At 47.0% G+C, this 72089-nt stretch overlaps 1 protein-coding gene across 4 annotated transcripts; it reads left to right on the top strand.

The window, feature by feature from the left end:
• The first annotated feature begins 23640 nt into the window (after positions 1-23640).
• PRR5L (proline rich 5 like) lies at positions 23641-69584 on the top strand. 4 transcript variants are annotated; one of them, XM_066583488.1, is made up of 9 exons: positions 23641-23696; positions 43559-43813; positions 46389-46469; positions 51612-51660; positions 53728-53785; positions 55741-55832; positions 57255-57395; positions 63015-63147; positions 68807-69584. In XM_066583488.1, exons 2-9 carry the CDS (start codon positions 43650-43652, stop codon positions 69178-69180), a joined length of 1092 nt encoding a protein of 363 aa, XP_066439585.1. In that variant the 5' UTR covers positions 23641-23696; positions 43559-43649; the 3' UTR covers positions 69181-69584. The 4 variants fall into 4 exon arrangements, with proteins under 4 accessions (XP_066439585.1, XP_066439582.1, XP_066439583.1 ...); XM_066583485.1 differs by lacking the exon at positions 23641-23696 and adding an exon at positions 25678-25815; XM_066583486.1 differs by lacking the exon at positions 23641-23696 and adding an exon at positions 25852-25951.
• The last annotated feature ends 2505 nt before the right edge of the window (positions 69585-72089 follow it).

Below are 72089 nucleotides of genomic sequence, written 5' to 3'. Positions count from 1 at the left end.
CTATATGTAGAAATGGCTGCAGACAAAGGCGAGAATATAAATGGGATGGACCAAGCTGTGGGGGCTCCAAGATGGGATGTGGACCGTACCGAGTTGGCTGCATGGAGAAGTACCGGTTGGCTTCATTGTGATGTACCGAGTCGGCTGCATGGTGAAGTATGGGGTTGGCTGTATAGTGAAGTACCGGCTTGGCTACATAGTGACGTACTTGGTTGGCTGCATGGGGAAGTATGGGGTTGGCTGTATAGTGAAGTACAGGGTTGGCAGCATGGTGAAGTACCAGGTTGGTTGCATGGTGACGTACTGAGTTGGCTGCCTGTAGAAGTACCGGGTTGTCTGCATGGTGAAGTACCGGGTTGGCAGCATGGTGAAGTACCAGGTTGGTTGCATGGTGACGTACTGAGTTGGCTGCCTGTAGAAGTACGAGGTTGGTTGCATGGAGAAGTACCGGATTATCTGCATAGTAAAGTATGGGGTTGGCTGCATGGTTTAGTATTGGGTTGTTTCCATGGTGAAGTACCGGGTTGGCTGCATAGTAAAGTATGGGGTTGGCTGCATGGTGACGCACCAGGTTGGCTGCATGGTTTAGTATTGGGTTGTTTCCATGGTGAAGTACCGGGTTGGCTGCATGGGGAAGTATGGGGTTGGCTGTATAGTGAAGTACCGAGTTGACTGCATGGTAAAGTACCGAGTTGGCAGCATGGTGAAGTACCAGGTTGGCTGCATGGTGACGTACTGCGTTGGCTGCCTGTAGATGTACTGGGTTGTCTGCATGGTGAAGTACAGGGTTGGTTGCATGGAGAAGTACCGGGCTGGCTGCATGGTTTAGTATTGGGTTGTCTCCATGGTGAAGTACCGGTTTGGTTGCATGGTGAAGTACAGGTTTGGTTGCATGGTGAAGTACAGGTTTGGTTGCATGGTAAAATACTGCGTTGACAGCATGGTGAAGTACAGGTTCGGCTACATGGTAAAGTACATGTTTGGCTACATGGTGAAGTACATGTTTGGTTGCATGGTGAAGTACAGGTTTGGGTGCATGGTGAAGTACAGGTTTGGTTGCATGGTGAAGTACAGGTTTGGTTGCATGGTAAAGTACAGGGTTGGCTACATGGTGCAGTACAGGTTTGGTTGCATGGTGAAGTACAGGTTTGGTTGCATGGTGAAGTACAGGTTTGGCTAGATGGTGGAGTACAGGTTTGGTTGCATGGTGAAGTACAGGTTTGGTTGCAGGGTAAAATACTGGGTTGACTGCATGGTGAAGTACAGGTTCGACTACATGGTAAAGTACAGGTTTGGTTGCATGGTGAAGTACAGGTGTGGTTGCATGGTGAAGTACAGGTGTGGTTGCATGGTGAAGTACAGGTGTGGTTGCATGGTGAAGTACAGGTGTGGTTGCATGGTGAAGTACAGGTTTGGTTGCAGGGTAAAATACTGGGTTGAGTGCATGGTGAAGTACAGATTTGGCTACATGGTAAAGTACAGGATTGGTTGCATGGTGAAGTACAGCTTTGGCTACATGGTGAAGTACAGGTTTGGGTGCATGGTGAAGTACAGGTTTGGTTGCAGGGTAAAATACTGGGTTGACTGCATGGTAAAGTACAGGTTTGGTTGCATGGTGAAGTACAGGTTTGGTTGCATGGTGAAGTACACGTTTGGTTGCGTGGTGAAGTACAGGTTTGGGTGCATGGTGAAGTACACGTTTGGTTGCATGGTGAAGTACAGGTTTGGTTGCATGGTGAAGTACAGGTTTGGTTGCAGGGTAAAATACTGGGTTGACTGCATGGTAAAGTACAGGTTTGGTTGCATGGTGAAGTACAGGTTTGGCTACATGGTGAAGTACACGTTTGGTTGCGTGGTGAAGTAAAGGTTTGGCTACATGGTGAAGTACAGGTTTGGTTTCATGGTGAAGTACAGTTTGGTTGCATGGTGAAGTACAGGTTTGGTTGCATGGTGAAGTACAGGTTTGGTTGCATGGTGAAGTACAGGTTTGGTTGCAGGGTAAAATACTGGGTTGACTGCATGGTAAAGTACAGGTTTGGTTGCATGGTGAAGTACAGGTTTGGCTACATGGTGAAGTACACGTTTGGTTGCGTAGTGAAGTACAGGTTTGGGTGCATGGTGAAGTACAAGTTTGGTTGCATGGTGCAGTACAGGTTTGGTTGCATGGTGAAGTACAGGTTTGGTTGCATGGTAAAATACTGGGTTGACTACATGGTAAAGTACAGGTTTGGTTGCATGGTGAAGTAAAGGTTTGGCTACATGGTGAAGTACACGTTTGGTTGCATGGTGAAGTACACGTTTGGTTGCATGGTGAAGTACACGTTTGGTTGCATGGTGAAGTACAGGTTTGGGTGCATGGTGAAGTACACGTTTGGTTGCATGGTGAAGTACAGGTTTGGTTGCATGGTGAAGTACAGGTTTGGTTGCATGGTGAAGTACAGGTTTGGGTGCATGGTGAAGTACAGGTTTGGTTGCATGGTGAAGTACAGGTTTGGTTGCATGGTGAAGTACAGGTTTGGGTGCATGGTGAAGTACAGGTTTGGGTGCAGGGTAAAATACCGGGTTGGCTACATGGTGCAGTACAGGTTTGGGTGCATGGTGAAGTACAGGTTTGGTTGCATGGTGAAGTACAGGTTTGGGTGCATGGTGAAGTACAGGTTTGGTCGCATGGTGAAGTACAGGTTTGGGTGCATGGTGAAGTACAGGTTTGGGTGCATGGTGAAGTACAGGTTTGGTTTCATGGTGAAGTACAGGTTTGGTTGCATGGTGAAGTACAGGTTTGGTTGCATGGTAAAATACCGGGTTGGCTACATGGTGAAGTACAGGTTTGTGTGCAGGGTAAAATACCGGGTTGGCTACATGGTGCAGTACAGGTTTGGTTGCATGGTGAAGTACAGGTTTGGTTGCATGGTAAAATACCGGGTTGGCTGTGAGTCCTGGAGAAGCCCTTTAACTCTGCAGAAGCAATTCCCTCCCTCTCGCCATCTTCCTTGTGAATGTCTTCATAGGCCAGCAACCGGAGGCTCCTTAGCTGTTGTGAAACTACACCTCTCAGCATGCTCTGATGGCATACGACCCGTAAACTAAACTCCCCCCATTCACTGGCATCAGAGATCTTGAAAATGAGGAGGAATTTAAAGGGATTGTATAACAAATGACTTCTATCACCTATCTGTAGGATAAGTACTAAAAGTCTAATCGATGGGGGTCTCCCCATTGAGACCCCCACCAATCCAAAGAATGAGGGCTCCTTATTCCCCTCTCCTCCTTGCACCCCCAGCAGCGCGGAGGAGACTGAATGGAGCAGCAGTCATGCATACACAGTGCCACGCCATTCATTTTCAAGGGGTCTTCAGGAGATCGCAGAGCGCAGATGTGAACAGAGCCCAAGTATACAGAAAGTTGTACAATACTTAAGCTTTATCATCATATAAGCAGACATCCCCGTGAGCGGAGGACGCAGAAGAGGCTGCGCATTCACATGGATAGAATGACCCCTATTTTGCAACATAGGAAGAACATGTCAGAGTGAAGAGGTGAATGTGACAGGCGATGAGGAAACATCTGCGGCCCCCCACACATCCCCCCATCTGCTCCTGGAGAAATCACTGATTCATCTCTTTCCAGTCACTCACTTCTCCTCTGTGCCCCTGGCACGGACGAGGTTTGCGGCCCCCGCGTCTGTCAGGGACGCAGGAGGGAAGACGATGCTTCCTTCCTGAGGGGAAACAAGCGCTGAGTCTGCGCCAAAAGTTCCCCCAATACATCCAACGAGGTTAACCCTTCCCCAGCTGCACCTGAATGGACGCACTCGAGAAAGGTGTCGTCACCTATAGATATTTTAGTCGCAGACGCAGTAGTTGCAGTTCAGCTTTCGGAGATCGGACATTCCCACGCACATTGCGATGGAGGTGTTGGTCGTGCTTCCGTTATTGCTGCCAAGTAAAGAAGACGCCCTTCTATACTATCCTGCCAAAAGTATTTGGACCGCTGCCATAGATTGGAGCATGTTTTATTAGCATGTCGTGCTACATGCCACCACGCTACATAAGACGCAGACCCTTGGAGGTGGCAGCCATTGTTTGTGATGGGAACTGCACGCTATAGGATATACGGGTTATGCCGCTGCACACAAACCGTCCATCACGAAGCACAATGGATCTACAATGGTGCAAAGAGCGTCATTGGACAGTTGGGCGATGGAAGAAGGTTCTATGGAGTGACGAATCGCACTTCTCCATCTTCACATCAGATGGACGTACCTGGGTGTGGAAGATCCTGGGGAACGCCGCCGGCCTGAGTGTGTTGTGCCAACAGTTAAAGGGGTATTCTGGGCTTTTTGAACTGATCCTCTACTATAACCTACCCCGTGACTTGGAACCCCCGTCCATCAGCTGATTGTCAGTGCAGCGGGCTGGACTTTGTCATCAGTGGTCATGGCAGGAAGTGTAGGAAGTGTAAAAGAAGCACGGCACTCTTATTTCAGTTGGCGCTTCCGCTTCCTTCCATGACCACTGATGACAAAAGCCTGGAAAACCCTTTTAAGTATGGAGGAGGTTCAGCTATGGTCTGGGGATGTGTTACATGGCATGGTCTCAGTCTGATGGTTTTAGTGACACGGAGGAAAACCTTGACTTTCTAGACAATAATGTGCTGCTGACAATGTGACAATACTCTGGGAATGGTCGGCCATACTTCCAACGAGACAACGCGCTTCGTCACAAATCCAACGCTTTTTTTACGTTGGTTTGAGGATGTGGATGTTCCATGATTGGACCGGCTGCGCAGAGTCCCGACCTGAACCTTATGGAACATCTTAGGGATGAACTGGACAGTCGGGTCAGGAAATATCAACAGCGTCAATCTTCTTTGAGAGAACTTGTCAGACATTTGCAGGATGATTGGAGGGAAATACCAGCTGAAGTGTATCAGATGTTAGTAAAAAGTATACAACGTAGAGTGTCCAATGTCATTAGGGCCAAAGGAGCCCCACTTAGTATTACATATGGAAATAAATACTAGTGATTTTTGCTCAGGTGGGCCACTACTTTTAGTAGGATAGTGTAGTTGTGCAACTTGCTTTGCACTAACTGGGCACACAATGGTGGAGGTGAAAGTGCAGACCGGGTGTAAACATTTCCATGAACTAAAGGGCATGTGTCACCAACACAACCACATTCTAAAAAGAAGACGGCGGCCATTTAGCTGATCACCGAGCATCTGGCTTCTCCAATTCTCTAGAGATGGGATGTTATTGAAGCCTGGGATGCATTATCTCTCGATGACGTCCATATGTCTTATTAGGCCATATGGTCAGGGGTTGTCACAGTCAGCTCACCTCTTTAAAACACGGTGTCTTATATTGTAGTTGCAATTCTCCCTTTCCCCTTTAAGTGGCGCTGTCACCATTGTTGTCTGTGGGGAGGTCCAGTGCCTTTTGATCTTTGTTGGAAACTACAAGATTTCAGTCTAAACAGACTGAATTAAGGGAAAGTTTACGGCACACATTCCTGTTACTGAAAGTATCGCTGATGTGATTCTTGTATTTTCTTGTCCAATAGCTGATTAAATGTGTCAGGAGTCGCAATGATCAGCTAATCACCACTGCGACCTCTATGTGACAATGGTTGTCTGTAGTTAGACAATAACTATATATATATATATACACTCACTGTCAGAAACTAGCTTGGATACAAGATGTGATACAATCGGCATGGAGGCTCTAGTACCCTGTTGGGCCGCCTCTAGCTTGGATACAAAATGTGATACGGGCAGGCATGGAGGCTCTAGTACCCTGTTGTTCCACCTCTAGCTTGTATACAAGATGTGATACAGGTGGGCATGGAGGCTTTAGTACCTGGCTGTACCGCCTCTAGCTTGAATATAAGACATGATACGGGTGGGCATGGAGGCTCTAGTACTCTGTTGGACTGCCTGTAGCTTGGATACAAGATGTGATACAGGTGGGCATGGAGGCTTTGGTACCCTGTTGTACCGCCTCTAGCTTGGATACAAGATGTGATACAGGTGGGCATGGAGGCTATAGTACCCTGTTGTACCGCCTCTAGCTTGGATACAAGATGTGATACAGGCCGGCATGGAGACATACAGGTCCCATATGGTATCCTGCAGCATATCTGTACACATTTGCTGTAACTGAGCCTCTAGATCATGGAAAACTCATAGGCTGTGGAAGTTGGTGTCCCAGATGGTCCCATACATGTTCTTTTGGTGATAAATCTGGTAAGCTAGCTGGGATGCAAGATGTGACAAGAGGGGGCATGGAGGCTCTAGTACCCTCTTGTATTGCCTCTAGCTTGGATACAAGATGTGATACGGGAGGCATGGAGGCTCTAGTACCCTGTTGTACCGCCTCTAGCTTGGATACAAGATGTGATACGGGCTGGCATGGAGGCTCTAGTACCCTGTTGTACCACCTCCAGCTTAGATATAAGATGTGATACAGGGGCATGGAAGCTCTAGTACCCTGTTGTACCACCTCTAGCTTGGATACAAGAAGTGATACGGGCAAGGATAGAGGCTCTAGTACCCTGTTGTGCCGCCTCTAGCTTGGAAAAAAGATGTGATATGGGCAGGCATGGAGGCATACAGTTTCTGTAATCGCTCAACATTTGCTATAACTGAGCCTCTAGATCATGCAACTCGTAGACTGCTGAAGTTGGCATCCCAGATGGTCCCATGCATGTTCAAGTGGCGATAAATCTGACGACCGGGCAGCCACGGAAATGTGCCAATATTGTGGGGGCTTCCTGTGACCCCCTCGTGTGTGTGGCTGAGCATTATCTTGCTGCCTCTTGGAAGCCGCCATGAGAGGAAAACATGTGCCTTCAGGATATCCTGAACATATACCTGAGCTGTCATTGTCCCTCCTACCACTACTGGGGTGACTGACTGTCATATGTGAAGGCCCCCCAGACCATCACACCAGTGGGGGGGGGGGGGGGCAGTGTGCCGATCCACAGCAAAGGTGCGGTCGATAGCGTCCAAACTAACCTGGATTCATCACTGAAGACAACCTGGTTCCACTCCGTAGTGTCCAGTTTCTTTGTTTACCACACCACTGCAAACAGAGATGACAGCGGGGGTCAGAGGCCGTACATGTAATGGGGGCCGTGAGACCAGATGACCTTCAGCCAAGAGCCAGGAAATGGTTCAGACAGATACAGGGGTGTAACGATGGCGCCCCCTGTCTCTGGATAGTGGACAATGGAACAATTGGAGCTGCTCATGTTATCGGATGATCAGATGGTCCTCTCTACTGGTGGTCTTCAGGGGGCGTCCTGAGCACGGTCACCTTGTGAGCCCTCACACATCCACTGGTCTCAACACCTCCTAACAGTCTGGTTAGAACGTCTGGTGGTGGACAACTCACCGATACAACATCCAGCTTCTCACACCCCAATAATGCGCCCCTCTCAGACTCTGGTAACGGGGTGGTATCTCTTCTATGAGTCGTAGAGGCGTCTAGTGATCAACAAGCTCTACACAAGCAGAAGAAGAGGTCACAACACACAAGGAGCCTCCGAGAGCCTCTTATAGGCCAAGGGGGAACCACTTTTAGGGCCTCCGGTGACAAGACCGTCCATCTAATCACCACAACTCTCATCATTTACAAATCTGTCTAAGATGGAACCGCAGGACGGGTTTTGCAGCAAAATGACAAATAGGGACGTGATTGTTTTTGACAAAGAGTGTATAAAGAAAACTTTATAATCTTTTACCGTCACCAAGGGTAATGAAGCCATCTGTTCGCAAAACGGCAAAACTTGGCTTTACCTAAAGTCTCTTAGTACTCAGATACCCCCAGAATGTACTGTAGAGCCAAATAGCATAATAATAATATAATAACACTAGCTGATATACCCGGCTTCGCCCGAGTTAATTTGGTACTGGTGTTTATCTGGTGTTCACACGGAAAATCTTATGAAGTCGTGGTTACTTTAGAGATACCGGAAAAACATAAGTTCACCATTTTGCATAATTCTCTGCGTTACCCAGGAAACACCACGTGGAGGCAACCATGGGACGTTTACTTTATATAAAATGACATCAGGAAGTGAGAGAATTAGATTACGTACATAAAATTTGGACACTAATTCTTTTGCGCATAGAATTGAATAATCAAGTTGAGACCCATTAACTTTTGCTATTTATGACATAATCAATGCTCGTGCCAAATTTCCCGTTTCTATGACACCGGAAAGTGAAAAAATTACATTCCGCACGTAAAATTTGGACGGTAATTCTTTTGCGCTAGAATTGAATAATCGAGTTGGGACCCATTATCTTTTCCTATTTATGACATAATCAATGCTTGTGCCAAATTTCACGTTTCTATGACACCGGAAAGTGAGAAAATTAGATTCCGTACGTAAAATTTTGGATGCTAATTCTTTTGCGCATAGAATTGAATAATCGAGTTGGGACCCATTAGCTTTTCCTATTTATGACATAATCAATGCCCGTGCCACATTTCATGTTTCTATTACATTGGGAAGTGAGAGATTTAGATTATGTATGTAAAATTTGGACGCTAATTCTTTTGCGCATAGAATTGAATAATGGAGTTGGGACCCATTAGTGTTTCCTATTTATGACATAATCAATGCTCCTGCCAAATTTCACGTTTCTATGACACCGGAAAGTGAGAAAATTAGATTCCGTACGTAAAATTTCGACGCCAATTCTTTTGCGCTTAGAATTGAATAATCGAGTTGGGACCTATTAGCTTTTCCTATTTATGACATAATCAATGCTCGTGCCAAATTTCCTGTTTCTATGATACTGGAAAGTGAAGAAATTACATTCCGTACGTAAAATTTGGACGCTAATTCTTTTGCGCATAGAATTGAATAATGGAGTTGGGACCCATTAGCTTTTCCTATTTATGACATAATCAATGCTCGTGCCAAATCTCCCGTTTCTATGACACCGGAAAGTGAAAAAATTAGATTCCGTACGTAAAATTTGGACACTAATTCTTTTGCGCATAGAATTGAATAATCATGTTGGGACCCATTAACTTTTCCCATTTATGACATAATCAATGCTCGGGCCAAATTTTAAGTTTCTATGACATTGGAAAGTGACAGATATAGATTACGTATGTAAAATTTCGACGCCAATTCTTTTGCGCTAGAATTGAATAATCGAGTTGGGACCCAATTACTTTTCCTATTTTGGAGATAATCTATGCGTGTGCCAAATTTCATGTTTCTACGACATCGGGAAGTTGGAGAACTTTTGGCGAGTCAGTCAGTGAGTGAGTGAGTGAGTCAGTGAGGGCTTTCGTCTTTATATATATAGATTCTTCATATAGCTCCAGCATTTTCTGTAGCACTTTACAGCTGAATGTTGTAAGATATGTAGACATGAAGCACCTTTCAACACAGTGAAAACACAAATGCAACTAGGAACTCATTAAGATAACAGAGACAAAGGGTGATTGTAGCCAAATGATGTTGAATATAATGAAACTGACAATGGAGACAGAAAGAGATGTTATGGGGCCAAAATAACAACCATAGATATGCTACCCTAACACTCTCACTATGTCTCTCCCTAATCTCTTTCTAACACTGTCCCTCAACACTAGTTCCCGCTGACCCTAAACAGCCCTAAGTTGTCCGTATTGATGACCCTGTCTAAAGCACTATCCCTGAGAACAAGAGGGCACTGGGACCCAGGCAAGAGATTAAATAAGCAAATGCTGGAATGGCCCAAGTCATATACTGTAGGAACAAACAATGAAAGATTAGACCAACCACAAACATGAAAACACAGACAGGACTAGAAAACCAAGACACAATGCACGCTGAGCAGACAGACTAGACAAGACTGGACTAGAACTAGGAACTGGTACTAGAAAGTAAGACACAGAATACTTGATACAGCACATATTGTCACAGCTATCAACTGCACCACACTGCAGAAACCAAAAGTATTTATAAAAAAAACTAATGAATCAGGTCCTCCTCTCTGTAAAGAGGCTTAGCAGTGTGGTCTGCTGATCCCTTCCGAAGGGTCATAGCTACTACCCCAACAACACCTTAGAAAGCAAGAGACAAGGATGCAGAAGGACTTCTGATGATTGTAACACGGAGGAATGTTTACTGCACCATTGATAATGATAGGAACAGTATGGTATGGCCCTTTAACAGTCTCCAGTTTATGCCTAGTCAGTCTGTATTAGAAATATCCTTCCTGTGACGATGAGCTGTGTGTTCACTATGTGAGCGACATGAGATTTACAAGACACATCCCTGAACCTAATAAGATAAGAGTCTGCGTTATAAAGTCCTCAGGTATGCTATATATAACCACGGCAGCTACATTAATCCCACAAGCAGCTTTCCTAGGTACCTGGAACTAGAGATTAGTCTTGTAGAAGACTGCGGCCTCTCATCATTCCAGATGACTGTATGTGGCGGCACAAGATGTGCCGGTACTTTACATATATCAGCATTAAGTACCTCTCATTTCCCAGGACAGATGAAAACATTTTAACACATGTTGTGCCAAGTTGAAAACCACCTGACTAAATCCTGGCTCTACTTGTGAGAAATGGAATCTGATGATGCCACCCGTCTGCCCACTTGCGGTTCTAACATGTATTTATGTTGATTATACTTAGCAGAAAACCACGGCTGCAGCTCAGCTTCGAGAAAATCACAGCACTTTGAGAAGTTCTTGAGTCTCTTGTACCGGAGTTACATCACAGGCAGGGTGCCCCAAGCCTTTATGCTGCCTGAGGCGCAGTGAGAAATGGCACCCCCTCCCGCCCAGCAAAAAAAACACTTATTTTGCAGGCATTGAAAGCACCAATACACAAGATACCCCAAACATATGAAGAACTGAGACGTGAAATGACAGTAATAGTGACCCCCGTAGTTCCTCCAATAGGAAGTGTCTCTCTTAGTGGCCCCCAATAGTGACCTCCTTGATAGTTCCAGTAGTAATACCGTAGTTACCTTGTTAATGGTCCCAATAGTAATATTGACCCTGGTAGGGTCCCAGTTCTAATAGTGACCCCAGTAGTAACAATGACCCCCATAGTGGCCTCAGTAGTAATAATGTCCCCTATAGTGGCCCCAGTAGTAATAGCTCCCCTCATAGTGGTGCCAGTAGTTATAGTAATCCCATTAGTCGTCCCATTAGTAATAGTGACTCTCTTATTAGCCACAGTATTAATACTGAACCCTATAGCAGCCACAGTAGTAATAGTGACCCCCATAGTGGCCCCATTATTAATAGTGACCCCCTTAGTGGCCCCAGTAGTAACAGTGACCCCCATAGTGTCCCAAATAATAATAGTGGATCCAGTAGTAATATTGTTCCCTATAGTGGCCCTAGTATTAATAGTCACTCCCATAGTGGCCAAAGTAGTAATAATGAATCCCATAATGGCCTCAGTAGTAATAGCGACCTCCATAGTGGTTTTAGTACGAATAGTGTCCCCCATAGTGGACCCAATAGTAATAGTAGACTCAGTAGTAATATTGTCCCCTATAGTGGCCCTAGTATTAATAGTCACTCCCATAGTGGCCAAAGTAGTAATAATGAATCCCATAATGGCCTCAGTAGTAATAGCGACCTCCATAGTGGTTTTAGTACGAATAGTGTCCCCCATAGTGGACCCAATAGTAATAGTAGACTCAGTAGTAATATTGTCCCCTATAGTGGCCCTAGTATTAATAGTCACTGCCATAGTGGCCAAAGTAGTAATAATGAATCCCATAATGGCCTCAGTAGTAATAGCGACCTCCATAGTGGTTTTAGTACTAATAGTGCCCCCCATAGTGGACCCAATAGTAATAGTAACTCCATTAGTCGGTCCATTAGTAATTATGACCCCATTAGTAGCCTTTAGGATTTATATTGACTCCATTATTGTCCACAGTAGTAATAATGACCCCCATAGTGGCCCCACTATTAATAGTGACTCCCATAGTTTACCCAGTAGTAACAGTAACTGGACCTCAGCTGGACAACAACCCCACAAGAAGTGCATTCACTGTGTCCGCAGCTCAGTCAAGCAGATGCGCTGTCATCAGAGGCTGTGACCCCTGACCTTTCCCCTCTGGGCATCTGCACTGCGTACACTCCGGTGTCTGCATGCAGGAATGCAGATGCTAGGAGGAGAGGTCAGAAGTTATAGCCTCTAATGAAAGCGTGGTTGAAGTCAGACTGGAGCTGCGGATGGAGTGCACTACTTATGGGGTTGCAGCCTGGCCGGCTCGCAGCTATCAATTATTTTTTACAGACCATTAATGTGGCCGGTAAAAAACAAACATCAGCCAGGTGGCAACCTGACGCCCTGCTGAGGTCCTACAGCCTGCTGCCTAGGGGGCAGGCTCAGGTTGCCTCATGGAAGGGGCGCCTCTAATCACGGGTGCCTGCAATGGTGATTGGACCCTACAGAAAAAACAAAATAGCATAGTCTCCTACTGCTGGTTTGGCTTTATCTCCCAGGATGAGTACCCCTAAAGGACAGTGTAATGCTACTCTCCATTGGGGCACAAAGGGGGCATTACGACCTTAAGGGGGCACAATAGGGCATTATTACCTTAAGTCGGCACAAGGGGCATTATTAACTTATTGGGCATACATTCTGTATTTATTCACTGAGCTTGGTTCTGGTGCTGTATTTATTTGCTGAGCTTGGTTCTGGTGCTGTATTTATTTGCTGAGCTTGGTTCTGGTGCTGTATTTATTTGCTGAGCTTGGTTCTGTTGGATTTATGTTATGAGATTGGATCTGTGTTGCATTTATTCACTGAGTTGTTCTGCTGTGGGTATAATAATTATTATTATTATTATTATCTTACAGTTTTCTGTACATGCAGGCTGCTCGTCAGTCAGTTTAATATATTTAGGATTTGTTCTTCGGACAGGTGAAGGGCATCAAAACAAATTCCGCTCCGGGTGTCACCTAACCTAAGTTAAGCTGTGATAGTAGATACAGCCCTTTAAGGGTGAATACATCCCCTGCTAATATAATTAAAGGGTTTTCCCACAACTTAAAGGGGTTGTCCCGCGGCAGCAAGTGGGTCTATACACTTCTGTATGGCCATATTAATGCACTTTGTAATGTACATTGTGCATTAATTATGAGCCATACAGAAGTTATAAAAAGTTTTTCACTTACCTGCTCCGCTGCTGGCGTCCTCGTCTCCATGGAGCCCGCCTAATTTTCGCCGTCTAAAATGGTCGAATGGCCAAATTAGACGCGCTTGCGCAGTCCGGGTCTTCTGCTTTTCTGAATGGGGCTCCGTGTAGCTCCGTGTAGCTCCGCCCCATCACGTGCCGATTCCAGCCAATCAGGAGGCTGGAATCGGCAATGGACCGCACAGAAGAGCTGCGGTCCATGGAGGAAGAGGTACCCGACGGCCCTCTTCAGCCGGTAAGTATAGAAGTCACCGGAGCGCGGGGATTAAGGTAAGCGCTGAGCGGTTTTTTTTTTTACGTCCCTGCATCGGGGTTGTCTCGCGCCGAACGGGGGGGGGGGGGTTGAAAAAAAAAAAAAAACGTTTCGGCGCGGGACAACCCCTTTAAAATTGCTCCACAGTTACTTTGTACTTCCTGGTTGCTGCTGACAGGACATGTGACTTCTGCAGCCAATCCCTGGCCATAGAAGGTCACTGCTGTAGCCAGTGATTGGCTGCAGCAATCACATGTCTCATCAGCAGCAACAAGGAAGGACAGAGGGGCTGTGAAGCAATTTTAAGTTGCGGGAAAACCACTTTAAGGCCGCCTGCAGACGAGCGGAAATTCCGCCGCGGGATTTCCCGCGGGATTTCCGCCGCTGAAAGTCTGCATAGGAGTGCATTACAATACGCACTCCTATGCAGACGGCCGCGGTTTGGCCGCGCGAAATCTCGCGCGGCAAACAAACCGCGGCATGTTCTAATTTTGTGCGGGGCACGCACTCACCTGGCCGCCGGCTCCAGTCTGCGCATGCGCCGGCTGCGCAGCAGCCGGCACATCAAAGAGCCGGGGCCGCCAGGCGCGGGTGAGTACGCGCTCGTCCCTGCAGGCTCTGGGGTCGGATCGCGCGGTGAGATTTCTCGCTGCCGGATCCGACCCGCTCGTCTGCAGGCGGCCTAAAGTGGATTTTTACCCACAATTAAAAATGTCCGTATGTTAGTAAATCTGAAGTCCCAGCGGCAGCCGAAGGTTGGTCACCAGCTTTAATTACCTTATAGAGATATCAGCAAGTGAAAACAGGAAGTGCATCATTATTAGTTTGAATTGGCATCTCAGAAGCTGGTAAATCTACTACTTTGTAATGTTGACAGGAAGTAAGGTAACAACTACTATGAATGCACTTCCTGTTGTTACTGTTTAAAATATGGCCGCGGCAAAAAAAACAGGAAATTGCCAATATGTCTTGCGGCATAAAAAAAACACACAGAATTTTCAAACTTTGGCTATTGCTTTAACTTTTTCTTTACTAATACTTGGCATATATTTAAAATTTTGAGAGTAGATCCACTTTAAGGCCTTAGTCAGATGGGCGTTTTTATTCACAAATTTATGTGCGCAAAAACGCATGCCTAAAAAAATTTGTGTGACCTAAAAAAAATGCACTTGACCACGTTTTTGCTGCGGCTGTGACAGCTGCAGCAGGGGATTCCTTGGATGTGAAACCCCTGGATGCTGTCACATCCAGGGGCTTCACTTTTGGTCAATGGGGCCAGTGGCAGCAGCGGCGACCCCATTGACATACAGAGAACATCGCGCTCCTCTGCCACAGCTGTTGCAGAGGATTTCTTCATCTACACAGGGAGTCCCATTGTCACACAGCATTGTCCCAGTATCCAGTGACAAGGGGACTCCCCTCGGAGATGGAGAAATCCTCTGCCACAGCTATGGCAGAGAAGCGCTATGTTCTCCCATTGAATTCAATGTAGCCGGTGCTACAGCCACCTCCATTGAAAGCAATGGGCTGCCAGCAAGCCCTGCAGTGATTTTTCGGGGAAGGGCTTTAAATATAAGCCCTTCCCTGAAAACCATTCCTAAAATGTGCAAAAAATATATATACTCACCTCTCTGCAGCTGCCGGGGCTCAGGCGTGTCTAGCCTGGTCTTTTCCTGAACTGCTCTGAAGTGCTTTCAGCAGGTGGGGATTAAAATCCCCGCCTGCTGAAAGGGCTACCTCTGCTTTGTTGAGCACTGTGACCAATCAGAGGCAGCTCTCAGCTGTCATTCAATAGCTGAGTGCTGCCTCTGATTGGTCACAGTGCTCAGCCAATCAGAGGCAGCCCTCTCAGCAGGCAGGGATTTTAAATCCCCACCTGCTGAAAGCACTTCAGAGCAGTTCAGGAGAAGATGCGGCTTGATGCGCCTGAGCCCCGACAGCTGCTGAGAGGTGAGTATAGATTTTTTAAAAATTTTTTACACATTTTAAGGATGATTTTCAGGGAAGGGCTTATATTTAAAGCCCTTACCCTGAAAATCATTGCCAGGCTTGCCTGAGCCTATTGCTTTTAATGGAGCTGGATGTATGTTCTCAGTGGGGTCGGCGCTGCTGCTGCTGGCCCCATTGAGCACAAGATGAGACTCCTGGATGTCGTCTCCAAAACGTTAAACTTGCAAAATGCGAACATACAAGCCACATTGTGTGACTGCAATTGTTTTACACACAGGAGCATAAAATAAATTGCCCTGGGAGTTCATGTTAATCAGGGCGACAGCGGGGACTGGAGAGCAATAAAATTGGCTCAGCTGCCCAGTGTCACACGGAACAGACATTATCACAGAGGCTAATGCAAACTGTAGTTTCCCAATAATTGCACAACGCCCGTTTCTGGTAAATTTCTAAAATAGATATTGGACTTTTTTATGTTGCACTTAAAGGGGCTTTTCAGGCAATGTTTACTGATGACCTACCATCAGGATGTCATAAGTAGTTGATTGGCTGGTGTCTACTGCTCAGGGCCGCAGCTGAGCAGCTAATCCGGCGCCCACTGTCCCTGGCAAAAGCACACATGGCACGGAGCAGAAGCAGCTGCCTCTGACCACTGTGTAGTGGCTGGCGCTGGAGATTGCAGCCATCATTTATTTTAATAAGAGCTGTGCCAACAATTACCAGTGCCAGCCCCTGCACAGGGCTTGGAGCGTTCGGCTTCCACTCCGTACCCTGTGTGTTTTGCGGGTGTCAGGGTCCCGAGCAGTGGACTCCAGCCAATCAACTATTGAGGACCATCCCGAGGATAGGTCATCAATAAAAATAGCATGGAAACCCCATCTAAAGAGGTTGTCCAGTTGTAAACAATTAATGCCCTGTCCTCAGGGTAGGTCAGCAATAGTAGATTGTTGGGGAGCAATTGGCAGAGAAGCTGTTATCTGGGCCAATGTGCTCATGCACTGTGACAATTTCTGCAGGAAGCAGGCAGCTCCGTTCTTACTGCAGTGGCCAGGCTTGGTATTACAGGCAAAGGTTCCATTGAAATGAAACTTGTCCTACAATAGCAAGCCTGGCCACTGGATCAGTCGTAATAGTTGTCCAAAAGAATGGATATACACACTATAGGAAATTGTCTCCCATCGCATCGTTACTGCCTGCAATTCTCTTGCATGATAGACTACTGCAGGAATTGCTAATGCGAAAAAAAGCATTGCATCGCACAAACATCACAAGTTCGTGCGTTGTAATGCGATAACTCGGAGGCTCCATAGGGAGACATGGGCGCCAAATAATAGCAAACCGCAGAGAGATAGACCAGGCAGCGATTTCCAAATCTCGCAACATCGCCAGACAGGAACCATCGCAAATAGGAATGAAGCCATCGAAAATCATAGGTTCATAATCCTGCGTTTTCTCGCACTCTCGCATCGCTCAAAAATCGGGCGATTTTCTCGCACGTGTGAAGGCAGCTTAAGGGAGAACCCTACTTAAAAGTGGGGCGATCGCCCGGATGACGGTGGCCCAACACCTGAAACCAAGGGCTGCCTAGACTGTCCCTAAATGTAAAAGAGGGTGATAATAGACAGCTGTAAATGCCAATTGTCACAACAGTACGAGGAAGCAGATGAACAACACCAAGAAATAAGGAAGAACGCCCTGACTGAGATGGCATCCAGATCAGAACTCCACCATGCAGAGGAATAACCTGCACCCTCTAGGGGGAGTGGCCAGAATATATATACGCTACATAAGTTTTAGGCAGGTGTGGAAAAAATGCAGCAAAGTAATAATGCTTTCAGAGATAGAAGTGTTAATAGCTTATTTTTGTCAATTAACAAAATGCAAAGTAACTGAACAAAAGAGAAATAAATATAAATCCCATCAGTATTTGGTGTGACGCCCTCAATCTTCACAACAGCATTCGTTTTTCTAAGTTCACTTGCACACAGTTTTTGAAAGACCTCTCCAGGGAGGTTGTTCCTGACATCTTGGAGGACTAAGCACAGATCTTCTGTGGATGTTGAGTTGGTCAACTCCTTCTGTCTCTTCATGTAATCACAGACAGACTGGATGATGTGAGATCAGGACTTTGTAGGGCCAAATCAGCACTTCCAGGACTCCCTGTTCTTCTTTACACTGAAGATAGTTTTTAAGGGGGTTGTCTGAGTTGTAACATCCCAGAACAATCCCTTCCCCGTAAACTAACATAACAAATAGGGATATACTCACCTCTCCCCGCTCTCTATTTACAGCTGCAGTGCCGCCCAGTTTACGGGATGTCACAGAGCTGCAGCCAATAATAGAGCTCAGCGATTAGTCGTTGTCCTGCTGCAGAAAAATCAAGTCAATTAGATGTCTTCTATTTTTGAAAAAAGTCTGACTCTGCAGCATATTTTCCACACCTGCCTAAAACGTTTGAACGGTACTGCATAATACTTTTTTTGGATACATTTGTATGGGCGCAATTGTAGAAGCGACCCCTATAGGCACTGCTATGTGATTGGAGCTAATCTATGGATGCTGCTGGGAGGTTGGCACAATACTACAGTGTGACTGGCACAATGGTGCTGGCAATTCTGTGTTGATGCTAATACTGTTAGTACGTTGCTGGCACCGTTAGGGTGCGTTCACGTGTAGTAGATTTGGCGCAGGATTTCCGTAGCAGAAAATCCACACCAAACACTGTGTCAAAAATTTTGTCAAAATCTGCACCAAAATCCACCACCCTAACAAATGCAGAGGATAAGGCACAACTTGCTGATCGTTGGGGTCCGACTGCTGGAACACCCACCAATCCTGAAACCTGGGGTCCAGAGCATTCCTTAATGAAGGCAGCGGTGGTCGCACATGGGCACCGTTGCGCCATTCATTTCAATGGCACTACCTTTTACTTGGCCTTAACCTCTTCATGCTAACCACAGTTAGCTGTATGGCGGCACTATTATGTACTGACATGTTCTGACCAGCTGACAGGAAGGGGTCATTGATTCATGCTGCTTGCACCAAATTCTGACCTCACAGCAGCACTAATATGTAAACAGTCTTCTACTATTTGGAACAATTCAGAACAACATTTGTATCAATGGCATATAGTCTTCAGGTTAAGATTAAAGGGGCATTAACCTTGCAGACAACTTCTGCTCATCTACTAGCTTGTGCTAGCCTCATCATTTCTGTAATATACCTGCATCAGAAATGTTGTTGCTTTACCACTTTAAATCACTTTTGAAGTGGCTACCACTAGGGGTCTCCTTTCCAGCTCTCTGCAATCCACTCTTAGTGGTTAGGTACCGAGTTCCTTAGTAACTAGTGCATAGGGATGTTTCATAGCAACAGAGGGAGGGGTTATCTTCACAGGCAGCTCCTCTGCACTCAGAGGCTGCATCTGACAGATCTGCAGACACTGTGATATAGTCTCTGCATCTCCTGCTGTTACAGCATGTGGATGTGTCTGTGCCTATCTGTGTGCACACATTACACATACACAATATAGTTGCTTTACTAACTATTTGGGCAGAATGTCTCTAAATGCCTGACAGTCCTAAGAAGGCAGAGCAGCATGCATTTAAGTACTGCTTTCCTGTTGATTGGACCAGAGACAGTGCAATACAGGATGGAAAGTAAGTGCAGGACAGTGAACTACTGGCAGAATGCTAGGCTTGCTACAGGCCTCCTCCATGATAGTGGATTGCTAACATCAAAGCAACAGAAAAATGAGGAAGACACCTGAAAATCAGTTATAAAGTTATAGACATAAAGCAGGCTGCAAACAGCATCAAATGAGGGTAAGGAGAACCTGGGGTATCACAGAAAACTTGTTGAAAACTCAGGTAGGCTTTAAAGATGGTTTTGTAGGTGTGGCTAAGATAGTATGGGGTGGGGCTTATATCTGAAAACATTTACAAAAACAATAGCACTGCCTAACCTGCTAGATTACATAACATCACACCTGTGGGGTAGATTTACGGCATGTTGTCTCCTGCTATCTATACACTATCATTTCCTTAGGCTTCCCATGTCAACCTTGACACGCCATTAATATATAATGTGTTGTACCAACATTCGGGTATTTATATTGCTGAAGGCCCGCTGTTTAGGAAACATGGCAAGTGCATCATTAGGAATTAATGAGAACACAGAAAGTAGACACAAGAGTGACTTATCACAGGTTTAACAGTGACAACTCCCTTATCCTTGTTTGTAGGCGACAAAGAAGCCAATTGCCCCTGGGCCGTAAAGGGGAAGTCCACCGAAAATCAGAGTCACGACACTGGAGATACATAGCTCTGCATAGGGGCTGCATACACAAAACGGGGACGTATTTTCAATCAACATTACTTCTCAAAGTTGTTTTATTGTTTATCTTAAGTGGACTGGATCAATAAAAGATGGCAGCAAGAGAGGATATACAGCAGCCGCTACTGTATCTGTGGAGCTAAATATAAACCGCCGTTATACGTTGCGTCGATGCAGTTACTACTTGGGATGGAGATGTAGTTGCGCCAACGTCTTGGTGCTTAAATGGACCTCAACAGCCTTTCGGCCATGAGAGCAGCGCTGCTATCAATTCCTCGAAATCCGCGAAAGGAGGATTAATAAAATATTTGGCATTAACGATCAGTGACTCAAGAGCTGTAATCTATGTCTCTGATGAATGACTCCTTCATATACTCTGACCGGCCCCTTTATTAGCCCCATCTAGTAGCGTTGGACTCCTTTGGCCTCCAGAACTGCAGCAATTCATCATGGTGTTGATTCCACTTGGTGATAAAATTTTGTTCTGCAGGAATATTGGCCCCTGCGGACAGGAAGGGACTTGTTATTTGTATAGCGCCAATTTATTTTGCAGCGCTTTCAAGTAATTTATTTATTACCCCCCAGCAAGCTGGCTACTCATTTAGAAGGCTGAGTCAACTTTGAGCCAACTACCTGGACCATGCAGGGATTGAACTCGCAACCTTCAGGTCATGAGCAAGAGCTTAGGACTGCATACTGCTGCTTCTTCTAGTTGCTGCATTACGTATGAAACTCGCATGCACAGTGATGCAAGGCATTTTTTCTCCAAAAACGCATCAGACTTGCAGATTTGAGAGGGCGATGTCGGTCCGAGTCCAAATGGCTAATTAGTTTCGGATGTGTCCTTTGTCCAGCGGAATTACGCAGTGCTTCACGTATCGCTTTGCGTATTGTTCACCCTCCATTGACTTCTATGGGGAACTTTGGTGCGCAGAAAGCTCGATCATGAAGAGGCTCAGGTGGGGGGTGGGGAGGTGTTCTAATAAAGTGGCCATTCAGTGTATGTCACTAGTTCATGCTGATTATATCATCTGGCACAAACATATATTCAGCCATGCCAGATGATATAATATGAAGACATGAAAATCAAGTTCTGCACTGAGATAAAATCATAAAACCTCCTGGAGGAGCGCCCACAATACACCCGCAGCCGGGCATCAGGGGAATAGAGGGGCTTCATCCAAGGGGACCCCTGAACTCTTGACCCACCGATGACTTGAGGGCACCAGCTATTTCAGGTTTGGCGCCAGGTGTATGTTGGGAAATGACAACGTGAGGTCACTTACATCTGGGGAATTTGTGTCATTCCAGACTGCAGAGTAGATAAGCAGAAGATGGATTGTTTGCCCCCGGGTCCCGAAAACAAAAATGTAAGTATGAGACAACCTTGTGACGAGTCTGAATGTGAAATCTGCCTTGTGTGTCTGACATTCTTATAGCCCAGTGCCAAGTTCAGACCAAGAACCAGGGAATTGCTGAAGTGGCAATTACATAAGAGCACATTGTTAGCTGCAGGGCTGCAAGGGAAATCGGGGTCCGGTGAGGCCCGTCCACACTGTCAGATGTCAGCCGTGAAACGCAGTCAATGGAAAATGTATGGAGACGTATGGCTGTACCTTTCCATATGCTTAGAGGGCTGGTACAAGAATTTCAAGTTATACCCCTATCCACAGGATAGGACATAACATGCTGATCGGTGGGGGTCTCACTGCTGAGACCCCCACTGTTCTTCAGAACGGGCCTCCCACTCTTCTGTCACTGCGGGGGTTGCTTCTGCACCCTCAGTGATGTCACTATGAATGAAGTGCTGGCCGCACACGCTCCATTCATTTCAACAGGGATGACGAAAATCCCCAAGTGGGTGCCGCGCCATTCAGTCTACTCCTCAGTGCGGGGGGTAAAGTAAGAAGGGCAAGGGTTACAGAACCCCCATTCTTGAGAGTAGTGCTTGGACCCCCACCGATCAGCAAATTATACCCTACCCTGTGCATATCCTGTGTATGAGGGATCACTTGAAACTATGGTACAACCCCTTTAAACCTTTCCAATCCACTGTCTGACGTCTGAAGACATTCTGATTGAAGGCTGTACAGCTTCTGATGTCGGAAGACGTCCGGCAGGGTATTCTTACTGCATATTACTGGCCGCTCTGTTGTCGGGAGCCTCTCCAGCATGTCCCATACCGCAGTACTGGCTCTAGCCAGCAGATGGCGCCATTATATAGTGGCAGAAAGAGAAAACTCCCTAGGAAACCTTGAATCCATAATTGGATTGCAAAGGGTTAACGTATATGTTTTTGCCCTACAGGAAAAAAAGTGTTGAACTGCAAACAGTAAATACAAGCGTTTTTATGTGTTTTATGAGGATTGCAGAAATTAATGTGCCTGCCACCCTATAAAGGCCTGTATCACATGAACGTATTTGCATAGCGCATTGAATAGAACCCATTGATTTCAATTAGTAATTTCGCAATTCGTTTATGAAATAATAATAAGCAGCATGCTCTACTTTCCTGTGCACCAAAATATCACATATTGAACTTTTTAACTTAATCGCCCATTTCAATGAATGCATGAGCTAATGCGCATGCAAAAAGTACAGTAAAACACACCCATGCGCGTGCATATAGGCAACGCCCAATTCAGAAATGCACACGTAAGTGCGCCTACGCCTGTGATATTTCTGCTGCGTGTGAATATACGTAAGGGGCCATTCATTTTTGCGCCATGTGTTGTCCGTGTATCCCATGGATAGCCTAGAAGGTCATTCACACCACCGATTGTCCACACAGATCGACGGCCCAAAGAAAAAGAATCACTGCAAGTCCTCTTCGCGTCCATTGTCACAGACAGGACCAGGCCACGCAGTGATTGGATCTCCAAGAAAATCGGGCCTTCGATTTTTTTCTTGTGTCCGAATTCTCATTCCAAGCACAGCAACGGACGTGTAAATGAGCGCCAAGCCTTTATTCACGCGGTTCGAGAATTTCAGACCGTCCATCTGCAAATGGTCACCAAGCAGTGAAATGTAGCGAGCCCAGGTCAATGGCGTCTTCAGGCGGACCAGCAGACCCAACACATGAGGATATACCCCATACCAGTATGGCGCCACCATCAACTGCTTAGTGCCTTGTTGATAACTGGGGTCCGTGCCTTCATGGGGTCTGCGCCACACATGAATCCTACCATCAGCCCGAAACAATGGGTACCGTGACCCATTGGTCCACGTCACATGTTGCCAGTCCTCAGATGGGGCGCTGTGCCCGGTGTTGTGGTGATAACGGAGGCCTCTGGTGGGTCTTCTGCCCCCATATTCCATGGAAGCTACAGAATGCTGCGCTGACCTACGGGATATATGTGTGGGGTCTCCCCTATCCACAGGATATCCACAGAAGAGAAGATAGCTGGAGATTCTGGCACAACCCTTTAAGCCCCCGTGGGTGGACACTGCGCTGCCCACTGTGGGTGGTAATGCCTTCTATGAAGCATTCCCTGTACACATGTAACTCTGTGGACCGAGGATGTTAAATGCCTGTACAACTACATCTGGCACCCGCTATCGCGCCTCGTTCCAACTCTGATAATTGCCTCACCATGAACACGCAGGATAACACCTCACAGCTTACACAGGTGTGGGCATCCCAAGCCGTCACCTGAGCTAACACCACTTCATCACCAGTCTACATCCTGCTATCCCATGACTTCTGGCACGTCAGTATACAGTAAGGGCTGCCGAGAGGCGGATGAGGCCAACATGAGAGAATCCAAGTTTTCATAGGAATGTTATTTCTTGTACACCACAAGTTAAACAGAAGGATCGCAGGCCGAATCCGGCCCGCCGGCCATGAGGCTTCTACTCACCTAGCCTGCAGGTCTGGTCTTGTGACGGCAGTGCAGTCTGACAGCTAACCCACTCCTGTGTGCCAACCTATATGCAGCACAGACGTGGAGGGGACCGGACCTGCAGGCTAGGTGAGTAGAATACTTGTACGGCTGTTGACCGACGCAAAGCCAATAGGGGGGGGGGGGGATTATTAAATTATTACTACTGGAGCCACTAAGGGGGCTACTATTACTACTGGGGTCACTATGGGAGTCACTATTACTACTGGGGCACATATATAAGGGACACTTACTACTGGGGCCACTATTACTACTGGAGTCACTATTACTATTGGAGCCACTATGGGAGTCACTATTACTACTGGGGCACATATATAAGGGACACTTACTACTGGGGCCACTATTACTGCTGAGGCCACCTATATATGGGACACTTACTACTGGGGCCACCTATATAAGGGACACTAACTACTGGGGCCACTATTACTACTGGGGCACATATATAAGGGACACTTACTACTGGGGCCACTATTTCTACTAAGGCCACCTATATATGGGACACTTACTACTGGAGCCACTATGGGGGTCACTATTACTAATGGAGCCACCTATGTAAGGGACACGTACTACTGCAGCCACTTAGGGGGTTACTATTATTACTGGGGCCACTATTAAGGTCACTATTATTACTGGGGCCACCTATGTAAGGTCCACTTACTACTGGGGCCACTATTACTATTGGGACCGCCTATATAAGGGGTTTATTATTACTACTGGAGCCACTATGGGGGACCCTATAACTACTGGGGCCACTATGGGGTTCATTATTACTATGGTCACTATTACTACTGGGGCCACTATGGGGTTCACTATTACTGTGGTTAATATTACTACTTGGGCCACTATGGGTGGGGGTCACTATTACTACTGGGGCCGCTATGGGGTTCACTATTACTGTGGTCACTAATACTACTAGTGCCACTATGGGGGCCACTATTACTACTGGGGCCACTATGGGGTTCACTATTACTGTGGTCACTATTACTGGGGCCACTATGGTGTTCACTATTACTGTGGTCACTATTACTACTAGGGCCACTATGAGGTTCACTATTACCGTGGTCACTATTACTACTTGGGCCACTATGTGGGTCACTATTACTACTGGAGCCACTATGGGGGACCCTATAGTTACTGGGGCCACTGTGGGATTCACTATTACTGTGGTCACTATTACTACTGGGGCTACTATGGGGGGCACTATTACTACTGGGGCCACTATGGGGGTCACTATTACTACTGGGGCCACAATGGCGGTCACTATTAGGGATTGTTCTCACAAGTGTAAGTGCATTTTGGTCACGCAAATATGCGTTGTATTTGCACCACCGAAAACCGCTTGCACCCAGTTTTTGAGTTCTCTGGCGTGTTTTTGTGTGCCCAAATATGCTGCATATTTGCAGACACAAAAAAGAAGGCAGATGGGCCCATTTTAATGGTGCACAAATATGTAGTGAATACGCATGTTTTTGCATATCCACTGCGTATTTGCGCCGGCCCATTTATTGGCTGAGTAATACGCACCAAAATAGGTCACGCCGCGTATACGATTTTTCATACAATTGTACACTGCGGGAACGAACCCATTGAAGTCAACGCATTCACTACGTAATACGCTGCGCAAAACCACTCGTGTGAACAAGCTCTTACTATACAGTCTGACAATCGGCCCTTTGAAGGCTGGTGTGGCCCTCGGTGAAAATGATTGTGACACCCCTACCCTACACTGAGCGGGTAGCGAGGGCATACAGGGGACTGGCACGCTGCAGCGCCACCGTGATGAATAAAACATTGAAGCCATGTGAGCTACACAATAATACAAGAGTCTCCCATGCAACATCCATGCCCCTTGTCCGCCCCTTTGCTCTAAGTTTCCTGGCGCCCCCCTGCATGCCCTAGGCGGGTGCCCTCCCTCGCCCCCTGCGGATGGCAGCAATACCATTACAATTATAGCAAAAACAGGTCACATCCTCAGAGAAAGGTCAGCAACTTCCTGAGAAGTGAGCAGGGGAGAAGGAGTTAATAGTCACAGACAGGGGGGTGGAGAGATGTGTGCAATGGGTGGAGAAGCAGATCACACAGGCACTAGAGCTGGGGCTTCACTAAAGTGTCAAATTCCTGCAGGGAGGCTGATGAGCAGCGCAGACCCCCTGGCAGTGCAGAGGCAGGGGGCTTCATGAGCATCGAGGTGAGTACTGAGGCATCACATTGCTGCAAGGCATCCCCCAGATAATGCAAGCTCTTCTTAGAAGGGGTCCTTGTGCAGAACCGGAGGAGCAGAGCTGAGTATGTCAGATGCAACAGAGCCCGGCGGACCTGTGACTGTGAGTATAGCAGAGCCCAGTATGTTACATGTGCAGACAGGAGCTTGTCATACAGCACAACTCATTGGGATTTCCTGGTGTGCGCTACCTGCAGGGCGCGTTCGCATCAGTGGATCCGTTTGCAGCCTCCTTCGCCGATTTCCGTTACAATACAGGATGAAATATGCCGCAACATGCAGGACGGACAAACGGAAAGCGAACGCATCCCATTGTAGTCAATAGGGTCCGTCCCGCGCCATCATACAACGGATCCGTTTTTTTTTTTTGTAACGGAGCGCAGGCTACCACGATGCCCTGGAGAGTCAGGTGCTCGCACATCTGCGGCGGCGGGATTCCGTTTTCCTGATCCGTTCAGAAAGCAGGGAATTTCGTAGCCAAATGCGTCCGTCTTACGGCGGAACTGAACGTGCGCCATTGATTAGGGTCTGTTCGGTTTTCGCTCAGCTGCCCCGTGTTTTACCGGAAGGAGAAGCGCTATTTTGTGCTCGGTCTGCGATGGAGGTTCCAGCGTAGATATAAAACCGCCGTTAAGTGACAGATCTGCGCAGTGATTGATGTACGTTGGGAAGAACGTCAGTACTGCGGCTGCCTGCGAAGTGAATGTGTTTTATCGCACGTGTTTTAGATGTTTTTATTTCATTTTTATGACTTTATTGGGGCTTCACTGCCAGTTCTATCAAGAATTGCGCAGCTGAAGTGCCTATTCACATATATAGGCGCAGCAGTCAGTGGGGCTACACAGGCATCCGTATTTACTAGAACAGTAAGGGCTCATTCACGCGGCGTGTATGTCCTGCATATTGCGCACACACGTGTAAGATATGCATGTACATACGTATTTGCCGCATACGTTAAATCCCCATAGCTTAGGCTAGCTTCACACGGGCGTGTGCGACATCAGGCCCATTTCGCGCTCGCTAACATGCGATATCTCTGCGGACGCGAGGCGCTTTTATATCAAAACCACCTCACATCACTTGAAGGGAGGTAGCTGTCCTGCGCGCCGCGGCGAAGGGTCGTGGAGCGTCTCCCATTGTTCTGCTGCCTTTAAAAATAGTGCAATGCGATGTGGGGGGGGAAATCGCTTATGTGTATGACACCATTCAAAAGATTTTGCGCAAATTTTTCAGCCGTGTGAAAGCGGCCTTATACAGTGGCGTATTGGGCCGAATTCACATAGGCCTGTGCGCATTTGTGCATCGGGCGCTGCGTTTCTGCGTGCGCCTTTGTGTTTTTTGCTGTTCTTTTTTGCACGTAAAGAAAAAAAAAATTAAACCTGCATCCGCGGTCCCAATTAGTGTAATTAGTTCCATATGTTCTATTTGCCTGCACAAACGCGCAAGAAAATGTAACATGTTGTGTATTTTTTTGCGTGACAGAACTGCACACACAAAATATGCGCGAGCGAACGAACCCCCTGAAATGAATGATTTATTCGCTGTGTATTGCGCACGCAAATTTTGTGTGCGTAAATATGGTTGTGTGATTCTAACCATAAACGTCTAAATACGAAATGCTGCGTTTTCTTTTTCAGACGTGTTAAAAAAAAACAAAAAAACGCGGGTGTGAGTGGCCTAATAGACATCAATGGGCATTTACCACCACATATTAGGCGCATGAAAAATACGTAGGCAACATACGCTCGGGTGTGTGCGCCGCAAGGAGAGTGGTCCGACTTCTAGGACAACAGTCACCCATTCCAGAAAAAAAACAAAAAAAACTGGGCGCACCACACGGACAATGGCCGCGTGTATTCCATATTGCTAGGCAGTGCTAGAAAAAAAATTGGGTCGCCTTCCATGTTTTTTTGTTTCTTTTTCTGTTTCGCTTTTATGAAAAATTGAACTAGAAACAGACGAACACAACATATATGGAGCCGGCCTATATGCTCTTATGAAAGCTTTCTAAATGAAAATCTGTCTCTGTTGCCCATAGCAACCAATCACAGCGCAGCTTCCATTTCTTATACTGCTGAGGTAAAATGAAAGCTGTGCTGTGATTGGTTGCTATGGACAACACATTTATGAAAGCTGTAAAAGAAAATCTTTGTTGCCCCTAGCAACTCATCCCAGCGCAGCTTTCATTTTACCTCAGCGGTATAACAAATGTTGCTATGGGCAACAAAGATATATAATTTTTTTAGATGGCTTTCATAAGTGTGGCGGCGGCCTACTCTGTACTTCAGACGGTCTAGCTAATGAAGGCAGTGATGAGGAAGCTGCTCCTCTGGTAATCCCCTAGTACAACACTTCATCTGCTTCCACACTTGCTGCAGACTTCTCCTGCTCTTATATTGGGCCTCATTAATCCCAACTGTCTAACAGTATGGCTGTCCTGTTGCACCCAGCAACCAATCAGAGTGCAGCTTACATTTTTTAAACTGCTGTGGTAAGATGAAAGCTGTGCTCTGATTGGTTGCTGTGGGCTTCAGCTTGTAGCTGATCTCCATGTCCTTTTTTTTTTCTTACTGTTGTCGCACTCAAAAAGTCCAGGAAGTGGGGATATGGGGGGCTGTTTGTAGGCACAGGGATGGTAAAGTGACTCCATGGTGTGAGGACAACGAAAACAACCTGAATCTGCTCTTTATGGTTTTTTTAGAGTGTGTGACAGGGGTAGGAGCGGTATTGGGGTGACTACAATTGCGCCGAAATTTTGATATTCTGAGTGGCATTCGACATGGCCACCGTCTGCTCTGCTTTGACAACATAGTCAGTGTAATGGCCCTAACATCGACCGCCGTTCCGAGGAGCCATATGCTATTACACTAGCCACCACCTCATTTTATGTGGCCCATGAGGCCCAGACACAGAAGAGGCTCTACTGGATCGGAGGGTGCTGGCGCACTGTTGACTCATCTGCAACCTGCCACTGTGTAACGGCATCATGGCTGCCATCTTGCCACATTCAGTCCGCATACATTGCGCTGTTACGTGCCTGCAGATTGAAGGCTGTGACTATTACTGCGCTCCCCTGTCTGCTTCGTCCGCCTCCGGATTCCTCAGCTATTACCACCCATAGAATGCAATGGCAATACGCGGTTTCATGTCCACGAGCGGAAATTGTGCGGCCTCCGCACGGACGGCTTCCATTGAAGTCAGTGGATGCCGCCATCCCACGGCCCATCCGTAATCATGATTGCAGAAAGGTCGCAGGATCCGTGTCATCACCTGGCCACGATGCAGCCTATTCTGTACTGCGCATGTGCGCCGTCCGGCACATCCGCAGAACAAAATAGAAGACGCCAGACAGGGACGCAGGGGTGGGCACGGGGTTGGATTCTGCTGCAGAATCCGACCCGCCAGTGTAGTTACATATATTCTATTTTGCTGTGCAAATGCGCAGGAAAATAGAATATTCAGCATATTTTTTTGTACGACAGAATTGCGCACGCAAAATACTCACATGTGAATGAATCCATTGAAATCAATAGGTCCCGCTCACTGCGTATTGTGTGCGCAAATACGGTCGTCTGAATCCGGCCCAAGTAGTGTTTTTGGGACCCTTTCACCAAGTTCCGCTGACTCCCATGATTTTTTCCTTTTTCTCTGACTTGTGCCCCAATTTTTCGGGACCGTGCTCTGGGTAACTTTTTATTTAATTATTTTAGGAACCAGAAAAAATACAAATCTGTTGTTCCGTGTGTTAAAAACTTTTTTTTTTTTTTTAGTGTTCACCTTCCAAGATAATTGCTGCGATATTTTAATTGTGGAGACTTTTATGAACACCAAATGTGTTTTTTTTCATTGTTTAGATTTTTTTATGGGAAAGGAATGCTTTTTTGAACTTTTAAGAATTTTTTTCAGTTTTTTATTAAATATTTTTGCACTCTATACCTCATAGTAAATTTGAGCGTTGCTTATTAAGGGCTTAATTGGCATCCATGAATGGTAGCCTCTAGGCTTCCGTATTAAACGATTGGCACCAAAAGATTGCCAGATGGGGCTCCTCCTCCAACTGGGTCTTTGGACGCACAGTCAGCATCTAAGTAACTAACTAGCTGCCACAATCGAAGCTGATAGGCACCGGATATGGAGTGGATGTGGCTACCAACCACAGTGCCCCCTTAACAGTGACATTGACAGGGCCCACATAACAGTGCCAGCTGCAGGTTCCCCATCTCAGTGCCCACCACATCCTCCCTGTTTTATCTGTGGCTCCCTGGAATTCCACGAGGATAGATGTAAGGTACATATAGTTCTTTTGCCCCATAAGTGGCGGGAAGAAGGCGACTTGTAGATGTGCCACAGGCGGGTCACGTGTCTGAGGCTCCCGTGTAACGTGGCTGGTATGTATTTTATAGGTGTTACAAGTATTTACTAGTCTTTATGGATGAGTAATTTCACACGGGAACTTCAGAAGGAGGAACTGCGGGACTATGAAAACAAATAATTATCGCTGCCAGCCGCCAGAAGCTCATTATAGCATATAACGACCGGTGCGGATTACATGGCCTCCCGATGTGCAGCCAGTTATTACAACTCTAATGCCCCCCACCCCGCGCCCCCCATCTATTACAAATTGGGTTTACTTGCCAAATTTACCAACTTTCATCTGTTTTCTCTTATTGAGCGTACGCTGTACATGAGTGGGATACACTGTAATTTGCAGTCAATCAAATACATTGCCTTTCGCAGTTTCGCTCACATTTGCATGCAGAAACTGCGTAATACACAAGCTAAATAAACCCAAAACACGTGTTCTATTTTGCCACATATCACGCGCTAGAGAGCGCATTGTTCTCTATGGGCATGTAATTACCGCCCATACACAACTGCATTATATATGGGCACGTGTATGCGCCATTGCAAGTGACATGCCGCAATTTTATTTTTTTTTCCTCCCTTCCCGCATCGCGGTCCAATGCGATCCAGATTAAATCACTTGTGTATGACCCATTCAAAAGAATAGGCCTCATATTCGCACGTCTCACAATGCACAAATTTTGTGCGAGAACCTTGCCCGTGTGAAGCCAGCCTTAAACATCTCAACACAACTAATATAACAAGCGGTTTACCCAAAGTCACCACCAAATGCCACTTTTAATGACTCTTGCAGTCTCCGAATCATCCAACCCCTTCATGACCAGCGTCTTTAGAACTTAGTAGAGACCCCTTTGCTGTTATGACCTGCTAGAAACATGGAGTATAACCAGGCAGAGTTCCTGAGGGATCTTACCCGTTCCTCATGGGCAATGACCTCCAATTCATCAATATCCCCGGCTTGTCTGCTGCAGCCGCTGCCTTCACATCCCACCAAAGACTTTCGGTAGGATTCAAGTCAGGCGAGTCTACTTCTGAAACCAAGCCTTGGTGGACCTTGAGATGATTGAATGATGCCCAAGTTCAGCTTCCTCATAGAAGACATGATGGCTTCTCCTAGGATTTCCTGATACTTGATTGAATCCATGTTGTCCTACAGGTTTCTAATGCCAGAGAAAGCAAAGGAGCCCCAGAACACCACCGAGCCACCGCCATGCTGTAGGCAAGAGGTTCTTCATCCTTCCTCCTCCAGACCTACCGCTCAACCATAGGCCCAAAAAGTTCCAGTTTTGTTTCATCGCTCTACAGAAGAGAATTCCCAAACTTCTATGCCTTATTTATGTTGCCTTGAACATATTGGAGAAGACTTGTCTAGTGCTTTTGGGCCAATAGAGGTCTATGATTTGACGTTTGGGCATGAAGACCTTCAGCATTGAGTACGCACCTTGCTGTGCAGGTCTTCTGCAGTCCCTCAAGGGTTCTTGACCACCTGCCTCCTCAGGGACCTTTCACACGGGACGGAATTAATCTGCACATCCCAGTAGTGTAGCCAATGTTCCTTTACTTGCATCTGATTTGCCGTTCGGAAGGAATTTTTACCCCCTAGAATGAGGAAAAGTGTCTTCTAGCTTTTGCCGTCTCCTGATCAGTATTGGGGGTAACAGGCTGAACTAGATGGACACATTAGGGTGCTTTTACACAGGACGGTTCTCGCTCGCTCTCGTGCAGCCTGTTTAGACAGGCCGATTCGTCGTTGACTCGTTCAACCAGAATCTTTCAGTGTTTCACATTCGCTACCTCAAACGCTGAATGATCGGTGTTTAAGCTGAACGATTAGTGAAGGAGCCAACGATGATTTTTCTGACTGCATGACCTGAACGACGAGTGAGAAGTAATACGGTTTATTTGCAAATTTTGGCAATCGGCCCGTAGACAAGCATATGGCGACATGCTGTGACCTCTGGTTCCTGCTCTGGCAGGCTTGCGTTTGTCTTGGAATACTGCCCCCCAGAGTATTACTATCTAGGTCAGTGTTACAAAGGTTGTGCCGGCATCTGGTGTCCGTTACGGTCTATCTCAAATTAGGGAGAAGGGGAGGATGGGAAACTTAAAGGTCGCCCAACTCTGACCCCATTTACTGTGCTTCCTGCACCCTTCCCCCAACTGTGCAGGATCCTCTATATACCGAACCGCAGACATATCGGTTGAAAGTTCATGGAGCGAACTGGTGACACGAGTGGTAATTGTCCGCACGCAGAAGATGATTCTGTTACTACACGAGAGCGGAGAAGAACGAACACGCAAATCGTCATGTGAAAGATAAAGGTTCTAGGGAAATTCACTGAGAGAAGGGGGTACGCCCGAGACTGGTATGACATCAGACTGGCATCAGTGACGTCACAGGATCGGTCATTTGTATCGGATTGGTGGGGTCCGCTGCTCAGGACTTCTGCTGATCAGCTGTCTGGAGTGAGCACCATGGCACAAATCCATATACAGTATCTCCTAGTGGCAGCGCCTGGCATAGCAGCTCGATCTGATATTGATTACTTATCCTAAGTGCCAGGAAAAAAACCTTTAAAGACCACCAGTCATCTCTACTGCCATATCTGTTTGTATTCTGAAAAGTGCTGTTCCCCTGTTATTCCTCCTGGAAATGTATGATTAAATTGACATCTACCATTCTCATTGTTAATAGGATGTTTCCCTGCACATCCTGTTACTTGCAGCACTGATTGGACAATGGCTGTCTACGTAGGGACACTCCTCATTGACAAGGAAAATAATCACACCCAATTGTCGATTTACTCATACATTTCCTGAAGGAATGACTGTGACAGAAACTGTAGAACTTGAAACATGTATGAGGTGGACACAGAAGACATGGTGGTGGCGTGATAATAACATGTAATGCAGAGTAATATTACAGTACAAATAGCTGATGGGGTCCGAAAGCTAAAACTGTAAAGGGCCCTTGCTGGCTGATGCTATCACACCCAACTGTTTTGGGACAGTAATGCCCGGACCTTGCTGGCATCCTACTCTTCCCCTGTACGAGGGCATGACTGTGCCCTTTCAGTTACCTTTTGTAGAGTTTCCAGTTATCCCCAAAACATACGTCTCTATTAGAGATGAGCGAGCGTACTCGGTTCGGGTGTTTTTGCACTTGAGCACCGCTTTTTCTGAGTAACTGACTACTCGGACGAAAAGATTTGGGGGCGGGGGGCGGCGTGGTGGAGCGGGGGGTAGCAGTGGGGAACAGGGGGGAGCTCTCTCTCTCCCCACTCCCCTCTGCAACCCCCCGCTCACCCCCGGCGCCCCCCGGATCTTTTCAGCCGAGTTGTCAGTTACTCGGAAAAAGCGGTGCTTAAGTGCGAAAACGCCCGAACCGAGTACGCTCGCTCTAGTATATCTAGGCAGTGGAAACCCGCCATGGTCCCCCACGCCCTCCGGCAGATCTGATGGGAAATGCCCATATTTATGAGTGATCTTGGTCCAGGCATAGTAGAAAATATGGGTTATGAGGTACGATCCACGACCCTGGAAGATTCACCCATCTTTTGTGCGTCCGTTAGCGTTCTCTGGTATCGGCTATTTTCATGCCTGCTGGGTGAGTTAAGTGCGGGTGCTGAGGTGTGCATCCTGTCAAAAGCAAAGCTCAATCAAAAGCTTCTTAGGTCTATTTGAACCAACTTCTTAAGACTGGTATTTTCTCTTATTTTATCCCTGCTGTTTTGTGTGTTAGTTCCTTACTTTTCTGTACATTACTATATATATATATATATATAATAAGCATTGCTACTTTTATAGAATAAAAACTTTCTTAGTCGGTCCTTGTGGCTCTCAAACAATCCGTAGCCACCCCTCCCCCCTCCCTTACCACCCCGACAGTCAGCAGACCCCAGGTCTGGGTCATGCGAAACCATGTCTGGGTGTGATCTAGGCTCCATATTGCATGGGTGCAGGATGCTAGGAGCTGGGAATAAGTCCACCCTGTGGTCTGTCCCTGTGCCATATGTCTCACTCCCGCATGGTCCTAAGTAATTCTTAGCTAGTCTTAAAGGGGCTGTCTTACAGCAGGTTTTACCTGTCATGTAGACCACCGAGCCGAAGCTTGTCTCGAAGTGTATGATGGTGGGTGGCCGCACATCACAGCTACTTTCATTTCAGTGGGGCCACTGGAAATGGCGACACGGCTATGAAGCATATGCGTGGCCAGCCGCTACCATATAGTTCAGGACAAGCATTGGCTGGGATGCCTGAAGGGAGACAACCCCTATTAAGTCCCTTTTACATGGACGAACAATTGGGCATAAACCTTCATTGGAACGCTCGTTTGCCCAATCAGGCTGTGTAAATCTGCACCCGATGAGCCAACGAACCAGCAAATGCTCATTTTTCGACTCATCACCCCTTCTGTACAGCTGAAAAATGATGGTTCTTGACAGCACATCTCCCCTTGTGAAAGGGGGATGTGCTGTTAACAGTAGTGACTCTCTATGAAGGCCGAACAATCACATGGATTCTGTTGTTTCGTCTCCTATAAAGTCTGAATCGGGTTGGGTAAAAGGCTAGGCAAACGAGCAGCAAACATTGTGATGGGCACTTGTTTCAATGCCCAGATCAGCCGTGTAAAAGGGCCTTCATTCTATCTTGGATCCAGGAATCGGAAAAACCCAAATGGACACTTTTTTTTTAACATTTCTTGAAATGTGTGCGGCCAGACTAAAAAAGATTATTTTCAATGGTTGAGGAATGCAGGCGGAATTGTATATTGGTCCAGACTATGACCTCCATTGTTTCTGGACACCATATTGTATGCAGAAAGAGAAGAGGAGCTGAATAATGTCCCATGGTGGACAGAGCCAATACAAATAAAGCCGCAGGTCATCTTTTAGACTATAATGGCACACCAAGAGGAATATTAGCAGTTACATTAAAGCCCCATTTACACGCAAAAATGAGCACTCAAAATTCGTTCAAAAGATAGGACGATTGACGGTTTGAGCGATCACTTTGCATAATCTGCCAATTGGCAGTAATGCTCATTAGTAGCTTATTAGCTTCATTTACATGTAAATGAGCCTCACTGCCTTGTATGCAGACAACTGCAGGTGGTATGTTATCTGCATTCAGCTCCTTTTTGTTCTGCTGTAGGACTGTAGCTGAATAAAATGTTTTCAGCGCTCCCTTGTAAAAACACAGCGTGCGGTCCCTTCTATGAGCTCTCCAGCCGAATGATAGATTTTAAGCTGAACTATAAATCATCGTTCAGCCAAAAAAGCAAACGATGGTAGCATTTACACACAGTGACTATCGCTCAAAAGACATAGTTTGAGTGAATTTTGAGTGATAATTGTTGCGTGTAAATGGGGCTTAACTGACTAGCACACGAATACCTTTGCAGATGTAGCAGAGCTGAATTTGCCATCTTTTAAGCATAATATGAGTAGTATCTGTCCCAGCAGAGTGCTTCAAAACTGTTTCATTCCACCAGAGAGAAGAACACATGACGTTTGGGCCGCCTTCCTCCGCTCCACTTACTTGCATGGCGGTGTCTTTGAGCCAGTGTGTTCGTGCACTGAGCAGATTTCTGCAGGAAGCAGACAGCGCCATTCTATCTTCAGTGGCCAGGCTTGGTATTGCAGCTCTCTCTCATTCACTTCAATGTGAATTTTGCATGTAATACCAAACCTGGCCACTACAGTGGGAACAGAGCTGTCTGCTTCCAACAGAAATCAGCTCAGTGCATGCGTATGCTAGCCTCGTGAATAGCTGATTGTAGGGGTCCCAGGTCGTGGCCCCCCACTGATCTACTATTGATAGCCTATACTGTGAATAGGCCATCAATAGTTTACAACTGAACAACCCCTTTTAAATTCCTCTTATATGGACCAGAAATTGACTTGTAGGGACGAATGATCGTATTTATGATCGTTTATCCCCATAGGCCAGCTGTACAACCGTTCACAAGCATTCTTATGCTTGCTGAAAGTCACTGACCGGTTGGCGTTGCCTGGTTGGTGTCTCTCTTAAATGGTCTGATCGAGAGAAAAAAAATGTTCATGCCCGATGATTGACTGTAAAAGGCCCTGTAACGTGTGGAGGCCAAAAAAGTCCTTGTGTTTCATACGAGATGATGCGGAATAGTCGTGGCCCTTTTTACAGATCTTTTTATTTTTTTTGCATCATGGCCCTTGCAGTGTTTGTAACGACGGTCATATGTCCCCTAGACCCTGCAGACATTTCTAAGGGAAGACTATTTCTACCAACGGTTGTGGCACAACTTTTTGAATATACATTAATAAGATGAAAAATTGCTGCGTCTGCATTAGTGACAGGGCGCCATGATATGAAGCGGCGCTAGCGACGCCATGATATGAAGCGGCGCTAGCGACGCCATGATATGAAGCGGCGCTAGCGACGCCATGATATGAAGCGGCGCTAGCGACACCATGATATGAAGCGGCGCTAGCGACGCCATGATATGAAGCGGCGCTAGCGACACCATGATATGAAGCGGCGCTAGCGACGCCATGATATGAAGCGGCGCTAGCGACGCCATGATATGAAGCGGCGGGGGCTAGTGACGCCATGATATGAAGCGGCGGGGGCTAGTGACGCCATGATATGAAGCGGCGGGGGCTAGTGACGCCATGATATGAAGCGGCGGGGGCTAGTGACGCCATGATATGAAGCGGCGGGGGCTAGTGACGCCATGATATGAAGCGGCGGGGGCTAGTGACGCCATGATATGAAGCGGCGCTAGCGGCGCCATGATATGAAGCGGCGCTAGCGACGCCAGGATATGAAGCGGCGCCAGCGACGGGACGCCATGATATGAAGCGGCGCCAGTGACGTGACGCCATGATATGAGGCGGCGCTAGTGACGGGACGCCATGATATGAAGTGGCGCTAGTGACGCCATGATATGAAGCGGCGCTAGCGGCGCCATGATATGAAGCGGCGCTAACGACGCCAGGATATGAAGCGGCGCTAGCGACGCCAGGATATGAAGCGGCGCTAGCGACGCCATGATATGAAGCGGCGGGGGCTAGTGACGCCATGATATGAAGCGGCGGGGGCTAGTGACGCCATGATATGAAGCGGCGGGGGCTAGTGACGCCATGATATGAAGCGGCGGGGGCTAGTGACGCCATGATATGAAGCGGCGGGGGCTAGTGACGCCATGATATGAAGCGGCGCTAGCGGCGCCATGATATGAAGCGGCGCTAGCGACGCCAGGATATGAAGCGGCGCCAGCGACGGGACGCCATGATATGAAGCGGCGGGGGCTAGTCACGCCATGATATGAAGCGGCGGGGGCTAGTCACGCCATGATATGAAGCGGCGGGGGCTAGTGACGCCATGATATGAAGCGGCGCTAGCGGCGCCATGATATGAAGCGGCGCTAGCGACGCCAGGATATGAAGCGGCGCCAGCGACGGGACGCCATGATATGAAGCGGCGCCAGTGACGTGACGCCATGATATGAGGCGGCGCTAGTGACGGGACGCCATGATATGAAGTGGCGCTAGTGACGCCATGATATGAAGCGGCGCTAGCGGCGCCATGATATGAAGCGGCGCTAACGACGCCAGGATATGAAGCGGCGCCAGCGACGGGACGCCATGATATGAAGCGGCGCCAGTGACGTGACGCCATGATATGAGGCGGCGCTAGTGACGGGACGCCATGATATGAAGCGGCGCTAGCGGCATGACGCCATGATATGAAGCGGCGCTAGCGGCATGACGCCATGATATGAAGCGGCGCTAGTGACGCGACGCCATGATATGAAGCGGCGGCTGCTCAGCTGTCATTCCATAATCCGTTATATATTCAGCCCTGTACAGTAGCTGCTAATTACCGGGGATTGGTTTATAGCTGACCCCACTAAATCCTCGTTCCGGTGCCACAAACCCCGAGGCGCTTTATGGATTACAGCTTGTCGCCGCGGTTAATCATTGACCGGTATAAAAGCTAATCGATAACTTCAAATTCTTCAAAAATGTGCAGCAATGACCGTCTCTGTAAGTTTATTTGTCCTCTCGTGACTCCTTGTGTGCATTCGTTATCTCATCATGGAGAGGGGACAGGACCGTGACATTCGGAGGGGCGCTCGGCTGCCACGTGCTCTCGGCCAACATTTTAGGAACTTTACAGCTGAACTTTCCCACCTTTTTAGCATTCATACATTGTCTTCACCGATCTTATATATAGAATTTTTTTTTCATGAGCTTTTTAAAACGCATGTCTGAATATCCCAATGCAAATCAATAGGATTAAGCTTGGATACAAGATGTGATACGGCAGACATGGAGGCTCTAGTACCCTGTTGTACCGCCTCTAGCTTGGATACAAGATGTGATACGGGCGAGCATGGAGACATACAGGTTCCATATGGTATCCTGCGGCATATGATCATGTAAACTCGTAGGATGTTAAAGTTGGCATCCCAGTTGGTCCCATACATGTTCAATTGGTGATGCATCACACCAGCAGGGGGCAGTGTGCTGCTCCACAGCAAAGGCAGGATTGAGGCGCTCACCCCGAGGTCTCCAGACGCGAACACGGCAGCGCCTAAACTTACTCTGGGTTCATCCCTGGAGTTAACCTGGTTCCTCTGTAGCGTCCAGTTTCATTGTTCACGACATCACTGTAAACAGAGGTGACAGTGGGTGTCAGAGGCCGTCCATGTAATGGGGGCCGTGAGACCTAATGTCCTTCAGCCAAGTGCCTGGAAATGGTTCCAACAGACACAGGGGTGTAACAATGGAGCCCCCTGTCTCTGCATGGCGGATAACGAAACAGTTGGAGCTGCTGATGCTCGTCGGACAATCAGACACTCCTCTCTACTAGTGGTCTGTCGGGTGTCCTGAGCCGGGTCACCTTGTGTGCCCCCATCCACTGGTCCCAACATCTCCTAACAGTCTGGTCAGATGATCCTCTCTACTGGTGGTCTGTAGGGGGCATCCTGAGCCCGGTCACCTTGTGTGCCCTCACACATCCACTGGTCCCAACACCTCCTAACAGTCTGGTCAGATGCTCCTCTCTACTGGTGGTCTGTAGGGGGCGTCCTGAGCTCGGTCACCTTGTGTGCCCCCATCCACTGGTCCCAACACCCCCTAATAGTCTGGTCAGATGATCCTCTCTACTGGTGGTCTGTCGGGTGTCCTGAGCCGGGTCACCTTGTGTGCCCCCATCCACTGGTCCCAATATCTCCTAACAGTCTGGTCATACACTCCTCTATACTGGTGGTCTGTAGGGGGCATCCTGAGCCCGGTCACCTTGTGTGCCCTCACATCCCCTGGTCCCAACACCTCCTAACAGTCTGGTCAAATACTCCTCTGTACTGGTGGTCTGTCGGGGGGTCCTGAGCCCGGTCACCTTGTGTGTCCCCATCCACTGGTCCCAACACCTCATAACAGTCTGGTCAGACGCTCCTCTCTACTGGTGGTCTGTAGGGGGTCCTGAGCCCGGTCACCTTGTATGCCCTCACACATCCACTGATCCAAACACCTCCTAACAGTCTGGTCAGATGCTCCTCTCTACTGGTGGTCTGTCGGGGGTCCTGAGCCCGGTCACCTTGTGTGCCCTCACACATCCACTGGTCCCAACACCTCCTAACAGTCTGGTCAGATGCTCCTCGTTACTGGTGGTCTGTCGGGGGGGGGGGGGGGGGGTCCTGAGCCCGGTCACCTTGCGTGCCCTCATCCACTGGTCTCAACCTAACAGTCTGGTCAGACGCTCCTTTCTAGTGGTGGTCTGTAGGGGGCGTCCTGAGCCCGGTCACCTTGTGCACCCTCACATATCCACTGGTCCCAACACCTGCTAACAGTCTGGCTCAGGAACCCTGGCAACTAGTTGTCTGAACTGGCACCCGGCACTTTACTGGGCACCGTGGCCACTTCACTACATACCAGGCACAGCGCCTTACTTTCATAGTGGCTGTGCCTGGTATTACATCTTAGTCCCATTCATGTGATTGATGAACATGACCTCACAGGCCTGAGGAGAGGCCGCAGAGCAGGGATCCCGAGTGGCAGACCCCCCCATCAAGCCGATATGGATGACCTGAGACGAGGTCGTCAATATTGAAGTCCTGGAAAACCCCATTAAGGTGAAGAACCCGTAATGTGTGGCTGCAGTTGTTTTGTCGCCCCTCCTTACAGTGATTGTTCTGTAGATTGTGTGATGTTCATACTTTGTGCTCGGATACACCAACATGGCCGCCGTTACAGGGAGGAATTGTTTGTAGGGAAATTCAGTTCCGTTTTTCATGAAGAACCATTGTACCTGCTGATGGAATTAACCAGTTGTCTGCCAGGGCTGCAGCGGTCGGCTGCTTTCTGGTCTGGCTTCAGTTGGGTTGGCCATGATGAAATGACCCCTTTTACACACATATTATGTTTTCACTTATTGAGCTGTGAAGAAAAAAATATCTGTTACTACTTAGAAACTGTCAGCAAGCAGGTCGGCGGCCGCTGACAGATCTCATTGTCTGTATCCTAATAATCGCTTGTTTGAGTAAACAGGACAGCATGGATCATATGGAAAAACATGGCTGACAGCATGGAGACCTGACTTTTCACCCCATGGTCTGTCGGCCAGGAATTGGACGGCAGCTAGTTGGGGTAATATCTCAACAGGGGATGATATTTGTAAAGAGACATATACATATATACTTTATTAGGGGCGACGGACCTCTCACGATTGGAGCTGAAATGATCCCCGTGACCCCGGAGTGCAGCATAAAATCACATGACACGTTTTTCGTGGATCAGTTTCAGTGTGAATCCACATTAAATGGGAAAATCCAGCGATTGGAGCGACTTCCAATGAGGCCGGTCATCGGTGCTAGACTAGCCGGGGCTGGATGTCACTGCCAAGAATACCGAGAATGGTGTGATCAAGAAAAAACATCCAGAGGAAGGGGATCCTGTGGGTGGAAACAGCTTGTAGCCAAAAAAAGGGTCAGAGGAGGATGTCAGGAATTCTTCTGATGCATCTGGCTGCGCAGCACTAGTTCAACACTTGTGCTCCAACTAACATGTCCGGACGCACAACTCGCCATTCCTCAGCACGGATGGGTATAACAGCAGATGACAAGTTCCAGCGCCATTGCATCTAATAGAAACAGAAAAACGAGACTCCAGCGGACAAAAGAGCACAAAACTTGTATCACTGAGCAGCAGAAAAACGTCTCCTGGTCAGATGGATCCAGATTTCTGTGCTGATGAGAGGTCAGAATTTGGCACAAGCAGCATGAATCGCTGACCCCTTCCTGTCAGCTGGTCCGAACATGTCAGCACCGCCATCTAATCTGCAGCAACTACAAGCAGCTTCCTGTCCGCAGGGGCCGATATTCCTGCAGAACCATTTAATCACCCAGTGGGATCTATACCACAACAAACTGCTGCAGTTTTGGAAGTCAAAGGAGTCCAACGCACTACTACCGCGTTTCCCCCAAAATAAGACAGTGTCTTATATTAATTTTTTGTTCAAAAAGGTTTAACTTTTTTACATGTGTAGCTGCCTGGACACTATTCAAATTGACTTTTTTAATTAGCTGATAGCAGGGCTTAATTTTGGAGTAGGGCTTATATTTCAAGCATCCTCAAAAAGCCTGAAAAATCATTTTGCATCCTCAAAAATTCTGGAAAATCATGCTATGTCTTACTTTCAGGGAAAGAGGGTAGATGTGGGTCTAATAAAGGGGCCGTTCAGTGTGTGTGTATATATAGTTATATATATAACATCATTTTCCTAAAAAGTCCTTTTAATAAACCAATTAATCTACAGATCATAGTAGGACCTCATTACCCCCTGATAGCAGTGCAGACAACAGCAGATTGCTGACAGTTTCCTTCTGGCTACAAGGGTGTTTTTTTTCCTGCACCGATTGAAACCAACTGACAAATAAGTGCAAACAGTCAGAAGCTGAAGATACTATTGGAGGTCGGGGATTTATGATTTGTCTTGAAATGAGTTGCGGGCCGCGTGTAGCACAGCGATGTGTTAGGAAGGAACCACGTTACACCGAGGGGTTAATGTTAGTCGTCCGGTGACTAAGGGAAGTAATGAACAAAAGCTGAAGTGACATTTGAAGTTCTACAAATGCATCACAAACCGCACACATCAGTCTGCAGAAATTGGTGCAGACCGCCATCATTCTGTGAGCGGGGGGGCCGCGGCTATTAGGAAATGCTCATTCTAGACGGATCCGCAAAGGTCAAGACCGTCTCACAAAAGGGGGAAGAAAGCAAGTAGTAAATTATTGTTAGGCGAAATGCCAAGAATAGACCAATGAGGCTCGGGAAACGTGAAAAATGGGTGCTGATCATCGCGATTCGTCCGATTTTTTTTATGTGTGTGTGTGTTTTTTCACGTGTACACAAAAAGGCCTCATTGAGTTTTCTTGCCTTCATACATATATTCGCGGGAATCGTGCATATTTACGCAATCCAATTTACTTTCATAAACAATTTCGATCGTGATACGGAGCAGAACAGAACGTGTTACGATTTTTTTATTTTTTTTTTCTTTCTTCACGCATGTAATATACACATCTGAATACCGCAATGCAAATCAATGCGATTTTCATTTATTTGTATTACACGCGTAATACGGAATGCAAGTACACCCATGTGAATGAGGCCTAATCCCTTTTGGTGGATATGGATATCCTATACTTTGGTCCCCTACTTGAGACCCCCTTCTGTTAGCTGGTGCTCTTAAAGGGGTTTCCTATAAACCTTTATATACTGTACACTGGATAGGTCACTGGGGTCTGACTCTTGAGACCCCCAGTAAACACAAGAATGGTGGTCCCTGAGTCGCACGTGTGAGTAGTATGGTGGTGCGCGTGAAGATGGATGAGCGCTACACTCAGCTATCCTCACTGACTGTTAATGGTGTGGTGACCAGCTGCTGCCGCTCATGGCAGTGCAGGCCTCGGCTGCTGCCGCTCATAATATGCACCTTGGCTGCTGCGGAACATCGTAGTAAACACCTCAGCTGCTGCGGAACTTCTTTTTGACAAGGATCTGACCGTTTCATATCTATTAATGTTGAGCAGGACCTACCTTTTTTTTTTCAGAAAGAGCTTCTGCAGCAGCCGGGAGGTGTATTGTAAGAAGTCTTCCTAGTGTAATTGTTAAGAATTTTAGACCACTTTCCCCAGAATTCCCAAACGCAGCCTGCGGTCTCTCATATGGTCGCGGATCCTGTAATGGTCATATAATGTCCGGTGGGGGTATTATTATATATCGCTCTCGTCACGATCACATTGGTCTGTTAGGATTATCTTCATGACTTTTATACAATATATATATCTTCTTTACAGTCTTTGATCCTTCCCTCGTCCGCTCCTTTACATCCTTGTTACCACGACCACCGTGAGACGGGTCACGTCCGGCATTCACCCGCCTGCCTGCATGACTGGGAGTCAGACTCTGCGGCCGTACTTCACGGTACAGTTCAACAAGATGGGATCATTTCGGCGGCCTCGCTTCATGAGCTCCCCAGCGCTCACCGACTTACCGCGGTTTTATGCCGGCAGACAGAGCGTGCAGCTCAATTCCAGCGCAATGTGGAACAGGTACAGTGACATACAGATTAGAATTTATTACATTTTTTTTTTTACACTTTTATTTAGTCCCCATAGAGGATTTGAACTTGTGATCATTAGAGCGCTTGTAATATATTCTGCAATACTTCAGTATTGCAGTGTGTATCGCGATTTTTGATATTTCCTATCAAGCCTTGCCACATGCTTCGTAGCAGTCCTAGAAACCTTCAGTAGGCTCCGGGCTGCCGTGCTATTCCATTGGCAATTCTCAATTCTGTTGATGGGGCGCCCCCTCCCACTGACCATTTTGACGTGTCGTCCGCTTTGATAGCCGCTCGGTATGGAGCCTGCTCCATACACACTTCACATCCCCTTCCTGGTACCGGGTTTATATTTGGGACACTAAATCTGAGCCGTAATCCCGCAGTTAATCCTAATAACTGACCTCAAAAGATCCTTCCTTCTTTTTCAAGATTACGCTATAAAGACATCGGTGTTTTTCTGTATTTTTGTGTTCTCCCTAGGGACGTAGCTATACGGGGGCCGAGGTGGCAGTAACGTCCGGGCCCCCGTGTCTATGAGTATAAAGCCCCTGCCATATAAGAAATTAGCATTTGTATCAGGGTCGCTTCAAAACTAATGCTATTGTATTATGCTTGTTCGTGACGCCAGAAGCCGATGTTGGCGGTATGGCAATAGAGTAGCCTGAGAAGATGGAGTCTGACATGAAGGCGCGTGTAAAGGTGAGGCGTGTAAATGCGGGGAAAATCATTGCATCCATTGACAATCCTCAATGCTTGCTGAAGCCCAAACGGTGACTGTTAGCACAGTGAGGCTTTGGGCGGCGCATTTTAACAGTGGTGACAGCGACGTTCCAGACGGCCATGCGCAGCTCTCACACCACAAAGTGAAGAGCGTCACCATCAGCTCATTTGTGGTTTACAGCCAGCCAACCGTTTAAGGAGATCGATATCAGCTTTAATGCGTAATAAATAATGATACGCTGACTGATTGAGACGTTCTTCATTCATGCTGTCACCGCGATACGTGGCTTGTCTTTCATGTCGCTGTTGCCACTATTCAGATGCCCCACCCACCACCTCACTGTGCTAACAGTCTCTGTAAGCATCCATGCTTGCTGAATGCTTATCAATAGATGCAATTTTTTTTCTGCACATTTACACGCTTCCCAAACCGACTCCTCACTTCTTTTGGCAGTTCAGTCTCTCTTAAGGCTCAGTACCACTGGAATTGCTCTCCAGCTTACAGCTCTCTATGATCTCAAGCCCTCCAGATCTCCCACCTGACCTCTGCAGCCAATGGGAAGTCGCATATAACCCTCTACAGAGAAATACACAAACTGCAGTAATGTATGACAGCCAGTAGAGGTCGCCCTTATACCATCTAGATTATATAACTATAGGAATCATAATGCAGATCACTACAGCACAAAGTCGAACCTGGGCTCCCCCGTTACATGCCAACATAATAAGATATTTTTGAAGTGACCTTCGTAGTTCAATCCCTCCCTGACAATTATTCATGTCCGCTCTCCTTCCACATGTTTTGCAATGTGGATTTAGGGTTCAGGTGGAAATGCTTTTTAACACCTGATTCAGTTCATCGTCCTGCCGAGCGTTTCCTATGAAGAATTGAAGGACCTGTTTTATATATTGCCGAGTTGGCCGCTGTACAAATTGCGTTCAGGCATTGTTTAATTTTTGGGGAAGTTGAGCGAAGAATCGCTGCCCATCAGTTGATCGTCCGGCCCACTGTCATGAAGCGGACCAGAGCAAGAAGTGGGAGCACCATAATGGCTTATATTACACATCTTGCCCTCTCTTATGGCCACGACTGTTTGTCCTGACTGTAAAGAAGGGCAGGAAGTGTAATAGAAGCACGGCACTCTCACTGATCTAGATGGTAGTAAAGCCGGCGCTTCCATTTCCTTCTCTGACCACTGAGGATGATGTCGGGCCTATGGTCAGTGGGCCGGACGATCAACTGACGGACGGGGATCCCAACTGGTGGCTCCCTGTCAATCAACTACGGATGTTAACTACTCTTCAAAATGCCCCTTAAGTTGTGGGTTTTCTTTTTATATAGTATTTTCCTCTTCTGGTTAGATTTTGCCCAATCTCAGACACCTCACTTTAAGGTGGGGTTGTCTGGTTTAGGAATTCTGGTACAGTGAATGTCAACGACCAATGATATGTGATGATTTATCTGCCTGTATAAACGGTCTGAACGAGCGTTACCCAGATAGCCCATTGCTCTCAATGGAAATCGTGTAATGCTTCATTTTCCCTGCGGAGGCGCTGTAGGGGAATTGAACATCTGCTTCTACCAGATTGAACTGCAATACTAAACGGTTCATGAGCAAGACTGGGAAAATGTAGACCTTTTTGTTCTAATCATGGACAGCCCCTTTACATTTTAATGAGGGGGGGGTGTTGCTTTGATAAGCTGCAATTTTTTTTAATGTTTTTTTGGTATATGTTGTTAGTTGCTTGTTTTTATTTGTCACCACATTTTGCCTTTTGCGCCACCCAGCTGTTCTGGGACAGATGTCACATACTGAATGTTTAGTGGTTTTCTTCCTCAGCGTGCAGAACGCCGTTATCAACGTGTTCAAAGGAGGAGGCCTGCAAGCTAACGAGCTCTACTCCCTCAACGAGAACATCAGGTACGGTAAAGAGGAGCCCAGCTGCGAGCGAGGTCAGCACCCCCAACATGACCGCGTGATCACACGTATGACATTTCTCACATGCACCTGCTGCATTTTCTCTGTTCCGGCACTGAGGTGTTAGTTACAGGTCACATGATTACCCAGAACACGCAAATCTATGCAGATGTAATAAAGCCATCACTAACTTTTAAAAAGTTTGTGCCAAGTTATAATGTTCTCTTCTATCCAAAGGATATGATTGATGGGGCTCTGACTGCTGGGACCCCCATTAACCCTAATAACAGGGGTCTGGTCGGTCCTTGTGTCAATAGAGCAGGTGCGCCTCCGCTCCATTCACTTCTGTGACCGCTCCGGAGATTGCTGAAGCACTTGAACTTTATCTCCAGCACGGTCATTGAAGTGAATGGAGTGATGACGTGCCTGCGCAACCTCCACTCCATTTACTCAGGGATCGGTAGGCATCGCAGCGGTCTGACTCCCACCGGTCATACGGTTATCCCCTATTCTGTGGATAAGGGATACGTTTTTATAACCTCTTTTACGTTTTTGCGCAACTTCTTTAACCCTTTCCAATCCACTGTCTGACCTCTGAAGACATTATGATTTAAGGCTGTACAGCTCCGATGTTGGAAGACGTCCGTCGGGGTTCTCGGGGACCGAAGGTCATATCGGTGTCGGTATATAACAGTGGTGGCAAGCCTATGGCATGTGTGCCAAAGGGGGCACTCGGAGCCGTCTCTATGGGCACATGCGCTGTCGCCCCAGCATAGACAATCAGGTAAACAACTGTACGAGCGCTGACGTCACCACTAAAGTCATTAGCGCTCATGCTGAGCTTTTACACAGACAGAGGTCTGCCCCATTTATCCTGGACGTGCTGTGGGGCAAACGATGCCCAACCCTGCGCCCCAGTGATGCTCGGCGTGTGCTGGTACACTGCAGTGAGTATCGCTGGCATCACTCAGAGCACAGCCAGCATGGAGGTGGCCGGCTGGGGAGCGTGTGTGTCCTGTACTGTCCCCCCCCCCCGGCTCCATTTACTGTAAGCAGACAGTCGTTCAGAAGTGAATGATTGCTGTGTACACTAAACGACACGCAGCTCAGTACATGGGACGACTCCCGCTCAAATCCATGCAAGAACGCAGGAATTTGAACAATTCTGAGCAATCGGCCCGTGTAAATGACCTTTTCGCTTCTGTATCGCGGGCTTCTCGCTCAGCGCTTCACCTTCTATGTGAAGCGCTGAGCAGGGAGCGTTTACACGTAATAAGAATCTAGCGATCCCGCAATTAGTTTTTATGCTGACTGAGGGCTTAAACAGATGTGTGTGATGTCGTCCCGATTGTCAATGGTTTTGTTTTCACTAGCGGTATTTTTACCCGTTAACGCTTTTTTTTTTTTTTCTTCAAACTAGTACGGAGATTGAAAAGTCCGAGATGAAAAAAAACCCAAAAAACCCAACTACACTCTGCTGCGGCAAAGCGTATTTACGCTCGCACCCATCAGTTAAAGCCCTGAAAGTCAGCAATAACAGACAGTTCGCAGTTTTGCTTTTTTTTGCATTTACGCTGCGTGATTATCGCTCAAACACAAATTGGCGCTTGAACGAACGTTGAGCGATGATCGTTTCATGTTAATGTCCGTGTTGGCACTTTGCCATGAATAAGTGAATTTTGGGTTGCAATTTGGGCACTCGGTCTCTAAAAGGTTCGAAATCACGAAAGAAGCGCTAGTACTTTGGCGCGACCTTTCAGGCGTGACTCCTATATAAATAAGAGGAGCAAGAAGTAACTTTATTCAAAACCAGCATGTCGCTCGTTTCAAGGCTCAAGCCTCTTCATCAGACGGATGAACAGAAAGTGGTAGCGGATCTACTTCTTGTGGTCCTTGAAGTGTAGAAAGGATCATGATTGCCAGCGGTATCCACGCGGGGCCGTCGGGGAAGGTTGTTGATACCATTGGCCACCAATGGTCATGATCCTCCAATGGCGGGGTTGGAATGGAAACAAATTTAATTAAAAACTAAATAAATAAATACGTTTAAACCCCACCTGATTGGCCGGGAGGGATCAGGCCTCTAATTTACATAAAATATGCAAATTCTTTAGATAATAAAAAAATTGGACACAGATGCACCAACTAAGTTTTCTTCAAGGTGTTCTCCAGGCAGCTTCCACTCTGACCCCGGTGTATCGGCACTGACAGCCGGCGCTGCTTGGAAAGCCCCTTTTTAAAGCTTTATTGACATCTATGCCAGAGGTTCCATTGAGAGGCAGCACTATATCGTCCTGGAAGGTGCCAGAGGTCAATGACAGAAGTGAACAGATCCCATTAAAGCCAATGAAGTCTGTTCTGCGCTGTTTGGTCCCATCATTGGACAGATCCCTTTCAGCTAGGGATTACTTCCGTTTTTCGGCTCCAATGCCAGAACTGGAAATCAGAATCCGTGACGCGGCTGTGAATGAGCCCCAATACATGAGTCTGCCGCCCTTTAATTCATCATCTCACACCCGATGCCATAGAACCTATACATTACACTACTACTCCACACCGCGCTCGCAGCTCGCTCAGCCCGGCAGTCTGTGAAAAATCTGGACCTGTCGAAACGGGTTCAATCATCTTCAGACTGTCGGCCAAGAAAGATTATCTTCAGTAGACAGAATGTGATTGTAAAGCCCCCGAGCTTAATGCACCTGTCACCACGACTTACAGCGCAGCTCTCCAGCGCCAAACAGCATCCCAGCTTATATAATTGTAATTAATCAGATTTAATTAGACATCTTCATATACAATAGGCCTTAGATGCAACTACTGCGCCACGGGAAAACGTGTCCTTGTTGTCCATAGTAACCGCTCAGTTGCTATCGCAATGTCATCTGCCGCGATTGAAAAGTACGATAATTGCAGCCTACGAAGATGGCCAATAAAGCGCTTCATGTATAACGAGCAGGGATTTCACTACTTACTTATTACTAAACTATAGACTTTACTTCTATAACATAGAGTGAATGGCCCCTTTATTAGAGCCCACCCCCCCCGCCCCCCCTCATAATTGACGTTTCCCGGTATGGACATTCTCCCCGTGACCCCGGAGTGCAGCATAAAATCACGTGACAAGTTTTCCGTGGATCAGTTTCAGTGTGAATCCACATTAAATTGGGAAATCCAGCGATCGGAGTGACTTCCAACGAGGCCAAGTCATCGGTGTAGACTAGCCGGGGTCTCAATGGTACAAGGAGTATACAGAGAATGGCGCGATCAAGGAAAAACGTCCAGCAAAGGGGATCTTGTGAACAGAAACAACTTGCTGCTGAAAGGGGTCAGAGGAGGATGTCGGGAATCGTTCTGACCAACAGAGCAGCCAAATATAACCCTGGAGATCCAACTAACTTGTCCGAATGCACAACTCGCCATTCCTTACCGCAGATGGGCTATAATAGCAGACAACCGGCTCCAGCACCATTGTGTCTAAGAGAAACAAAAGGGTGAGACTTCAGGGGGCAAAAAAGTGCAAAAATTGTATCACTGGTCAGATGGATCCAGATTTCTGTTGCACCATGCTAAGGCCAGAATTTGGCGCACGTAGCATGAATAAATAACTCATTTTTATCAGCTGTCTGCACCTCCATCTAAGTGCCCTTTTACACGAGCTGATCGTTCAGATTTTTGCTTTCCGCAGGAAGCTGAATGATTACCGTTCAGTGTAAAGGCACGCCCCGACTGAACGACAAAGCAAAATGTATTCGCTTGTCCGTCATTCTGTTTCTGCATGCAGAAAACTGATTCTCCCGTCTAAACAGGCAGTTGCTCACTTAAGAACGACTGCCTTCTTACTGTGAATGGAGGCGGGCGGGCCGAAAAGGGGTCCTAATATGCAGCAACTATATGAAGTTTCCTGTCCGCAGGGGCCGATATTGCTGTTCTGAAGGCCAAAGGAGTCAAATGGGCTGCTAGATTGGGGTCTCTACTAAAGTGGCCATTCAGTGTATAATCTCAAATACAAATTTCCTGTTTTTGTTTTAAGGTGGAATTTTCCTTTTTAAGGAGTACAAAGCTGTTGACCTCAATCAAACTTGTTATTTACTACAGTCCAAACAATGTGTTAGGAGTTAAAGGAGATATTGTTGAAGGGGTGAACTCATGTTTCCTGCGGTTGGAGCTGGAGCTCGGCTTCTATGCAAAACGGAAAGATAACAAGGGAGGAAGATTCGGGGGACAATGGAGGCTTTGTGCTTCCACAGAAAACACTCAGCATTTTAAAGTGAAATGGCATGGATCTAGACGGAACACATTTTTGGCTTCATTTAAAGGGACAGATCCCAGCATGGCCTAAAGGAACCCCTCTAACCAGACCTGAGAATGGGGTCAAAGAACGCCTCTTGATCTGGAAGGCCTGACAGATTCATGCATTATATGGTCAACCCATTGATTTCAGTGAGAACAGTGTAATGCTGCTTTTGCCCTGTGGGGGCACTGCAGAGGAATTTAACACCTGCTGCCAGTTAACCTCACAGATTACACCTGATCACTGGAGGTCTAAGGGACCTTTCACACGGGACAGAGTATACAGCTGACACCCTGCGCCCCCTCAAAGAGTGAGGAGGAGATTGAATGGAGGGGCTGTTTCCGAGAGACCCATTAAAATGAATGGGAGGGGCGTCATGCCCACGTGACCGCTGCTCTGTTCAGTCTGACATCACTGTGGGGAGTGCAGCGACGAGAAGAGGGGGATGCTGGTTACCCTCCTTGGGATTGATGAGTATCTCAGCAAGGAGACCCCCGCCGATCAGACTTATCACCTATCCTGTGGATAGGTCATAGAAGTCGATTGTGGTACAACCCCTTTAAGAAGCAGAGCTCCTTGTGATCAACTTATTATTAGGGACCCTTTTAACGAAAAGCAGTTGTCAAAATCCGAGAACAACTTGGCCGGCGGCCTTATTTTTGTAAGACATGTGGAAGCAAAGTCCCTTTGCCAGTTTTGCATTGGCACGCATGCACCACGTTGGCACCAATTTGGCACAAGCCACAAAACTACACATATGGCGGTAATAGTTGCCCCCTTTTCTGCACTCCCTTTTACTCCAAAAGCATGGTCTGCGCCATTCCTTAATATATAACCTCCATTTTTTTTTCCAGACACTTGCTGAAAAGTGAACTTGGCTCGTTCATCACTGACTACTTTCAGGTAAGCCAGGAGGCCGTCGAGACCGGATGGGTTTCACCCTGTAATTTCCCAGCAGATGCAGCCGTCTCACCGTAGACTTCTCCTGTCTACCAGCGGTGATGAATTTAGACCGAGTGACTGTTCTGTGCCTCACTTCAGGGTTACGTTACTTGGGAGACATTATACCTGAAGCCAACGTTAAGCAGCGCAACTTTACAAGTGCGATATTGGTCTGCATTTCTCGTACAGATATCCCGCTCGCCCGTGTGAATGCATCTTAAAATTGACTTAAGAGGGTCGTCCAAAATTAAAAAGAACTAAAAAAATGGACTTCCTTTTCTGTTTTTTAGCAACAGCGCCATTCTTATTGATGGGCTGTGTCTGGTACTGCAGCTCATCCGCAGGACTAAGGATGGCTTTACAGGGGACAACCGTCATCCCAATAATCACTTAACCCTTTGCAATCCAATTTTGTATTTAGGGTTTCCTAGGGGGCTTTCTCTTTCTGCCATTATACAATGGCGCCATCTGCTGGCTAGAGCCAGTACTGCGGTATGTGACATGCCGGAAAGGCCCCCGAAAACAAAGTGTCTGGCAATCTATAGTAAGAATACCCTGCTGGACATCTTCCGACATTGGAGCTGCACAAGCTTCAATCAGAATGTAGGAAGATGTCAGACGGTGGATTGGAAAGGGTTAATAGAGCAAATGTAAGCAACAATTGTTCCGTATCAACCGGGGGACGAGCAGGAATTGGTTCAATAGTCACTTCATTTCAAGTCACCTAAAAATAGTCGCTGGTTCATTTAATTGTCGTCTGGTGTAAACAGGTAGTCCTTGTCTTTCAAAGACTTGCCAACAACTTTGCAGGGAGGTGTGCACTTTTTCATGGTGCTCCTCCCACCGAATGCTGATTGGCTTCCGTCTTTTTTTTTTCTTACCATTTTCCCTCCCACTTAAAGCTGATTGGTTCCCGAAAACCAATAAATGCTAGTGATCCTCGACTGAGCAGTCCCTGCTGGTCTTATAAAGAACCCTCAGTGTCCCGCCAGTTTGATCTTCACCGGGACCCTCAGTGCTGCGGCTTCTTGCATCAGTAAGTGTCCACTTGAAGACCGCTCGCACATATTTGTGCTTTGCAGTGGACATGGCAACTAATGAGCGTGTGTTGGGTAGGGGTTGAAATGTCAAACGCATGTCCGCCAAAGAGCTTCATGCCCCCAACTAGTCGACAAATGAAATCCAGCCGATGTAAATGCCCCCAAGACTTTGTTCATATGCTTGGTGACATTTTAAGCAACTATTCAGACGATTGTTGTCCCTAAGCTGCAGTACCAGACAGCCCATCAGCAAGGGGTGGCGCTCTTTCTGGGGGGGGGGGGGGCGGGAATTAACCAATCTTCTCTTCTAATTCTGAAAACCCATTTAAAGGGGAAATGTCACTTTTAAGTTACTTTTTGGTTTCACAGTCAGTGTGAGGAGGGGTAATGTTTCTCCATAGGCTAGCTTCACACGGATGTATGCGTATTTACGTACGCGTTTGTGCTGCATATTTACATGATGGGCGTTGTGTTTTTGCACGCTTGTGTGCGTATTTTACTGTATTTTATTTATTATTTTTTTTGCCACGCGCATGCCCTGCATTTTTGCAGGTGTGAATAAATCCGTAGAGATAGCACTGCTACCACAGGTGAATAGAGAAGATAATGGCAGTGCATGTCCTCCCAGCAGGCAGAGTTGGTACAGGCTCTAGCTCGTCATGTGAAACTGTGCTAATGCATCATGAAAGTGTTAGCAGAGCAGAGAATCAAGACAGTGCCTGATAAGTATCAGATAAGGGGCTGCACTGTGTAGAAGTGACTGCAATGCACCTAGACAGCCGGTATGTGACAACCAGGTGATGGTGCAGCATTTCCGATGGGATATATTAAAAATAGACATAAGAGGACGACTCAAAAATGTCAGTTTACTGGTGATCCAGCAGTTTTGCTTCTAGCGCTGCTGCAGATCTGGAGATGTTTGCCTGACAGTCCATAATGACTCCTCTGCTTGCTGTGCTGAAGCCCAAACTATTCTTTGTGTTTGTAGAATCAACTGCTGGCAAAGGGCTTGGCCTTCATGGAGGAGAAAATCAAGCTGTACGAAGGTGAGAGCTCCTGACCCCACCAGCAGAGCGGGCACTGGGCAAGGTCATTCACCGTGAACCACAAGACCCCATTCACAGTGATATGTAAACCTCCCATATTACTGGCCTTGGTGTCACGGATGGGTGAGGGGGGGACCCCAACCGATCCCGCCTCTATCACTGATTTGCCACAGATGGACTGTTCCGAGCGCTATGACTGCTTGTCACAGCAGAGCCTCGATTGATCACTCTAGCAGGATGACAAGTGTGGAGTCCTTAGAATACAGTTGGATCTGTACCCAGCTTTCCCAGCTCCTGAACACATGCAGACCGAAAGCTTAGATCACCCCCTGCCCTGCTCGGCCCAGCACCCTGCAATACCCATACATACACAGACTGCCACCACCAGCTGTTAAGTGAAGCTGGGACCCAGGCTATGAATTCTGAACACAATCTTCGGAGTTATGGTTCGTTTTAAAATGGGCCAGGCTTGACTAATAAATAGCAGTATGGGTCCATATGCCACAGTATACCTCCGTGGTCTGGCAACCGTGTTTTGTGGAGCCCCGAATTATAAAGGATCCCTCAGAACACTCCTTCCCCCTTTGATGTCATTCAGGAGGGTTGGGGTTGGGTCATGCATCCCTTGTGGAAAATCTTAATTCCCCGTATCTCGGCATATTTCTGGGCATGATTTTATCTATTCAGCGACCTCAAACATGACACGAAAATTATAACCGGGTACGCGGATACACTACTTGGGATGTTATGGGATTTGGACCTCAATGTGTCTTGATGCGTTTCATTCATCTGGCCCGCCCAATTCCAAAAATATAACTCCTATCGGGATACGACCTTCGCATGACTAATAACCCCGATTAAAAGATTCTCCATTAATCTGGCTTTCGGTGACATGGGGTCTGGGGGAACTACCCCAGGTGATAAGCCTCACTGGCAGGGGGGTCAATTAACATCCTCCTGTCACTAGCTAACCTTACTGCCTTATCGGAGGCCTCTCGGATGTGAGGGAGGAAGAAGAGATGAGAACATTGAATTCATCTTTCCCAGTATCCTGAGCGGCAAGTTGCTATGGATAGTTGGGGGACCCTTTTATCAGTATCTCTATATCACACTGGCGATTACTCAGCTTCTGTTGAGTTTGTTAGATTTGACACAGTCCACTAGTGTAGAGTCAGCACTTGGCACACCTCTTGGCAAAGCACACTTATAGACGCCACTGGGTCACCTGGTGTGGATTATACTACATACTAACGGCTCACCTGCCACCTGCCACCATGTCTGCAATATGCCACTTTCTTGGCATGCATTAATGGTTTTTTTGAAGAGTTATCAATAGTTGATCAACAGGGGTCCACCGATCGGGACCCTTGCTGATCAGCTGAATCTTCAACCTGCTGTTAGTGCCGCAGGGTCTGACGTTCACATCGGTGCTCAGGGCCAAAAGTGTAATTGAAATCAATGGGAGCAAAGCATTTCTGTCCCTGACCACCGATGTGGACATCTAGTTGTACCAACGGCCAGAGGATCAGCTGATCAGCAAGGATCTTGAGCGGTGGACCATGACTATCATGACACAGGTTATCAATAGTAAATGCCCGGCATACCACTTTCAAAGGGCTTGACTGCAAATGTGTTAGAACAATAAAACCCGCCATACTCCTCCACCGCTGCAGCTTCCATGGTCCTCGCGGTCTTTTGTTTCTGAACATCTACCACCTGATGTTGGCAGTCATGATGCTAAGAGATTGGCATATGACCACTATCCCCTCTGATTGGCTGCAGAAGTTAGGTGTTGGTCGTTTGTGTACCGGGAGGTGCGGTGCTGGATTGTCGTTGAATTCCGCTCTCTGAACATGTCCTTTTTTACAACCGTTTTCTGTCTTTGGTACCATATATACTGCTGTATCAGTGATGGGACGTGATTGGACCGTTATACGTTTTATGTTTCCATGCAGGTGAAAACCGCGTATTGATTCTTTCCGAATTGTGGGATCATTTCTTCACCGAAATCCTGCCGACACTCCAGGCCATATTTTATCCTGTCCAGGTATTACCCTGAATATGCTGTATAGTGAGTTACAGTATACTGACCGCCCCTTTTATTAGAGCTCCCGGCCCTTTCACAATTGGCGCTTCCTTGTATGGTAATTCTCCCGTGACCCCGGAAGGCAGCATAAAATCACATGACAAGTTTTCCGTGGATCAATTTCAGGGTAAATCCACATTAGATGGAGAATCCAGCGATTGGAGAGACGTCCAACGAGGCCGGGTCATCGGTGCTGGACTAGCCGGGCCGGGATGTCACTGCCAACCAAGGGGTTTTGTCATGTAACGTTGTGGAGAGTATAGCGAGAATGGCGAGGTGGAGGAAAACATTCAGCAAAGGGCGATCCTGTGGATGCAAACAACTGGTCACCGAAAGGGGTCAGAGGAGGATGTCAGGAGTTGTTCTGAGCAGCAGATGCTACACAGGCAAGGAAATTGCAGTTGAATATAATATTGGAGCTCCAACTAACATGTCTGAACTTGCCATTCCTCAGCATGGATGGGCTATAACAGCAGGCAACCAGTTTCAGCGCCACTGTGTCTAAGAGAAACAGAAAGACGGGACTCCAGCGGGGAAAAGGGCACAAAAATTGTATCACCGAGCAGCAAAAAAACATCTCCTGGTCAGATGGATCCAGATTTCTGTGCTGATGGGAGGTCAGAATTTGGCACAAGCAGCATGAATCGCTGACCCCTTCCTGTCAGCTGGTCAGAACATGTCAGCACCGCCATCTAATCTGCAGCAACTACAAGAAGCTTCCTGTCCGCAGGGGCCGATATTTTATCAGAATGACTTCAATATCTAGTGGAATCTACGCTACGAGAAACTGCTGCAGTTCTGAAGGCCAAAGGAGTCCCACGCGCCACTAGATGGGGTCTAATAAGGTAGTCTGTGCTTAATAATGTGGAAAATCCAGATGGGATGGAAGCTCGCACATTAGCTCTATACCTCGGCCTCATTACTTCCCCTACGTGTGGACCTCCTGGTTATTAATTAACATTAAATCATATGCCTCCTTGTGACTGCAGCTTAATAGCCGCTCACGTCCGCTAATGAATCAGCGATTAGCAGCCGCAGTATGCTAAAGCGTTCCCCAAGTCTTGGCAGAGGGAGATGAAGGGGGCAAGGGAGAAGTAGCTGCAGGGTGGTTCACATGGACCTAATTTTAGTGCCCCTTTTATGGTTCCAACAAGTGCCCCCTGCGGTTTTGCTGAAGAACGATTGGATCACCCTGAGACTCTAGACTCCTCTAAGTTCAGTAGAGCCGCCAAAATGCAGATGTGTCCGTCTTACGCCTCCACCTTCTAACACCATATCGTTTTTAGGTCCCGGGTTGTACTCTTCTCTTAGAACATGTGTAGACCCCAAACCGAGATGTTCTTCCATGTCAAAGCCTATTGCATGTGTTTCCTTGTATCGCAGGGCCAGGAGCTTACTATTCGTCAGATCGCTCTCCTCGGCTTCAGGGACGCGGTCCTGTTAAGAGTGAACCTGGACAGAACGCTGCCGTTGATACAGTCGCCAGTCCCACCTCCCATCCTACAGATGCTGCTGGTTCTCCAGGTAGGACAAGTCTGATTCTGTCATTCTGGGTACACAGTTCCAATGTACCTCCATGATAATCACAGACCCCGTGTGTAGCCCGAGCCGGCAGTCGTGTGTTATGGCACAGTTTGGACACATAGGTCTGCGCAGGAGCTGTGAACACGGAGACGGTTGGCTTAGTTGCTTCATTCTAAATGCACTGGAGCAATAAAAATGGATTGCAAAAGTTTTCATACCCCTTTATCTGGCAACGTCACATGGGGAGCAGGAAGAGCTTACCTTCTTCCCAGTACTGGTACCTGTAGCGGACAATGACTCTTACTAGTACGTAGATCCAAGGATTCACCAGGATTAATGGTTACCCACTGAGCCCAGAGCAGGTCCTGGGTCCTACATGCTGGAATTCCCATATATGACCCAGTCTCCATTAAGGTGCCCCTTCTTGAAATGTGAATAGTTATATCTTCTATTCCTCCTAAGTTCCAGCCTGTACTATACTCTGACTGCATCATCAGAATACTGAATGCAGCTCCACTTTGTACGTAGAATACTAGTCCTGAGTTAAATACTAGATTATACTCCAGAGCTGCACTCACTATTCTGCTGGAGGAGTTAATGTGTATATACATTACTTATCCTGTACTGATCCTGAGTTACATCCTGTATTATACCCCAGAGCTGCGCTCACTATTCTGCTGGTGCAGTCACTGTGTACATACATTACTTATCCTGTACTGCTCCTGGGTTACATCCTATATTATACTCCAGAGCTGCACTCACTATTCTGCTGGAGGAGTTAATGTGTATATACATTACTTATCCTGTACTGATCCTGAGTTACATCCTGTATTATACCCCAGAGCTGCGCTCACTATTCTGCTGGTGCAGTCACTGTGTACATACATTACTTATCCTGTACTGCTCCTGAGTTATATCCTATATTATACTCCAGAGCTGCACTCACTATTCTGCAACTGGAGTCACGGTGCACATACATTAGTTATCCTGTACTGCTCCTGAGTTACATCCTGTATTATACTCCAGAGCTGCACTCACTATTCTGCTGGTGCAGTCACTGTGTACATACATTACTTATCCTGTACTGATCCTGAGTTACATCCTGTATTATACTCCAGAGCTGCACTCACTATTCTGCTGGTAGAGTCACTGTGTACATACATTACTTATCCTGTACTGATCCTGAGTTACATCCTGTATTATACTCCAGAGCTGCACTCACAGCGCAGCTGGTTGCTATTGGAAATAACTAGCAAACTTGTCTACGGACACCCCATAACTTTGACGAGTTCCTGTAATGCAGGGACAATTAGTTCTACCAGATCAGATTGTTATACGGTGCTTGTTGTAAATATAACACTTCCCAGAAGGCAAATCACCAGAACCATCTCTGTGCAGACACTGGACCAGCAGGGGGTGCTGCGTGATATGAACTGTGGACTACAATACAGGCTGTAAGCACTGTTCACAGGCAAACTCCTTTTGCTCATGCAGATACTCCTTAGTGACTAGTTGAGGGGCTCGTGGCCCCTTTTACATCGCACTCAACTCTTTAAGGAATTTTCTGTTTTTCGGCCAAAGTAATATTGAGTTTTCTGCTGCGGAACCTGTTGAACTTGTAAAGTATATTTTTAGTATGGGTCTGATGTTTAGCTGGTGTGACTTGGCTGCGGCGCGGTTGTCTTCCCGCTCTGGGATGTGACGCGGCCCCTGTTATGGATACAATTGTGTCTAGAAGGAATTTTTGTGTTAAAAAGAAAAATAAACGACTTTGATGATAAAAGTTGTTGGATGCGAATATCAAGAACAGTAATAATTTGTGGCCTCTGTGGGATTTATAAAGAATGCCTTACCCCCCTCTGCCTGGGTCTTGTGGCACGTTCAGGGCCATCCTTGTATTTATCAAGGGGGTTTGCATTTGCTTTCCCACTCGGGAACCCGGACGTTCAGCTGGGCGGGCGCACGCTGTCAGCACCGATACAGCAGCTGCTCCTCCGGCCCTTGTGTAGTGGCCAGCGTTTGTAAGTGTAGGCGCCGGCCTACGGACAGTTCATCAATAGTATTTTTGTGCCTAGAACACCCCTTTTAAGAGTACCTCACCAAGTTGTGTATTTAGTTCCTATGCAGACCTCTGTGTCTCCATGGTAACAGACTACAAGCTCTGTGTAGTCGGATCATGCAGTCGTGTTTTACTCCCTTTCATCTGTCTATTAGGTAGCAGTGGGCTAGGCAGCACTATATATTGTAGGGCAAACGGGGACTGATCCGACAAAAAGCAACACATTAAAGTATGTGAACAGCCAAAAGTTATCTGAAAACACCAAGTAACCTTTATTAAAGTGACTCTCCGGTTTCTGGGCAAAATTCGGTCCCAAGACAGGAGGGACTGCGCATATAAATATCTCCTGATGGCGGTTTTGTGTTTATTTTTTTTTTTTTTTCTCTTTTCCTCTTATATTTTGTATATTCAATAAAAATTATTTATCTTTTCGTATTTTCATATATTTTGATGTATCCTTTAGGTTTTGCTGTGACTTTCTTTTCCCGTGTTTCTAAGCAAAAAAAAAGTGTTTTCCAGGCAGCGCTCACTGTCGATGCCAAGCAGCTTCCACTCCGACCCCGGTGAATTCTGGCATCGATAGTGGGCGCTGCCTAGAAAACCGCTTTAGAATAGTTGGACCAACATGCACAGCTAGTTTCAACATGCAGGTTATAGGGTGGTCAGTTGATCGCCCTCGGTCCTGCCCCTGGTTCCCCAACATACAGCAGGACTGTTCACATCAATGGCCATCCTATAATTACAAGGATGGGAGTGACTCTCACAGAGCGACTCTCCGTTCTGGCCATAGAAGGCGGTCCTGAATTTAAGACCTCCCTCTATGATGTTCCTATGCCCTAATAAGGGCATATGAATTGGGAGATGCCCTTTTAGCACAATCCCTTTTGAATGACCTAAAAAGACATTAATGGAAAAAATTGAAGCAGAAAATCTACTATATACTCTTTCTTAGGACAGCCCATTATAGGGTGGAGCTTACAGAAAAGGGGCAGGATTTAATATGGCTGGTTTGGCTTACAGAGGGAAGGTTTCTGTTTCAGCAAACTGCCTCCTAGCTAGCAACAAAGATAATGATGAGTTTGCATCTTTTTAAAACTACCTGTTTCATAGCGACAAAGGGGGGACAGGGGGGGCGGGGAAGACTAAAAGCATAACCTCAAAAATACATAATGGACTCTTGATTATATTTTGCCATTTGTAATTAGAATCTCTTGGAAATAAGCAGATCAGCAGTAGCCCTGCTGCAAAGGCAACTAGTGATCAGCTGTGTGAGAATCGGGCAGCAAGTATTCAATTTTCCTACAGTGCCGCCAGAGGAGAAATGAGGTATTACACAATTCCTACTGGAATCAATGGGCTGTCTGTATAATCCTGCTGCATTCCGAGTCCTCCAGAGAGAAAGATGCTCTTTGATCTCCGTTCTGGGTGACTGATAAAGGGTCCTGAATGCCCACTTCTTCTCTAACTCACTAATGGGGTTAAATATTGCGCGGGTGATCTTGGTATAAGCTTGGATTTAGCCGCAGGATTGTATCCGTGACCCCGTGACCTGGCCATCCATTATCTATTTATACTTTCTTACTTGGTAACTCATTAGTGCTATATAAGAGGCCGTGTCACAACAGGATTGTTCGATTTTTCTGGGTCATGTAATCGTGTTGCTTAATCTTTTGGTAGAAAATAACAAAAAGGGTCATAAGAAGCCGGAACGAATGAAAGTGACATCGGAAAATGAATGCAAAGGGGAATGAAAAGGCTCACGACAATCATATTACAGCATCACGGTATAGATCCCAATGACAAAGGCTCAGCCTCATAAATAACACATGGAACACGGTCGGCTCCGCTCGTTGCTGGAAGCTGAGAACTGGATAATGATCTTCAGCCATTATTTAAAGGGAACTTGTCTGCATCACTAGATTAGAGCGCCTGTACAAAGCTGAACTAGTCAGAGACACTTAATGCAACTGCACGGAGGTGTAACCTGAAGCTCCCGGGCCCTAAGGCAAATCTGTAACCAATGCCAGTCTTAGCTATGTGTGACTCGTGGGTTGGCACTGGGCGCTGGTCACAAGCTTTTAGGCGATTACTCCTTCCTTAGGTTCACCTGGCTAGAATATAGTTTTCATTTGCGTCTTGTGGAGCTCCCCCTGGCTTTGTGTTCCTCTGCTCTGATGTTCTCAGGCACTGCTGTCAGTCCATTGGCACCCCACAACACAATCATTTAATTCTGTTACTGAATGTATGAGCTTGCTTCTGGTATTGTATGTACTAAGCTTGGTTCTGGTGCTGTATTATGTTATGAGCTTGATTCTGGTGCTGTATTAGGTTATGAGCTTGATTCTCATGCTGTATCGATGTACTAAGCTTGGTTCTGGTCCTGTATTTATATTAGGAGTTTGATATTGGCACTGTATTTATGTCCTAGGCTTGGCTCTGGTGCTGTATTTATGATATGAGCTTGGTTCTGGTACGGTATTTATTCACTGAGCTCTTCTCAGGCACAAGGGCCATGTGTGATTGCCTTTGCACCCACTATAGCTATGCCTTGGGCTCTGAGAGTACAAAAACTTAGCTCTTTTTTGGACTCCTTGAAAGCAAAAAAGTGTCCCCTTAGCCATTCAACTGCATTGAGTGGGGTCATGTGACACTTTCCTGCCTCTCTAACTCATTGAAACAAGAAGTCAGAGTCCTAAAAGTGCAGTTTTTATCCTTCAGATGGGCATTTTAAAGGGATTTCCATTACAAAAATATTGATAACCTATCCTCAGGATAGATCATCGATATCTGATCAGTAGGGCTCCGCCTCTTACGATCCCCGCCGATCACTTGACTGTACAGGCTGTGGTACTCAGGTGAGAACCATGGCCTCTTTTTAGGCATGTAACTTCAAGATCATCAGTCACATCCTGAGACCCGCTCAGTCGCTTTGGAGTGAATGGGATTGAGCTGCTATATAATGTATGGCGCTGTGCCTGGTGCGGATTGAAGTGGCCGTGGCACTCATCCGAGGACCGATGTGACTTCAGTGACCTGATCAGCGGGGCCTTGCTGATTACCTGTGGATAACCTATCCTGAGAATAGGTCATCAATAGTTTAGTTATGGAAAACCCCTTTTTAGGCATTGAATGTGCATTTCGGACTCAGAACACCTCACCCTGCTCATCCCTGAAGCATAACAATGGGGACTGCGCATGCGCGCCATTCATTTCAATGGGAAGTCCTGAAGATGGCAGAATTCAACCACTTGGTAATCTCCAGCGGTCGCATTCGCATCAGTGGGATTGCGGGGGATTGCAGCAACTTGAACTTTATCTATCAGTCCGGTTGAAGTGAATGGCGCGGGTGATCATTGATGTCAAAATTCCATGGCTCGCTGGGTGCGATTACTCAGTGGGGATCCCTACGGATCGGCAAGCTATGTGTATAGGGGATAACTTGCTGAGATGGAAATCCCCCCTTTTTAATTGTATATGCCTAAGGGCTAATTCACACGGGCATAAGCGGTTAATGAATGTGAAGCAAGAGGATGATATGTCGTGTTCTTCTTTTTCTTTAGGGTATCCACGAGCCATCGGGACCCAGCGAAGGTTACCTGAAGCTGGAAGAATTGGTAAAAATGGTGGTATCCCCATATCTGGCGGCCTATGGAGACAGGAGTTACAGCCACTGTAGTCCTTCCTATATACTTGGTAAGATGACCTCTTCGAACGGTTGGACATAACCCAATGAGTACTAACCTAACCAGATAAAGGGAAGACGATTTGGGCTAGAGTCCTGTAATTCATCATGGTGGACTTTAGATGTCTCCAACCGGTCGTCCTTCGGTTGATGCAGCAGTACCTCCCCAGTATGATCTGACAGCCGGCTGGGAGTTGTAATTTCGCAGCTTTGGTTGATTCCGGTTTCCTGGGGATAGTCCCGTTTTATATCGGCGTCAACCAATTGATCAAATTCAGCCAGAAAAAATAATTATTCTGAAGCCTTACAAATCGTTGACTCTGTGATCAGATCCGAATACCCTCAGGCCATATGTAGTGTTCTCAGCCTCCAGAGGGTGGGAAGAAAGCCGGCTGAGTTACTTATGTTCCGATCATTAACCCTGTGTCGCAGACTTCCATGTTTATGTTGCAGTATAATTGCTAATCCGAATCATTTAGGAGGGAACTTTAGTCAAATATTAATTCCCAACCCCCGATTGCCGTCTCGTCAGCAGTACGAGATCGTATATTACTGAATGACATCAGATTCGTAGACTTTCCTGGTCATCTATAGATGGACATTTAGTTGAATGTAGTCACTCATATCATCCCTTTTAGGCTCATGCAAATACGTATTATGGTTCCGTTTTGTACAGGGCTTCCGTAGAAATACATGGTGGCCTTTATTATGCCTCCTTAAGCCTCCAATTTACTTTTTCTGTACATTAGGCACCCAACAAAGCCTAAAAGTGGCACTAGTTGAGCTAATCAATATAAAGCTAATATCCACCTTGATCACCATATTGGAGTTCACATATAGAATTTCTGACCACAAAAACTTGAGTTCTTCTACTGATCCATAGTTATATCCTGTATTATTCCCCAGAGCTGCACTCACTATTCTGCTGGTGGAGTCATTGTGTACATACATTACTTATCCTGTACTGATCCTGAGTGCCATCCTGTATTATACTCCAGAGCTGCACTCACTATTCTGCTGGTGGAGTCACTGTGTACATACATTACTTATCCTGTACTGCTCCTGAGTTACATCCTGTATTATACTCCAGAGCTGCACTCACTATTCTGCTGGTGAAGCAGATCCTGTACTGATTCGGAGTTATATCCTGTATTATACTTCAGAGCTGCACTCATTATTCTGCTGGTGGAGTCACTGTGTACATAGATTGCATATCCTGTACTGCTCCTGCGTTACATCCTGTATTATACTCCAGAGCTGCACTCACTATCCTGCTGGTGGCGTCACTGTGTACATACATTACTTATCCTGTACTGCTCCTGAGTTACATCCTGTATTATACTCCAGAGCTGCACTCACTATCCTGCTGGTGGAGTCACTGTGTACATACATCACTTATCCTGTAGTGATCCTGAGTTACATCCTGTATTATACCCCAGAGCTGACCTCACTATTCTGCTGGTGGAGTCACTGTGTACATACATCACTTATCCTGTAGTGATCCTGAGTTACATCCTGTATTATACCCCAGAGCTGACCTCACTATTCTGCTGGTGGAGTCACTGTGTACATACATTACTTATCCTGTAGTGATCCTGAGTTACATCCTGTATTATACCCCAGAGCTGCACTCACTATTCTGCTGGTGGTGTCACTGTGTACATACATTACTTATCCTGTACTGATCCTGAGTTACATCCTGTATTATACTCCAGAGCTGCACTCACTATTCTGCTGGTGGAGTCACTGTGTACATACATTACTTATCCTGTGTTATACTTCGGAGCTGCACTCACTATTCTGCTGGTGGAGTCACTGTGTACATACATTACTTATCCTGTACTGATCCTGAGTTACATCCCGTATTATACTCCAGAGCTGCACTCACTATTCTGCTGGTGGAGTCACTGTGTACATACATTACTTATCATGTACTGCTCCTGAGTTACATCCTGTATTATACTCCAGAGCTGCACTCACTATTCTGCTGGTGGAGTCACTGTGTACATACATTACGTATCCTGTACTGCTCCTGCGTTACATCCTGTATTATACCCCAGAGCTGCATTTACCATTCTTGCCCATTGTTATGTGTAACCGTCAGCAAGCTTCTCTGGGTTGCAGTGCGGTCAGGCCATGTTCACACACCTGCATTTGCAATCTGTGCACATTTGACCACAGATATAACAGTAATCTTTTGGACGTGCTGCAGATTTTTGCCCTTGCAGAAGGTCCTGAAATCTAAACCTGTTTAAAAACCCCTTTAGCTAATAGCGCTGCAGTTTGCTGCATAATTCTGGAGTCTGCACAGAAAATGAGCTGCAAATCCACCCTGTGAGAACAAAGCCTTAACGCTCCCTACATCACATGACTGCCGAGAGCCTGCGATAAAGACTGCCCAGAATGCAAACCACCAGAGCAAGCTTGGCGCAGACACTGATCCAGCAGGGAATGTTGGGAGGTTGGAACTTGGAAGCTAAATGGCCTTAAAATCAATAAAGAAATGGAATACTCTCCTATCCCGGCTGTTCTCCGTCCAGCGCTGCAGCTCCGGTGCCCGCCACACACCAGCTGGGGGCAGTTTTGTGCCATTCACTGTGAAATGGACCACTCGGCCAATCACAGGCTTTAGCGGTGATTCTTCTATGGCCACTGAAGCCTGTGAGTGGCTGAGAGCTCACAAGGTACGGTATGACCGCCCGCCGCATCCTCTGGGTTCTGTGCAGCGGGCACCGGAGCTACAGCGCTGGACTCAGAGCGTCCGGAATTGGGGAATATTCAATTTTTATTCACTCTCTTTTTTTTTTAGGCCATTTAACTTTTTTTTTAAGTCCCGGAAAAGCCCTTAAAATCCGCGTCCGCCTCATGAATACCCTAGGATGACGTGCTTGTTGGCCTCCGTTCAGACGTGTCCTCAGCACTTTGGCTTCCGGCCGGCTGTGATACATGAAGTGAACCGCGGCCGCAGTGAATAGACACATGAAAATCCAGCAGCTGCGTGATTAATCGGTGCCAAGAAAATGACTCTGATCATAGCGTCTAGTGTTCAAGTCTGCAGAGGAGGTGCGAGGAGGAGCAGCAGGCGTCTCGTTTGTTTGGTGGGCTTACCCAGAATCCTTAGCTTTATTATTTGAACACGCGGCCCACTCTCCTAGGCAGCTGTGGAAACAAGGCGCAGGGGGCGCATACCAATTAGCTGCCATCATCAACACTTCTGGGAGGGAATTCGACACGGGAGAAGCATTGCATTTCTCGATCATTATGCTTTATGACTAATTAGGATGGTATCACAACTCCTGCACCTTAAAGGGGTTGTAGCAGACTCTAGTAGACTCTTAGCAGCGGTCCATAGGATAGGTGAGAAGTCTGATCAGCGGGGTCTCGCGGCTAAAACCCCAACCGATCAAACTTTTATCACCTATCCTATAGTAAGTCTATTCTGCTACAACCCCATTAAGGGGGCGGTGACCTTTAACCCCTAAATGCTATAGGATGTACAATTACATGGCGTTTATGGCCTAGTATGGGGATGGGAATACCCAGAGAACCCCTTGCTCCTTTGCTCTAGAGGACTTGTCTTGTCCTGCATTACATAAACAACCCATTGAGTTTAATGGGCACTGTGTAATACTTCGCTTCCCCCGTTACCGGTTGGAGACCATTAAGCAGAGCAGTAGGGAGGCAATGAATGACTATGAAAACCTCTCTGCATGCACACAATGCATTTGGAAAGTCTTCAGACCCCCTTCACCTTTTTTAAAAATTTACACAAGACACAACATAAAAAAGTGACGTTTTCCCCCATCATTCTGCACTCAATACCCCATGATGGAGAAGTGACAACAGAATGTTGGTTTTTCTTAAAAAAAAATATATATATTACAAAGCCTTTGCATTGACAGAAGTATTCACACCCCGTACTCCGTACTCAGTTGAAGCACGTTTGGCAGTGATTCCAGCCTCCGGTGGTCTTATGTAGGATACCACAAGGTTTGCACACCAGGATTTGGAGATTTTCTGCCCTCTGTCAGGTTGGATGGGGGCCGTCTATGGACAGCTATTTTCAAGTCTCTCCAGAGATGTTCGATTGGGTACAGGTCAGAGCTCTGACTGCGTTACTTAAGGGTATTCACAGAGTTGTCCCTATGCCCCTCCTGTGAATGATAGCGCTCCAACGGTTGAGGGTAGTATTATGGTGCAATAAGGTGTATGACTCACCCGGACGTGACGGGACCGGCCAAGTGTCTCGCAACATCAAGGATCCTGGTAGGCAAGTAGCAGACCATGATGTCTTGTTACAGTAGATGCGATCCAATTAAAAATCCAGTGGTGCTGGTCTCGCCAACATCCCGGAGGGAGAGCGTTGGGAGGTAATGCTAGGTATACATATACCAGAGAAAGAAATGCTTAATGAAGGAGAAGGAAAAAAGCCTCTCGTCGCTCCAGCAGTAGGATATGAATACTTTTGTAGGGTTGCCTGGTCCGCGGCACCCCTTGAATCCCGGAAAGCGTGTAGTACAGATCAGAATAGGGAGATGCCAAAATGATATCCAGTGGGTTTATTAAAAGTATTTACAACGCGTTTCTGCCTTCTAAGAAGTCTTTATCAAGTATAAAATCTTACAGACAATATGGAATATATATATAGGGACTAGAGATGAGCGAGTAGTGCCTTAGCCGAGTATCTCCCCGCTCGTCTCTAAAGATTCGGGGGCCGGCGGCGGCTGGGGAGCGGCGGGGGAGAGCGGGGAGGAACGGAGGGGAGATCTCTCTCTCCCTCTCTCCCCCCCCCCCCCCCCCCCCGCTCCCCCTGCTCCCCGCCACAACTCATCTGTCACCTGCGCCGCCCCCGAATCTTTAGAGACGAGCGGGGAGATACTCGGCTAAGGCACTACTCGCTCAAACAAATTACCTCCCCTAGTATGTGTGACCTTTCCGTTTGATGTCGGCGTCTCGGTGATGGCGCGCTTTCCGGTCTGATTGGCATCACTTCCACTGACTTCAGTGGAACGCAACGGTGCGTGTCACCGCTAAACGCATAAGGAGTGAAGGGGCGTGTGTGATGACATCAAAGATAGAGCGTGACACATGATGTCCTATGTGTGTGTGTATATATATATATATATAATATGAAACGCTATTAGTAGATTATGACAGTATATGCGCCGGAGTGCCTACTATAGGCTCGGAAGACGTGGGTATTGTGATATGACATGGCATAATAACATCTAGAGTCGGCTTTAAGAATATCACGTGATGACGTCATATTAAGGGGCATCACATATGTTAATGTCCCGTGAACTGACAGGGTAGTGTACTAAGGGCGTACTTATTTCCAGTAGGGGGGATATCAGGGACGTTAATAAAGAATATCTATTACTGTGTTCACTTTTTTAACAGAATCAAGGTATTGATGGAGCATCTTGTGCCATATTGTATAACACACTACGACCTTCCCTAATGCAGAGCGACATAATTGTGTCATGTCTCACAACCTGAATGGATTACTACATAATTGTACCGTGTTCTATGACGTAGTTGTGTCCTGTTTTATAAACCTGAACAGATTTTAATTATTCCTCATCAATACCCTGATTCTGTTAAAGAAGAGAAGTTGATGTTGGCCATATGCTCCATGCTAACTCTTTCCATATTCTTTCTCTCTCACAGACCATCGCTTCCCTAAAGGTCATCTAAGATTGGACAGTGCGCCCTACACGCCATTTGGCGGTACGTCCCTTCCGGTAGAGCGCTGTCTTTCCCCACTCACGGAGCAGGAGGGGGAGGCATATTTGGAAAAATGTGGAAGCATCAGGAGACACACAGTAGCCAACGTTCAAACGGACATCCAACTTTTGGCGATGGCCTCCATCATGCATCCCCGATCCGAGGAGACGGAGCTTTCCAACCAGTGTCTACTGCTGCAGCCCAGTTTCACCCAACGACAGTTTAGCAGCGAACCAAATATTGCGGACGCTCCATCTGAGCTACTCGGTACTGATCTCCAGGACGGGTCCGAACACAACTGCCCCTCCGCCAGCTGACAGGAACCCCAGGAACTTTGTGAAGACCATAGTTGGGCAATAATATAGATTGGAAATAACTTCTTGCAATATTGGGATCCCGATGAGGACTCAACAATGTCTGGTCCACCGTGTGACGAACTAACCACGCCATGTCTTAGCAAGGGCTCAATGCAATAACAGCAACTTTAGAAATAGCTTTTTTACGGTACTTTTACCTTTTTATGGTAGATGTTTTGATAAGGTACTTTTTCTAGAGTTTTTATGGAAACGTTCATGTTTTCGTCTCACTGGATGGGTGGAAGCGGCAAATGAATGAACAGCAAGGAACTGGAATGGGTTTGAATTGGACTATAGCCCAAGGAACCGGCGTGATATGAAGCTTCCTTTTTTGTTTCTGCAAAACATTAAAGTTTTTAGGTCTTTTTTTTTTTTCTCTTTTCGAAGGAAAGTAGAAAATCAAACTGGAAAATATAGTTTTATTTATATAAAAAAAAGTATCTTCACTTATTTTTGTAGCTTTGCACTAGGTAGGCCCTTGGATCGCAGTCCTAGTGACCACCCTGTCTATTGGGGTGGACCGGGAACTTAAAATGGCCCTGGAAAAGAAATCTAAAAGTGGGCTCATGTTGGAGGTGGGTCCAAATTACTTACCAGCTTGGCTAACGCAACCAGACGGGCTCATCAAAATGTTACATATAGCCACATTGGTGATGGAAAGGGCCTAGGAAGGTATTATAGAAAGTGTGTAAGGTCATGGTACTGGTCCTTGAAATTCTGCTGTCTTCTCATCTGCCCAAGGACTGATGCCAGTCCTGCCTGACCAGATTTCTCCCTGTAGGGCTTATGGTCAATCTGCTCCTGCTTGTCTACCCTACCCATGGCTTTACAAAGCTTGGTTAACCCAGATCATCACGGATCCCCCAAAGCCCATTGAACTCAGATATCCAGCTAGTTTTTGTCTGGTGCTGGCACAAATACGGATGAGGTGGGCACTATATGGACTACTACCGGTTAGTTCTAAGGATCAGTGGGGGTCCTGTCACAATCAGTCATTGGTGCATATGTATTAATCTACTTACACCAGAACTATGGCATCAAAAAGTCATAGTTTTGTGCTGAAACTGTGACCTTTTGAGCATTTATGCCCCTTTTAAACTGCCCAAACCAGTTGTGTACCTGTTTTCTGGGGGCAGCACTTGCATCAAAATCAGATCCATCACATACACGTTGCACTAATTTTATGTGATTTCTTGTACATTCCCTGTGAATCTTCTCACGTCCAGTTTTCTCCACGCGGATTAACCCACTGAACTGCAGCTCATCTACATCATTTGGGAATGGGACGGAGCTGCAGTACCGGGCGCCACCACACTCCTACATAATATATGGGGCCATGTCCTCGTTGAAGCGATCCTCTGTCCTAGGACAAATGGCCCGTAGGGTGTATATTATCTGCACTTCTCTTCCCCGTCCCTCCTTTCTGCTGGCTCCTGTTTCCTGGCGGTCAGGATGGACATCACCATCTTTACCTAATCACTTCCAGCTCGTCGGTAGTGTTAGCGCTACAACGCCACTATATACCTGCTCTGTGATTGGCCAGTGCTGGTCATGTGCTCAGCGCCGGCAAAGGACAGCAGTGCATAGTGGAGTTAGTTATGGTGGTGATCCTCTTGGCCACTCGATAACAAAACCAAGAACTGAGGGGCGGCGAAGATGGAGTAAAGGTAATGAGCCCCTTCATCCTCCGCTTCCAGAACAGAATTTTATCATAAAATCGCAGGGCCGCTTTAACAAGGAAGAAGACGCAGCGCTGTCAGGATCACGGCGGCCCCCTCATCGGGCTGACCAGCAGTGATTCCGGGGCGTGGAATCTCACCATTCACTGATGAGCTATCTTAAGGAAAACCCCTTTAAGGGCCCGTTCACATCACCTTTAGGGTATGTTAAGATGATGAAATGCAACGCAGATTTTTCAGAATGGATTCCGCCTCTAAAAAAAACATCGCAGGGATCCATGGCTGAGCCGAAATTGCGGAGGGTAGTGGGAGAGAGAAATCTCGCTCCCTCTACCCCCGCCGCTCCCCCCCCCCCCCGCCTCCCCCGATCATGCTCGGACCAGTAAGCAGTTACTCAAGAGAGATGCTCGCTCCAGTAACTGCTGTATCCGAGCGTGCTCGCTCATCTCTAGTTTTGCAACATTTTAATTCTTTTCTTGATGCTACAAACAACTTGCGACAAACGCAGTAACATGCGAGTCAGACGACTGGTTCTTGGCTATGGACGGGTTCAGGATCGCGCAGCAATAAGCGGAGGCAACATTTATAAAAAAACTGACCTTTACTTAACTCAGTGTAGTTTTGTCACTCTATAGGGAAGTCACCGTACTCGAAATGTTTCATAATAACCGTCCGTAATGTCCCTGTCGACACACGGCAGTAGCTACATTGTACTCGGGCTCCGGCTGCAGCGAGTCACCTATACACTTTACTGGCCGATGGCCACTATCAACTTCTGCTTCACATAACTCAGAGCTCTTCCGTCCCGTAGGGGCTGCGTCTCCGCACTGACTAGAATTTATCCAAGGGGCGGTCCTGTCGTGACTACCTTTTTCTCCTACTCTTATTTAGCGCCATCATATCAGGGCAATTTTGGCGCCTTACACGCATAGTTTGTACATCACGAATATCCTTTCCGCGGCCTACGGACCTGCATCAGCTGTCACACACTTCTGCCGCATGATCCCTACCTCCATTCTCATTGGCCGAAGGCGTACCCTTGACTGCGTGTGATACCAGTCCATTCTTTTAATCCGATTGGCTCTATAATTTCAGCCCTGGCTGTCAGGACTCTGGGTCCTCATCTTCACCCCTGGTCTTTGGGGTCTTTTCCTGCACTGCTCCCAAGCTTGGGGACAATGCTTTTTGCGC

This window comes from Eleutherodactylus coqui, chromosome 11 (genome assembly GCF_035609145.1).
Source record: "Eleutherodactylus coqui strain aEleCoq1 chromosome 11, aEleCoq1.hap1, whole genome shotgun sequence".
Lineage (NCBI taxonomy): Eukaryota > Metazoa > Chordata > Amphibia > Anura > Eleutherodactylidae > Eleutherodactylus > Eleutherodactylus coqui.
Note: the sequence above shows the minus strand (reverse complement) of the source record. Positions and strands in the feature narration are given on the sequence as shown.

Excerpts from the sequence above, each read along its gene's own strand:
- PRR5L (XM_066583488.1), top strand. The coding sequence starts at position 43,650 with ATGACTGGGAGTCAGACTCTGCGGCCGTACTTCACGGTACAGTTCAAC. Across the intron at positions 53,786-55,740 it reads GAAAATCAAGCTGTACGAAG|GTGAAAACCGCGTATTGATT; the intron begins GTGAGAGCTCCT and ends GTTTCCATGCAG. Across the intron at positions 63,148-68,806 it reads TAGTCCTTCCTATATACTTG|ACCATCGCTTCCCTAAAGGT; the intron begins GTAAGATGACCT and ends TCTCTCTCACAG.